The sequence below is a fragment of the Dromiciops gliroides genome, chromosome 3, assembly GCF_019393635.1.
Source record: "Dromiciops gliroides isolate mDroGli1 chromosome 3, mDroGli1.pri, whole genome shotgun sequence".
NCBI lineage: Eukaryota > Metazoa > Chordata > Mammalia > Microbiotheria > Microbiotheriidae > Dromiciops > Dromiciops gliroides.
In genome coordinates this window covers 276,207,059-276,279,147 of record NC_057863.1, presented here as the reverse complement: position 1 = coordinate 276,279,147, position 72,089 = coordinate 276,207,059, and the positions used below count along the sequence as shown (strand labels likewise).

Genomic DNA, 72,089 nt, shown 5'->3' with positions numbered 1-72,089 from the left:
ACGGGTTGAGAGGAAAAGTCCAAATTCTTGTTATATTTAAGCTGTTTTCTGCAACCATTCCACCCACCCCCACATTTAAAGGACTTTCACTTAAAGGTTTTCTGATTACATCATACAGAGTCATTGAAATCAATCTACTCAAACAATCCATAAGTGTATAATTGCCTAGGTTCATCTTTGGATTACTTTATTATAAGATATCTGGAATTTCATTCACTATTATCTAAAGAATTTAGTTGTTCCATTTTTTCTATACTTATTTACTTTGAGTCATCCTTTAGGAATCTGAGTAAGTCACTTAACTTTTCTTAGTTTCTAGCGTTAGTTTCCACATGAAGAAAATAGGGATTATAAAGAGCGAGGAATATGGGGTGCTCAGGGAGAACTAGGACCTCTGGTTTGAAACACCAAGTCCTTTTCAGGACTACTCATACACCTTTCATGTCCACCTTTACCCAACTCTTACTCGTGTCTCCAAGAAGCTGTAGCAGGTACAGCAGCTACACTCCAGTAAAACACATCAGCAGATGGGTTAAATCAGGTTGAGAGCAACTGACAGGCCTCAAATGTGTCAATGAGCTGGAAGGATGTCTACCTCAAGTGTGTGAAGACTTCCCTCCAGCAGAATGAGTAGATGAGAACAATTTGTTGCAACAGCCATGAAGTCAGCTAAAGGCGGCATTGTGGAGTGCTTAGAGCTTGGTCAGGCATGAAAGGTACCAAGTTCATCCACTGCACCCTGGCCCATCACCAGTCATCTTAACTTTCTTCTTGTCACTAGACTTCAATGACTCAGGAAGAGGTTGAGACTGACAACTTTGTGCAACTCTGCCTCACTTAAATCCAATTCATTTGCAAGTCAAGACATCAACCATGATGTCACTGGTTTTCTTCGAAAAATGACCAATACCTCAAGGATTTGTGGTGAAGATCAAATGACATAATACATATAAAGTGTTTTGCAAATCTTAGCACTATATAATTAGCTATTAATATTAGTAATATGTAAAATATGATTGAAGATTCAGGGGTTTAAAAAAATCTTGCCATTAAATATTGTAAAGGCACAAAACAAAAATGTGCTAGTGCAGCTATCACCTTAAAAGGATGTCTTCCAACAAAGTATGGTTCCCATTCATGTGTCAAAATTATTCAAGACTCCTTGAAAAATATAACAAGGAATTGACAATCCTCTTATCATCACTATCAAGCAAATCATGAGAAAATATACTCACCAAACATGTTCAGCACCATCATAGAGTCCAATTCAAAGTGGATTTCCTAAAGAAGATGACACCTTTATGAAACCATGTTTGTGAGGGGGCAGCTAGGTGGCTCAGTGGATAAAGCACCGGCCCTGGATTCAGGAGTTCCTGAGTTCAAATCCGACCTCAGACACTTGACACTTACTGGCTATGTGACCCTGGGCAAGTCACTTAACCCCCATTGCCCCACCAAAAAAAAAAGTCTAAAAAAAAAAAAAGAAACCCTGTTTGTGAATGTCATTGTACATTGAGCCATGGAATATGACATAGCCTCCATAATGAAATCTGTAGGTATTTGACTTAAGACACAGGAAAAATGTAGTGTATGGAGCAAGAAAGCCTATTGTCCAGACAATGATAAGCAGTTCAATAGCAAACCAATAGAGCAAAGCTATGTTATATGTAATTTATATTAGTATGCTCATATATATATATATATATACATATATATCTTAGAAATAAAAATATAAAATTAATCAATCAATGAGTATCTGTTAAGCACCTACTCTGTCTCAGGAACTGTGTTAGGTTCTGCGGATAAAAAGACGAAAATAAAATGAAATGCTTCTTCCCCTCAAGGGGCTTATATTCAATAAGGGGAAGAACATGTATACATAAGAAGTATGTGTACTATATTACTATACTATATCAAAATATCAAATATATACATACAAAGTAATTTTTGTTAGAGAAGACATTAGCAGCTGGGAAACGGGGTGGGGTATCAGAAGAAGCCTCATAGAGGAGGTAGCTCTCGAGTTGAATTTTGAAGTAAGCTAGAGATTATAATAGGTATGAGTGAGAAGGGAATGCATTCCAGGAATGGCAAACATCCTGGGCAAAAACAGCAAAAGAAATACAGTTAGGCTGGGAAGCAATGTTTAACAAGCTTGGAAAAAATGGAAGCCAAATTTTGTATTGATGCCAAATGAAGGATTGTGCTTTGGATATGATGGGGTCATTTGAGCATGGGAGTCACATCATCATACATGTGCTTGAGGAATATTGTTTTGGAAGCTCTGTGGAGGATGATCTGGGGAAGAGACAGCCTGCAGTCAGGGACAGCTGTGACTTGTCTACTGCAATAGCAATTGTTCATGATGGAGGGGATGAAGGACTGAACTAGGGTGGTGCCCATAAAAGAGGAGTGAAGTTGATTGATGTGAGAAATGGAATGGAACAAGAATGGATAAGGCTTGGCAAATGACTGTGTCTGGTTAATGGCATTAAATGGAATGGAAAAGCATTTGTTAAGTACTAATGTGCCAATTATTATGGAAATATAAATGGAAAAATGAGATAGTACCAGCTTCCAAAGAATTCACATTTTGAATGGGACAAACAACCCATGAAGAATAAGAGTTCAGCTATAGTGTGAATGGACAAGCCCAATGGTCCTTTTGATACAGTGACAGAACTGATAGCAAGTTCTAGTGGTCTTTAGGTTACATTTATCAGAAAGGGGAGGTATTGGTGGTATATGGATAGGCAGGGGTCAGGGTTGGCCCATTGGTAGATGAGGGGAAAGATGGCTTTATGGTTGTGAACCTAGATGATTGGGAGGATGGCGATGCCCTCAATTGAAATTGAAGCTGGAAAGAGGGGTGGGTTTTGGAGGAAAGATACAGAGTTCTATTTTTGACATGTTGAGTTTGAAATATTTATAGGACATCCAATAAAAATATCTAAAGGCTGAGGAATGATGGGGCATTCATCTATTCCCTATTATTGTTGAGCCTGAGACTGATAGAACACTTGAGAACTAGTTCTGAGATGCAGAAGGGCTAAAACCATTCAGGTGTCCAGTCAATCAGATGTAAGCTCCTTGAGGATGTTAAGGCTAAAATTCTAGCTATATTGTCTAAAATATCTCATGAGTGGTCGCCAATAAATTATAAGCTGTAGCAAGAGTTAGACTTTTAAGCATTTATTAAGGAGAATAAGAATTTGGTAAAGAGAGAAGAAAAGGGCCTACATTCATCTATCTATTAAAGGGAGAGTGCATTTCTAGCTCCACTCTCCACCAGAGTGAAGGGCCATCAAAACATCTAAGAAAGGATAAACCAGATCAGGCTGAAAATGGATCAGGTCAAAGTCTTCTTGCTATTCTGCAGGGAAATTGAGTTGTAGATTGTTCCAACCCAGGCAAGATACGGAAGCTGTCTTAAAAATAAACAAATAAAAAGCCAACCACACAAAAAGGAAATATCTAATAGGCAGTTGGTGATAAAGGAATGTCTGGATACATATCTTAGTTTCATAGGGATGATAATTGAACCACTGAGAACTGATGAGATCACTGAAGGGGTACAAAGAAAGAAGACTGTCCAGTGCAGAGCCTTAGGTCTAGAAATGAATGGGCATAACTGCATAGTCTCAATTGCCTTTGGAAAAAAGGCAAAGTCCTTTGAATGATTTCAAACTTTCCCTTGAAACTTTTTAGTAACAAAAATCTTTCATTGAAAATATATGACTTCAAGTCACGTAACACTGTCTCTGAAGAGCTTAAGTCAAGGATCACCCAAGGCATAATGGAGAAGAGCATGGTGGGCATAAGCAGCCTACAATACATTATAAATTATGAAAGTGAGTATTAAGGATATCATCAAAGAAATATATGATCAAAAAAGAAGATAGACAGGTCATATAATAATGAGTAATGAATAACAGTGAGCAGCTCACATACTTCACTAGTATTCTTGTGATGTCAAGAGAATGTGATATATGCTTCTAGCAGCTAGATGGCACAGTGGATAGAAATTGGGTCTGGACTCAGGAAGATCTAGGTTCAAATATAGTCTCAGATTGTGTCACTTGAACATTGTCTGCCTCAGTTTCTTCAACTAAAAATGGATAATATGAAAAGCAAATGAGATAATATTCATAAAGAGCTTAGAATAGTGCCTGGCACATGGTTGGTATCTAATAAATGCTTGTTTCCTTGTCACCCCACTCCCCCTTTAGGAGCATAAGAACAAGAATTTCATAAGAGGAGTGGGCATCAATGAAATGATATATCCATGTCAGGTTTGGAATAGATTGTTGGTCAGTAGTTTCACTTGTGTTCAATTCTTTCTGACCCCATTTGGATTTTTCTTTGCAAAGATACTGGAGTGATTTGCCATTTCCTTTTCCAGATCATTTTACAGATGAGGAACTGAGGCAAAGTGGTTTAAGTGACTTGCTCAGGGTCACACAGCTAGTAAGTTTCTGAGGCCAGATTTGAAATCAGGAAGATATGTGTTCCTCAAGGGAAGGGCTCCAAAGGTGCCATTGTCCATGTGACAGAGTCATCACTGCCCAGACCTTTAAGGTATTCTACACCCAATACCCCAAATTGCAAGGAGCATATCACAATGGATAAGGGTTGCAGTTACACATGCAACACTTAAACAACCACAGACTGAGAAGCAGACTTCTCAGGGTGGTCCTGCTCTGCCATAAGGTTTCTTTTAGCTTTCTCTCCTTTCAACCTGATTAGTTTAAACTTATAGTAGAGATATTGTCTGAGGGAATCACAAGGCTAGAGATTTGAATTCTCTTCTATGCTTCCTATAAGAAGCTTCAGGGTTGGAGAGAAGCTAACATTCTCCTTGGAGCTCTTGGTGACACCCATCCTGCTGCCTACTAGCTTACAACCACTTAATTCCCTCATTGAGGTAACACCCAGATCTCTTTTAGATTCTCAGGCCCTTAAAACAATCCATCTTTTCTCTAAACTTTTTTTTGGAAATCCACTGCTTTAGGGTCTGAAGACCACACCAAATCATTTCTGGAATTCTTTTCCTCATCTGTGACAAAGACTAGAATTATGGCCATTGAATGACCTAGGCTTCTGTCCAACAGCTGTAGCACCTCTCAACCCCTTCCTTAGTCACATGGAAAGAGAAACAGAGGAACAGGCTGAGGAACAGGCACCCTGACCCAGACCCTTTCCATTGCCCCTGTTGTATTGGAGTAGGAAGAAGAAGACAACTGACATGTTTACACCTATTCTGTCCTCTTCCCCCCCAACCAAGATGGGAGGAAGAACAAACCGGGAACAAACAAGACCCAGGCCTCCCTAACCCAATTCCTTTGTCTATTAAAATCCCATTGCCTATTCCTTCACTCTACCTGAGTCACACAGAAGGATGGTCACACCCTGGATCTCACTGTTATTCCCAAATATTCTTTCTTTGTCAAAAACTGCTATCTGTTGTTATTCAATTATCTTTAACTTTTCATGACCCCTTTTGGGGTTTTCTTGGAGTGGTATGCTATTTCCTTCTTCAGCTTATTTTACAGATGAGGAAACTGAGATAAACAGGGTTAAGTGACTTGTCCAGGGTCAAACAGCTATTAAATGTCTAAACCTGCATTTGAACTCAAATCTTTCTGACTCCAGGACTAGCACTCTATCATCTGCACCACCTAGCTGCCCTGTCTCCCATTACTCTATCTCTTCCTGTATCTTACCTCACCTACACCTTTTCTTTGTCTCCTACCAAGGCATAGAAGAGATTACCTCCAGACTACCCAACCAAAGAATAAACAAAGAGATTCCCAGAGTCATGCAGAGATCCTTGGATAGAAAAGTTTCATCAGGTAAAAATCCAGTGCAGCGGGGAGAGCATAGGCAGCTACTCCTGGACCCTTGGGAAGCAGTGCTACTACTCTGCCTGAGTTCCAAGGTGTCCAGGCCTTCCATAAGGCCCATGGTTACAGGATACTTGATTATTTTCTCCTCCTTGATACTCTCTTTGGGTTGTCAGGACACAACTCTCTCCTGGTTCTCCTTTTACCTATCTGTTACCTACTCTTTTTCAGTCTCCTTTGCTGAAGAATAAGAGTAAATGATGTCACTAATAATGTGTCTGATAGAAAATGAAGATGGGCTGGTCACATGTAGAGAAAAAGAGATGACAGGTGAACTTCTAGAGGACTGCACTGGTTTCTTACTGTGTCAGAAGAAATGGAGGAAGTTCTCCATCATGTTTGGTGAACTTTTGGGAGGCCATGGGCATGACTGGCAAAAGCATAGGTGGGGGGCAGCTAGGTGGCGCAGTGGATAGAGCACCGGCCCTGGAGTCAGGAGTACCTGAGTTCAAATCCGGCCTCAGACACTTAACACTTATTAGCTGTGTGACCCTGGGTAAGTCACTTAACCCCAATTGCCTCACTAAAAAAAAAAAAAATCATAGGTGGATTGTTCTTTGCAGCATTATAGAAACTCCCAGCCTGTTGAGATCACAAATCAGCATGAGTATCATAATTGATTGATGAAGAAATTCCAAAGGTCCAAAGAGGTAACAGAACTTACCCAATATCATATGGGAATGCCTCTGGAATCCTGGTGTAAGAGCTGAAATTTGAACTCAGGTTCATCAGCTTTCAAATCCAACCCACTTTCTACTGTACCACAACTGAGACTTTGACTAAACATATGGACACTATTAAATTGTATTTCCATTAATAAATATCAGATGCACAAAATGGGAAATTAAAATCCTTTTGTCATGCAAAGCTAGTCATCTAAGTCATTCACACTAGTGACTCTTTTATTTATAACAGTAGTAACACCTTGTGTACACACTTCAAGGAATTTCTGAAGAAAACATTTTGATATGAAATGAAATTCTCTAGTCTCAAAAAAGAGAGGATATATAGAGAGACCGAGGGAATATTTGTCTAGCCATTATGATTCTAGTTATAAAATGATAAAGAGTGAAATGAGCAGGAGCAGGAAAACAATTTATAAACTAATGACACTATTTAAAAAATAGTTTTGAAAAACCAAAAGAACTATGTTCAGTACAATGATTTTCATGATTTCAGAGGATATGCTAAACATTATAGGGAGGTTATAGATTTAGGTTGTAGAATGAGACCTCTCTCAATGTCTCTGTCTGTCAGTCTATCTGTCTCAGTCTATCTGTCTCAGTCTCTCTCTCTCTCTCTCTCTCTCTCTCTCTCTCTCTCTCTCTCTCTCTCCCCCCTCTCTCTCTCCCCCCCTCTCTCTAATACATATAAATATATACATATGTAATACATTTGTATTCTACATAACGTGTAATATTTCACACCCTAAATCTATATTTCTACATAGTAATTGTTTTACTTGAGTATGCATATTTGTTATAAGAAATTTATCTTTTCACTTACTTTTTTTTCAATGGGGGAGGCAAGTAGAAGAGAGATAAAATAGATTTCTGTTTATTTAAAAACTAAAGAAGTGGGGCAGCTAGGTGGTGCAATGGATAGAGCACTGGCCCTGGATTCAGGAGGACCTGAGTTCAAATCTGACCTCAGACACTTCACACTTACTAACTGTGTGACCCTGGGCAAGTCACTTAACCCCAATTGCCTCACCAAAAAAAATAATAAAATAAAAACTAAAAACTAAAGAAGTTGGGAGGTTATTAAAGATGTGGAATGTCGTGTGTATTTTGAGATGAGGTCCTTGTATTATTCATTTTATTTCAATGTTTTATTTTGTACTTATATCTGTAGACCTCTCATGAAGTGGTAGTAATCCATTAATATAAAAACAAAACATATCAATAAAACTCTTTTGAAAATTAAAAAAAAATGGTTACAAAAAAACTGCCCAGCCACCTGACTCAGGAGGACTAGAATAAGTAGAAAGGGGTTTTAGTTGACCTTTCCTGGGATGTGTGTATCAAGTAATCCTAAATAATAAAGTTTGCTAGGAAATGAGGTTCAGCATGGCCTTTTAATGAAAATCATATTGCAGGGCAGCTAGGTGGTACAGTCGATAAATCATCGGCCCTGGATTCAGGAGGACCTGAGTTCAAATCCGGCCTCACACACTTGACACTTATTAGCTGTGTGACCCTGGGCAAGTCACTTAACCCTCACTGCCCTGCCAAAAAAAGAAAAAGAAAAAAAAAAAGAAAACCACATTGCAATATGAAGGAGACAACAGAATAAAACAGTTCATTATTCCAATTATCATAACAAGGTTCAACCACTACAATGAAAAAAGTAGCTCTTTGTCCTACATGCCATCTACACCTGTACTTGTGTCTGAGACTAAACATGTTTAGTGTTACAGGAAAAGGTGGATAAAATGTTTAGACTCTATTGCTGATCTCAATGGTAAATATAAACTTATTTATTTTCAACCTTATTCGTGGTATCATATATTTAGAGCGAGAAGAGTTCTTTGAGGCTATTTAGTCCAATCTTAAATTTTAATGGTTTAGGAACCTGAATAGGAAACAGAGAGGTTAAGTGATTTGCCCAGGATCAAAAAACTAGTAAATGACTGGGGCAGGTTTTCCTGACTTCGAGTCCCTCATCTCTACCACCTAAATACTCCATTATTAACCAGTTCTCTGGTGAAAGAAGTTCCTAGCTTTTTTAGTTGGGAGAGGGACATAGGAACATATTTTAAAAATAGGGTGCATGAGTGCAGCTAGGTGGTGCAGTGGATAAAACACCAGCCCTGGATTCAGGAGGTCCTGAGTTCAAATCTAGCCTCAGACACTTGACACTTACTAGCTATGTGACCCTGGGCAAGTCACTTAATCCTCATTGCCCTCCCCCCAAAAATAGGGTGTATGTGGGGAAAAGGTAATAAAATCAGGAAGATCTGAGTTCAAATGTGGCCTCAGACAATTACTAGCTGTATGACCCTGGCCAAGTCACTTAGCCCTGTTTGCCTCAGTTCATAAAATGAACTAGAAAAAGAAATGTCAAACCACTACAGTATATTTGCCAAGAATACCCCAAATGTGGGTCATAAAGAGTCATCAACAATTAAAAACTACTAAGTAACAGCTAATTTCTCAAGATATCTCATCCATAGCAAGCTTTATCTGAAGGCCACCTCCTACCTTAACAAACCTTGGTTATATGAAAGTACATTATAACCTTCAACTATCTCAGAAACAAGAAGCTACATATAGGACCCAGTGTAGCCCACTTACTGCAAGAATGAAAAATGGACACTTATTATGGTGGCCAAGGGAATAAAGTGGGTAAGGGTTGTATTGGCAAGGCCCCAGAGGAGACTGGCTCAGATCTAAAGATGTGAACTAAAGTCCTTAATGTTATTTGTTTCAAAGAGAGGCAGGCTTCCTCAATGGAATTTGCTGCTTCATTTTGGTAACTGTTGATCTAATGAGCTTGTTATTTAAGGGATACAGGAGGGCGTTATAGATTGCTACTAATTGACTTGATAGGGATATGTGTTATTTAAAATACTGTGGAACTAGGCTGGAGTTTCTAAGATATTGCTACTTATATATTAATCGCTATTGCAACAGTTTGGCAGTAAGCATTTATTATTAATTAATATAACTTATTAATAAAGTATTGGTCACATGTCTTCCTGACTTCCCCATTAGTCACAAGCTTATAGGCCTAAACAATTACATACCCAGCTTGGAAACTAAGAATCCCAATAAGAAGAGCCAAGAGAAAAAGGGATGTTTCCCCAGGGACTTTATGATCTTTCTGGTAGAGGCAGGTCACCACACATTCATCTCATTGAGCTCCATTGATTGACATGACTTGAGGGGTGGTCTAGAGATCAAATTCCAACCATCCAGGTGTGCTTCTTCTGCTAGCTAACCAGAAGGATCAATCTTCATGCCTTTTATTAAACTGAAGGCTCATCTTAGGCTGGTTTCTGGGGAGGTGGAGAGAGCATCTAAACTAATGTCTGGATTTCTCCAAGAAATACATTATTAATAATTTTCTCACATAACAGTGACTATGGAAAGAATTGATGAGTGAAGGATAAACATTGATTGTAGGAGAAAAATGGTCAGGTAGGTAAGGACTACCTTAATATATACTAAAGATATTATTATAATGATAAATGAAGGCAAAGGGGACACATTTGGAACTAATAACTGAATGGCTCTTGGGGTAGAAGTGAAGCTAGTGGAGATGAAAGGAAAGAAACGAAGTTGGGGATAAGGAAAGCAGTGTATTCCTTAATGAACACAATGCCCTTTGTCTTTTTCCCCAGATTAACTCAAAGTGGTCTTGGACAATATCTGCACAGGGATCTCATTCCCATAATTTTCAGCTAAAGCTTTGCAGGTTCAATGAAGTCTTTAGAACAATCATTCTCAGTGTTTGTGCCCAAAGACTTGTGCTGTGTAAGCCACTAATAATATAGAACTTGTATTGGCCTTCACTTGCCTGTGTGTTGGTCTCCCAAGTCTCTCATAATGTTATCAACCTAGATCTTTGGTATGCCACAAATCTTCATGATAGTAAATAACAATGGCCTATGAGAAAAAAAATTGAGAATCATTGACTTAGATAAGTCTAGATATCTTTTTCAATTTTTAATTTTAATTTAATTTTTGATTTATGGGATAAGACAAGCATTTTTATAACAGTAAAATAAAAAGATGATTGTACATGAAATTGCAAATCTACTATGTACAACTTGCTATTCTTTTTAAATATACCACAAAATTATCTTGTAAATATTTTTTCTTTTTTTCTTCCCTCCCCAACCCTCCCACCCTAGAGATAGACACCATTAAACACAAATAGGTAGATATATGTACAATCATTAAATACATATTTCTATTTATCAGTTCTTTCACTGGATGCAGACAGTGTATTTCTTCATATATCCTCTATAATTAACTTGGGTATTTATCTTTATTTTGCCCTATGACCAAGAGTCAGAGAATAATAGATGTCAGCACTGTCTTCACCAGCACTATTCATCCAGCTTATCAAAAACTCTTCCCATTACATGACTAAAATGGCATCTGTAACATCTTTGGATCCAACATTTCATTGGGTAGCCACTATTTCTTCAGACACACCACTGAGCCTCATCCAATTGTTTGTTTGTTTTTCCTTTTCCTCCTACTGGTAGGAAAGAATAAGCCTCCAAGAATATGTGTGTATGTATATGTATATGCATATATATATGTATGTGTATGTGTATATGTAAATATGTATATATTTATGCATGTATACATGTATAGGTGTATATGTATATAGTTATACATGTACACATAATATATGTTATACATATACTTACATATATTAACTTCCTTTCATTTATGCACTACCTATGTCTTTGTAATCCCATGTCTGTTGCTTACTATTGTGTAATCTTGGGTAAATCACATAACCTCTGTGTACCTTATTTGCCTTGTCCACAAAATGAGGGGCTAGACTATATGGCTTCTCCAGTCCCTTGTAGCTCTAGGCATGTGATTTTACAATTCCATGAACTTTGTAGAAGTTGGGAGAAGAAATTCTAAACTGGAGATGGTCTGCTTGCATCGGCTTTTTTATTAAAATTCTTATAATGATGCTTTGACTTGAGCTGTAATATTTGGATACTATAAGCTAAAACAGTGAAAAAACAATAAATTATAGTGCTCCACTCCATAAATAACAAAAGCATTAATTAGCATCTCCCTCTTACAGTGGGTCAGTAATTATCTTAATCTTGCAATATTAGATACATAGTATAAAAGATCATTTAATAACTGGAAGTACAATGTTTATTTTTTTAAAAAATCAATACACGGATAAAGTAATATCTTGCATTTTTCTATTTGCAGAGGGTATACATATTATCCAAATTGATTGCTAAAAAAAAATACAAAGCTACCAGGAGATGTGGACACGTGCTAAAAATCATTTCTGTCATACTGAGATTTAGATGCAGAAAAACATTTGCCCAAATACATTAGCATTCTTTAAAGATTCCATGATCAATAAAAGTAAAACCAAAATGACATCCAGAAGAGCCATCACCAACTCTCTGCAGGCCTTAGTAGCTGGTAGTCCCCATACTGGTTATTTGCAAGTCTAGGTTGTGCTGAGGTCAGTGGAAATAATCTGAAGTTGTCTGGAGGAATTTAATATTCACCTATAAACTGGTACTATTGCTGATGCTAAAGATGAAACAGCAGATTTGTATAAGCCCTCACAGGTCTGTGCACCTTCTTCTTAAATGAAGCTCCCTTTTCTCTATTCCTGAATTTCAGGGCCCTGGTTCGAAGCCCCTGAATTCTGAACTGGATATTTTCCATCTTTAGACAAGAAGCCTATTGTGAAAAGCTAAAAGCAAAAACAAAAACAAATCATGCCAATGGTTTATTTCTGATAGAGGTAATTGAGGAGAGCTGCTAATTGCTTGGACCTGGAGTCCCAAACATGATGTGATCACACAGATGGGAAGTGGCACAGTGTAAAGCTACAATTTCACTTTGGGTATGTGGATGCAATTTTTATTCTCTGTGGACTACAATGTGTGGTTTCAGTTCTGGCAATGTCATCTGGCAAGTCTAGCAAGAGGAAACAGGTTTGGAAATGATCAAATGTCCTTCACTCTGATCATTTAGGAATATGGCAAAACTTTTAAAGTGGGAGAATAATTGCATTCTTGGAAAATCATGGAGAATGGGAATAATCAAAAGGACACTTTCAAAGGAAATCCAGATCTGGAGGAGAATTGATTTCAGGGCTGAATTTAGGGGAACTGAAGAAACTGAGGATCCATTTTTGCCTACTCCTGAAAGGCAAAATTAAGTGCCATTAACCTAGAAAATTGCTCTCCCTCTAGGTTATTTGTTGATTGTATTAATAACTTTTACTAAATGCCTACTTTTGACCAAGTACTGTGAGAGGCACTGGGGCACAAAGACAAAAAATGAAACAATGACTTCCTTCAAGGAACTTATATTCTGTTTCTAAGAACTAGGAGTCAAGATGATGAATTTTCACTTGGCTCAATTTTCTTTCATTTAAGGAAACTGAAGAATGAGTTGACCACTAATGGTGATATTTTAAGAAGTTCTCACAGAGTATTGGAAGTGAATTCTGGGGCCTTCTATTGGTAGGTCTATTTGAAGAAGAGACCCAGCTATAGAATTCATGACCAGTGGCCATCTAGACTCCCTTTGAAGACCTCCAGTAAAAGGGAACTCCTTGCCATACCTTATCAACTCGACTTATGTAGTCTCTATACAACTTTGGGGTCTTTATCTCAACATCTAATTTCATTGATAAGTCAGGAACCCCAGAGGTCTGGCTATATTTATGCCTGGGCTTCTAGAGGCACCCCTGGAGGGTCAGGGTTCTACTCTAATCCTATTGTCTCACTTGAATGATTATCTAAATTGTTTTTTTTCCAAAATTGATTATAGTTAGTATCTGTTTCCCTTATGACATTGATTCACCCAATGATTCATTCTTTAGTATCATTTAACTAATTAACACAAATTAGTTTTTACAAAGGGATCTTTAGTCAGAAGATATAGAAAGTCCAAAAGTATAAACACATGCCCCCCAGCTAGAAAATGCAATGCATTGAGTGCTGGTAGACTTTAGGAAGATCTAGGAAGATCTTAATTCAAATCCTGAATCAAGAACTCATCTATAAAATTGGGATGATAATATCACCTTTCCCCAGAGTTGTTGAAAGGATCAAATGAAGTGACATATGCAAACCTTAAAGCATTTTGTAAATGCCAATTATCATTACAGTCCATGCTCCTCCCCTCACTCCCAACCAGGGGCACATTCTCTGTTATACCATCTTAATCCCTGGGGAGTGTAGATTAAAGTGTGAAATGGCTGCTACTATGCATTCAGTTCACAAGGTTCACTTCCAAAAGCAACATTGTTTGCTCAAAGAGTATCTCCCTTTCAAATTGTTATTGTTCCACTGCTAGGATGGGTTAAGCAAGTTGCTCCCAGCTACTGCAAACATTGGCATCAATTCCCTACTCAAGATCTCTATCAGCTCACTCTTCAGGTCTATGGAACCTCACCAAGCTCAGTGAATAGCCAACTCTACAATGGGCTCCTGACCTTTGGAAATTTACAAGTTTGTACTCCTTAATCTAAGAACAGGAAATAACAGACATAGGAGAGGCAGAAGTATCATCAGGGCTATGGGCTCATGGCAACCTGTTGGCTTAGTGTGAAAGAGGCCCTATCCCTCCTAAAGGTTCACATTCACTCCTCCTCAACCAGATGGAAAGAGAACATGCTTGGGTTGCTATGGTCTTCTGCATATATACTCAGCTCTGGATCAGAAAGAAATTCAAAAGGCTTTCTTCACTGAGTAGCTAACTGGAGAGGGGGTGGCATGGCTTGGGGAGGGGTGAAGAAGCCCTTTGAAAAGCCACATGAGGATTGCATCAGCTGATCCCACTGCTTCGTCTGATGAGAACTTGACACCATGATTCTGATTCTACTTACATCAAACTGATATCAAGCACTCTGTAATTTCCACCCTCTAAATGACATTTAAAACTGGCTAGCCTTTGGGAAAAGTGCTTTATGGGGTGTTCTCTCTGCTTGTGTTTTTATGAGCTTAAATACAAAAATATTCAAAGTGGCAGACTGGTTTAGTGAACAGAGAAACAAACTGGGAGTTACAGAATGTGAGCTACCTTTTGCCTTGCTATAACTAACTCAGTTCAGCAATTGCTTTTCTTAAGTGGCCAGCACTTTGTTAGGCAGAGTAGGAGATTCAGTGATTTCTACTTTTTGCTTAAGGAATTAATAATCTAGTTGACAGATACAAACTTCACATGCCCCAAAAATCAGATATTCTCAATATACAATGATTATTAATGCACATAACTTTCATCTCTATGTAAGAGAGAGTGGATTCAAAGTAAATATGTATTTGTCTATGCTAAATCTTTCATATAACTAGGAAGTAGTCCAACACTATGCACTCTTTCAATGACTGAGAACACTTACCAAATTGCATACAGGTATTCCCAGAATGGATTACACAAATAGTGGAGAACTGATGTATAACATTTTGCATTTTTTAGTACTTGCATATATTAGGGTTGCTCACATATAGTGAGCTCTCAGATTTGTCGATCAGAGACCTGGCAGTTGTGAAATTGTATGAAGATACACAACCTTCCCCCCTTTACATAGATGTCATAAAACTCCCAAACTGGTAGATCATGTGAGTATCTTGGAAGAATCCCTGAGGAGTCATTCCATCACTTTTCTTTCCAAGGTTAAGTGATATACAGAAAAGCATGGGAGCAGACAGACACATATATGTTGATTTGGAGGTGAGCTAATTTAGGCTCTTAGCCAAGACCAACCATAGGAGAGAATTCCTCTTCTGCTGCTGAAGAAATGTATGTTTCCTGGTGTGCAGGGAAGAACAGAGCTCATGATGAATACCCTATCTGCTATCTTCCCTCTCTTTTATATCTGGTGCAATTATAGGAAGTGTTCTCTGGGAGACAACAGCCTGATTCTGTTTTCTACTGTACCTCTGACTTACTTGGGCAAAGGCTTATGCAAAACTTTACTATAAGCAAGTAATTGGGGGAAAAAAAACATAACTTTGCTACCCAAACTCAAATATAAATATATATATAGCATCCTATTTGTGCTATTACCCAATTCACACTCATGAATTAGGTACCCCAGGAGATAACTACTCCAAGTTCAAGGTACTCTGTACTTCCAAAATTATAGTTCATGAGTCATCCCCTACCCCCAATGCATTTCTATTCAATAGTCAGAGAACACATCTCAATACATAGGTAGCTACTGAAATTATGTAGTAATATAAGAAGCTTAAAAACACCTGGTTGTTTTTCACAAATACTCCTAATAAAGTGTGGGTACCACAGAGAGGTCACGAGTAGAGAGGCAGGCATGTAAGTAGGGAAATCATACTGCAGGCCCTAATGTTTTTTTTTTCCTCTTCTTGTGGAATCCACATGCTAATTTATGCTGGAATAACTGTTCTTCTCATTCTCCTGTGCCTTCTTCTTCTTCTTCTTCTTCTTCTTTTTTGTGAGGCAATTGGGGTTAAGTGACTTGTCCAGGGTCACACAGCTAGTAAGTGTTAAGTGTCTGAGGCCTGATTTAAACTCAGGTACTCCTGAGTTCAGGGCCAGTGCTCTATCCACTGTGCCACCTAGCTGCCCTTCCTGTGCCTGCTTCTTAATGGTTTTTCTTCTGTTGCAGTATCAGCTCTGAGGCTTTCCATCTCCCAAACAGAACCCTCACTCCAAGAACATTTTCTCTCTCTGCTCAGTGACTCTACTCTGAAAGCTGGATTCCCTCCCCACCCCCACCCCCCGCCGCGCCTCTCTCTCTCTCTCTCTCTCTCTCTCTCTCTCTCTCTCTGTTTCTGTGTATTTATCTCTCTGTGTATGTCTCTCTCTGTCTCTCTCTATATTTCTGTCTCTTTCTTTCTCTCCCTCCTTCCTTCCCTCCCTCTCTCGATTCCAAACCTGTTTACTCCAAGAGTAAAAAAAAAAGGCAAGTCAAATAATCACTGAATGAACAAGTATTTATTAAATTTATTAAGACAAAAAGTGAAATAATTCCTACCCTCAAAGAGAATAGAAACCAAACCTATATATTTCCTGAAAAAAATGTAACAAAATACTCTCAGAATCTAATCGATCTGATATTTCTTTCCATTAAAATGTCTCCCATTAGATAAATCTTTTAGCCGGAGTTGTTTCACTTTTATCTGTAGAAAACTAGGAATAATTAGGGATTTGTCCTGTTGGTATTACAGAATTCTTAGTCTTAGCCACATCAGAAATTCCTTGAAATCCCTTGGGGCTTATTCAAACATGGGTGCTTTAAAAATACTTGATTATTGTAGTTTGTGATGTTATTTTCTTCTAATAGCATTGACATTTCTCTGTAGCTACATAAAGAGGTAGCTTCCTGTAGAGGTATTTTTGCCTAATATCTTTGTGTGGGGGTAAGAGACAGAAAAGGCACAAATAATATAGTGTAGGCAAATGAATAATCCTTCACCACAGTTTGTACTGGGCAGTTTCATGCCTTTTCTAGCTGTCTCTGATTTTCTATTTGATTTCCCACCACTCACTCACAACAGTACAGGGGCTGGTTTTGGCAGGGATTAGCTGTGCAAAGATGTTGTACCATCTGCTAAGATATTTTTGGATTTTCTCCACACAGAAACACTAATTAAAATATTTATTAGACCTCAACAATAAATTAATTTCTGTTGAGGGTATGGCCTTCTAATAGGTTTTATTTCTGAAAAAGAAGAGAGAAAATAAATGTCATTGGGAATGGAAAAAGGATATGACTTCCTTGGTTAATGTGTTGTCCTTGTTATTGGGATTATGCTATGCACATTGGCAAAGGAAGATTAGAAGCTCCTTGGGGGCCAGGACTAGATTAACTATTTCTTGTATGTCTCTATACAGTCTAGTCCTCCTAAAATCGATTAAAGTCCAGTAAGTGTGCTAAAGAAGTTAGTTTCTACTTAAAAATATACTGCTATAAAAATGTTTTCTATATAACAACATATTTATATATGTAACTGTATGTACATGCATGCATGTGTGTGTGTTAGTATTGGATCATAGATTTAGAGGTGTAAAGGAATCTTAGAAGTCATCCAATCCACTTTTCTTCCCTCATTAGATGAGGAAACTGAGACCCAAATAGGTTAAGACTGATTTTTTGGGGGGGAGGGGCAATGAGGGTTAAGTGACTTTCCCAGGGTCACACAGCTAGTGTCAAATGTCTGAGGCTAGATTTGAACTCAGGTCCTCCTGGATCCAGGGTCTGGTGCTTTATCCACTGAGCCACCTAGTTGCCCCCAGTAAAGGCTGATTAATTAAGAAAATGTTTTCCTTTCTTATTTCCATCACTTCAAATCCTTGTCTTCTGATCCAGATCTAACACCACCATCTGTAGGAGGTCTTTCCTGGTTCCCCCAGCTGCTAGCATCATCTGCTCTAAGTCTACCTTCTATCTCCTAATGATGTATCTTTCATGTTCCTGTTTATGTCCACGTTGTCTTTTCCTTTATAATGTAGGCTTCTAGAGGGAAAAGCCTGTGTTTTCTTTTGCTTTGTATATACCCAGTGCTTAACACAATTCCTGGAACATGTTAAACATTTTTTTTGTAGATAGATTGATAGGTAACAGAGATGGCTTTCAGACCCAAGTACTTTAACTTCTAATCCAGGCTTTTTTCCCCATGGTACCAAGCTTTCTCCTCTGTCTCAGCTCTCCAGTAAAATAGTATGAACTTTAAAGAGAGGTATGTACTATACTTGAAGGACTAATCAGAGAAAATTTCAGGGAGACAGATTTTGGCATAATGTGAGGGAGAAACAACAACAACAACAACAATAACAACAACAACAATGACTTTCTACCACTTAGAGCTATCTGAAAATGAAATAGGTGGCCTCAGGAAGTGGTTAGTTCCTATTCACTAGGCATTCAGTCAAGTAGAGGTGGCATACTCACTTGTCAGGAATGTCATAGACAGTATTCATTCATGGGGAAAGTTTGGACTAAATGAACACTGAGATCTTTTACAGATCTGAGATTCCAAGTTTCCATATGATGTAGTATCTCCTTTCTCATCCCAGAACCTTGAATAAAGCTGATCATATTAGTATTCAATAAGCCTTTTGTTGATAGACAAATGTTGACTGACTGTCTCTTTGACAGATTGTCCAATAATTTACATGGTACAGTGGATAACTGCATTAAGGTTGTGTCTACTTAGCACCCACACAAATTGAATGTCATGTAAGTAAGGGAATGTTTTTTGCTTAATCTAACCTTTTTTTAAAAAAAAATTTGAATTTATTTTTGTTTACTTTACTCAAACCAACTTGTGTAACTATGTGATAGATAATCTGAAAATGCAATTGTAAGTACATGAGTTTTTACATGTTTCTAGACTAAAATCTGACAGAACAAGACTAAATGAATGATTTTTCCACATCAGTAGAGGAAGCATTTGTATATGTAATAAAAAATTGTAGCTATTGGGCAAACCTTTCCCATATCTCACTCTCAATATGTTACTGGTACGAAAAGGGCTTCACAGAATAATTAGACTAGCCAGTCAATAGTGAAAGTAATAGGTATTTTCTTTTCCATGTTTAATGGAAGGTCATTTGACTTACTGGAAACATCCGAAGACATGAAAGGCATGGACAACAAGGAAGTGCACTAGGACATTATACTGATCCTCTCTTTCCTAGGGGAACAGGACTGATACCTCCAAATTAGGGCAACTCATCAGGTGCTTCACATCATGACCACAACCCTATCATTTCCAAACTATGACTGAGAAGGGGCAGGGAAGATATTCAATAAGGGTTGTCACAGAGCTCCTGAGACATGATGGTCTTCAGGCCATGACAAGAAGAGTGAGTCCATAATGATCTGGGTTTTGTGGATGCTAATACTAATATGATATTTTGGGCATCTCATGTAGTTTAGAAGTCATGGTTATGGGGCAGCTAGATGGCTCAGTGGATAAAGCACCAGCCCTGGATTCAGGAGGACCTGAGTTCAAATCCAGCATCAGACACTTGACACTTACTAGCTGTGTGACCCTGGGCAAGTCACTTAACCCTCATTGCCCAGCAAAACAAACAAACAAACAAACCGAAACAAAACAAAAAGAAATCACGTTTACTACAAAGGCCAGAGCTGCACAGCAAAGGGTTGTCATGCCCAAGTTGGATGACTCTACCTGTTTTCTTTGGCCCCAACTCATTTGGATTTCATTCAATGCTTTTTCTTTCTTGGACTTCCAGGAGGTGAAGTATTTCTTTCCTCCCCCTATCTTTAACTCCAAGCCCCAATGGTGACTATGAGCAGATGGCAGTGGGAAGATGTGCTTATCTAGCCAAATCTGAGTCCTTGGTCACTTATTTCTTCTGCTTTCTTCTCTGAATACAAGTCAATGATCAATGATCCTGAGAATAGACTTTTTTTAACCCTGACAGTAAATCATGTCAGAAAGCAATTATAAAGTACCTTCTATGTGCCATGCTCTTTGGTAGGATTTGGAGATGGAAAGAAAGGCAAAAGATAGCCCTCGATCTCAAAGAGCTCCCATTTTAATGGGAGAGACAGTATACAAAGAGCTATGTACCAATAAGATATCTGCAGGATAAATTGGAGGCAGTCTCCAAGGACAGGGATTGGTATTAAGGTGAGATAGGAAAATCTTCTTGTAGAAGGTAAGATTTTAGCTGAGATTTGAAATGAGGCAGGGAAGCCAGGAGGAGGAGATGAGGGAGAGCATTCCAGGCATCGGGGAGAGCCAGTGGAAATGCATAGTAAGGAGACAGAGTATGCTTCAAGAAGGACAGCAAAGGGGCCAGTGCCAGTTTATTGTCTTGTCTTTAATGGTAAGTAAGGTAAAAGAAGACTAGAAAGCTAGGAAGGTGCCATGTTATAAAGGTCATTAAAAACCACACGGTTAAGGCAGTTAGGTTGATCAATGGATAGAGTGCCAGGCTAGGATTCAGGAAGACTCATCTTCCTGAGTTCCAATTTGGCCTCAGATATTTAGTAGCTGTGTGACCCTGGGCAAGTCATTGAATCCTGTTTGACTCAGTTTCCTCAACTGTAAAATGAGCTGGAAAAGGAAATGGCAAACCACTCCATTATCTTTTTTCTTTTTCTTTTCTTTTCTTTCTTTCTTTCTTTTTTGAAGGACAATGAGGGTTAAGTGACTTGGCCAAGGTCACACAGCTAGTAAGTGTCAAGCGTCTGAGGCCAGATTTAAAATCAGGTCCTCCTGAATCCAGGGCCAGTGCTTTATCCACTTCGCCACCTAGCTGCCCCCAAATCACTCCATTATCTTTGCCAAGAAAATGCCAAATCCTGGCCTCAGACACTTAACACTTACTAGCTGTGTGACCCTGGGCAAGTCACTTAACCCCAATTGCCTCACTAAAAAAATAAAAAAATAAATGTTTGGGGGCAGCTAGGTAGCATAGTGGATAAAGCACCGGCCCTGGATTCAGGAGTACCTGAGTTCAAATCCAGCCTCAGACACTTGACACTTAACTAGCTGTATTACCCTGGGCAAGTCACTTAACCCTCATTGCCCTGCCCCCCCCCAAAAAAAAAGAAAAGAAAAGAAAACCCCAAATGGAGAGGAGTCAGACATGACTGAAATTACTAAACCAAATAGAGGAGTTTCTATTTGATACTTAAGGTAATAAGGAGACCTTAGAGTTTATTAAGTTGGGGGTGACATTTTCAGACCTGTGCTTTAGAAAGATTTCAAGCATATATAGAATGGTACTTGTCTTTCACGGAGCGGCTAAGTTAAGTAAAAAGAGACTCATTGCCAGCATTTTGACCACTAGATGATGGATGTTTTGGGCTGTGATAATTTCTGAAGATCAGTAAAGCAGGGTTGGATTGTTATTAAATAGAGTCACTGGGTACAATGATCAAATCAAGAATCTTTGAAGGATTAAAGTTTGACCTAATAACCCTAATTATAACTATCTATTAAATAAACAAACCATTCATTAGGTTGAGAACAGAAATGTCAACATAGATAGGCACAATGTACTAAAATGATGATCAACAATGACTATCAATCTATTTATAATCTTCAGTAGTGAAATCCATAAATGGCAGCAAAGTTTACTATGGAAAACATCCCACTCATTTTAGAGTTTGAGGATCTGAGTTTGAACCTTGATTCTCCTCATTCCTTACTTGTGTGATCCTGAGAAGCCACTTCTCTCTGTGACTCAGTTATAATATCATAGAGTTAGAGAATGAAAAAAATTCAAAATCAGCACATTTGATTGTGTCTTTTAAAAGGATTTTTATCATACTTTTATTAGTGTCTTTTTTCTTTATATCTTCTACATTGATAAATTTCTCCCTCCTCACTCCTCTGACTACTCTGAGTTATCCTTTGTAACAAAGAGAAAAGGAAAGGGAGGGAAACAATACCATATCACCCTTATCTAATAGTATATGCACCATTCCACAATACAATTCTACTTCCTTATTGTTTGTCATTTGTTCTTGAAGAGGACCAACATGACATACTGTCAATGTGCAGTGTGTCCAACAGTGGCTGATCCTAGCAATATGAGCTCAGAAAGTTCTACCACAAACTGGGCACTTTTACTCTATATGAACATTCAGGATGTGATGTCTCTAAATTTTCACATCTTGCATTTCTTTTGAGCTACTACAATTCTGATATTCTCATAGAGCACAGCACCTTCTTTGATGCAAATATGCCATGTTGGATGGTCCTATACCTGTATCTTTCACGTCTCACAATTAATTCCATAGTTCTTCAGAGAGACCATGAAAGTGTCCTTGTATTGCTTTTTCTGACCTCCATGTGAGTTCTTACCTTGTGTGAGTTCTCCATAAAATAGGATTTAAGCAAATGTACATTTGGCATTTGAACAATGTTGCCAGCCAATTGGAGTTGTTCTCTCTGCATTAGAGTTTGAATGCTTGGCAGTTCAGCTCAAGAAAATATCTCTTGTCTGGTACCTTACCTTTGCCAGGTGATCTTCAGAATCTTCCTAAGACAGCTCTGGAATGGCATTGTCATGCCGACTATCCAGAATTCATAGGCATACAACAATGAGGTCAGCTCTGTAGACCTTCAGTTTGGTAGGGAGCCTAATACCTCTTCTCTCCCACAGTTTTTTTTTTTTTTGAGCCTCCCAAATGCTGAGCTGGCTATGACAATGTGTGCATCAACCTCACCATCTATATGTATACCCATGGAAAATATATTGCCAAGGTAAGTGAACTTATCCACAGTAAAAATTTCTCCATTTGCTATAACTGATGGCTCCATGTATGGATGATGTGGTATTAGCTTATGAAGAACCTTTGTTTTCTTGGTGTTGTCAGACCAAAATTAATAAAAGCAGCTTAGAATCAATCCAGACTCTGCTATATCTCTGCCTCAGAGGCTGCTGTGAGTATACAATCAATTGTAAACAAAAAATTGTACAACAACTCTCCATCTATTGTAGCCTTGGTTTGTAGCCTTTTCAATTTAAACAATTTACCATCACTTCAGTAGCTGATCATTGATACTGTTTTCATCCTTGTTGAAAGTGTCTGACAAGATTGCTGAAAACATCATGCTCAAAGCATGGGAGCAAGGACACAGCCCTGATTCACTTCACTGGTGACTGGCAAAGCAAGAGAGCATCATACATTATGCAGAGTCTGTGTAAGCATGATATCATGGAATTGACATACAATACTGATGAAATTCTCCAGGCGGCCAAATTTTCCCATGATCTTCCACAGGACCTGATGACTAACATCATCAAAGGCCTTGGTTGGATCAATGAATATTATATACAGATCTCTGTTCTACTACTGGAATTTCTCCTGGAGTTGTTGGGCAGCAAACACCATGTTAACCATTTCCCAGCCCTTTCTGAAGCCACACAGGCTCTTGGGTAGGTGATCGTCTTCCAGGTGAAGGATCAGCTTTATAGAAATGGACTATGGAGGCATCCTTGAACACCTGGGGGATAACAACCTCTTTCCATATAACCCAGAAGATTTCAGTCAGCTTTTATAAGAGCAATGGACTCCCTGCTTTGCAGATTCCTGCATGAATGTAATCAGCACCAGATGCTTTGCTACATGAGAGAAGGGTCTAATGATATTCAAAACCTCTTCTTCAGTTGGAGGTTCAGCTAGAGAGGGACTGACTTGAACCTGAGGTAAAAGGTCAGTGTCTTCCGTATTTATTGATGACAGTCTGTTAAGAACAGTATAGAAGTGATCAGCATATCTCTACAGTATCTTCTCCTGATCACTGTTTAAGGTGGCTCATCATTCCTGGTTCCTTACCTTTGTAATGAAGGGAAAGAGATGTATTTCTCAATTCTTCTCAGGGTCCAAGTTTGATCCTATAAGGATTAGAAATTATATTATGTTATAATTATAAATTTTATTAAATTATATTATAATTATAAATTGTAGCTTTCAGTTTCATTTTATTGTTCCTTCCCTTTATTTTGTTATAATCATGATGTACATTGTTTTCTGATTTTTTTGTACTCTGCATAAATTCTTGTTTCTCCATTCCTCTCTGAATTCTTTCTATGAATAAATGAATGAAAATATTTATTAAATTCATAGTATGTGCTAGTCACTGTGCTAAGCACATAACTTAGTGCCTGGCACATAGTAGGTACTTAATAAATGTTAGCTGACTGAATGACTGACTAATCACTGGGCATACACAGCTCTGAGAAGGGTGAGGGAAAGAGACAGAGAGACTGAGACAGAGATACAAATAGGGATAGAGAGGAAGAAACAGACAGAGATACAAGTAAATAGAGATACAAAAAAAAAGGACAGAGAGGAAGAGACAGAAACAGAGGTGCAAATAGAAACAGAGGGGAGACAGACAGAGAGAAACAGAGAGAGACAGAGAAGGGAAGGGAGAGATAGAGGGAGAGAAAGAATCTGTACCATAAAAAAGGAGAATATAATACATGTAAGGGAATGGTGGCCATGGAAGCGAGTTCTGTTGTATGGAGGTGGAAAGTTGCCATATTCATCATATGTATTAGTCCTTACATTGTAGTACTATTCTATTATACTCATATACCACAAATGTTTAACCAATGCCTAGTCAATGGGCACATACTTTAACTCCTGTAACTTGCTACCACAAAAAGTTCTTGTATGAATATTTTAGTATTTGCAACTTTTCTGTATTGGACGTTCTAATGGTATATGCCTAGCAGTGGGATTCATTTGGTATTTAATTTATTTTAAAGACTAATTTCAAAAATGTTTTCAAGTTTTCAAGAATATTTGGACCAATTCACAGCTCTGTCAATGATATATTAGTATTTCTGCCTTTCCACAGACTCTCCAATGTTGACCATTTCCATCTTTTATCATCCCTGCTGATTTGCCTGGTGTGAAGTGAAATCTCAGAATTACATGCAGTGAATTTTAAAGATAAGAAAACTATTTTCTTTCATAAGTGAAAATGATATTAGTGACTGTTCTTATCCAAAGGGTCAGGTATAGAATAAGCACAGATTGGAAATGTTTTGGTCATGAAAATGTTGGCTTTTGGGGTCCTTTGCTAAAATGTCAGGTTTAAAAAATTTTTTTTTGCTATGTTTAAAACTTCAGTATTACTAGGTAAACAAAAAGCAATTGATGTCTAAGTTTGCATTCTCCTATAATTGGAATCATTTGGTCCAGATATCTCTGCTTATTTATTCTCTGACTCCTTTCATTATCTGTGGTTCTGAGTATACGTAGAGAAGGGAGAACCATATTATAGATGTAGCAAGACTTACAAGGGGATGAAAGAGGAAAAGGATCTAGAGTCAGCCACACATATATAGGTCTCTGCTCAGACTGCTATTTGACTTATTCTTATATTTAATCTTATCCTGAGATCCATAGTAATCCAGGATTAGTTTTGTATAATTCCTCATTAATTAATAACATTGCAACATGTTTCTCAATTAATCAACTATGCTCAGATCCACCAGTCCATTTCATTAAATATTTATTTAATAAACTAGATCAACCTTCCTTCCCAATAGTAGTTACTCATATCTCTCTATATAACAAATCCCATAATCTCCCAGAATTAAATATAAATATACCACTTATTAATAATGAAACAAAGGTATTTATTTAGATATTACAGCTAAGAGAAAGTTCACAGAGTCACTTTAAATACTGACTATAACTACAGATGACTTTTGTTCATTTCACAGAACATGGTAACCACACCAATGAGTCCATTCACAATACCAAATAAAGTGTCTTTTCAAGAATGCCCTTCAACTTCTTTATAGGAAAAAACCTGCAAGAGTTCCATCGGGAAAGAACAGCCCTTGATCTTCTTTATTTCTGTCATTTCCAACTTCTCTCCTGTTGTGACAATAAGAAGTCACTGTAACTCCTCTCAAGCCATCACTCTGAAAAGTGAAGAAAAAACACCTCTCACTCCTTATAAAATGTTCTTTATGTTTTTTTCATAAAGTAAGTTAATACAGTTCTCTTAAGACATTTTGTTTACTTTATTTTTTTGTCTTTTCCATAATTTTCCAAACCATTGTCCTTAACTTTCTCCTCAATTTCTTCAAAAACTGTTTACCTCAAATGACAAATCCTAAATATTCCATTTGGCTCTTAACAATATAGTAATAGTATCTAATTCTTTGGCAAAGCCTACTGAAACAGGTGTCAGATGTAATTCTAAAGTTTTAAATTAAAATTTTAAAATCAGCAAAATTACACTTTCTTTCCCTCTCTCCCATTGTAAAAGAAAGAAAAACAAATCCCAGTTACAAAAATATGTACTAAAGCAAAACAAATGTCCTTTGTCTATACTGTGAGTCTTTCACTTCTTTATTAAAATATGGGTAGCATGTTTCATCATTAGTTTTCCGGAATCATGGTTGGTCATTACACTGATTAGAGTTCCCAAGGCCTTCAAAGATATCTTTTCATCATTGTTCATGAGAACAAATACCGAAATCTGAAGTGGTTTTAGAAAGAAATTTAGTAGGTCATTTGGTAGAGGAGGGTCATCTGGGAAGGAGGTGTGGCTTCCTCTTATCCAGGGTCTGAAAGGTTCATATTATATAGGATTTAGATAATGAAACACACAAACCACACATGTACTTGGTTAAGCAAAACACAAGGGAACTGAAAGTACAAGCTTAGGTGGACTCATCACAGTTTCTAGGTATGATAACCCAAAATAAGAATGATCTGAGTGGATCCAGGTACTGGAGGAACTACAAAATACCTTGTAGCCATCTCCAGCATTCCTAGAAACTTACTAGGATCAGACAACATTCTGGGTGTGGACAACCTTTAATCACATAAGGTTGAATTAAACAGTACAATATTTTTTTCTGAATAACAAGAAATTGTTTTCCCTACAACCCAATTATTTTCATTGTAGAAGTTTTTTTTTTTCTGGTTCTGCACATTTCATTCTACATTAGTTCATTTAAGTATTGCCAAGTTTCTCTGAGACCATACCCTTCCTCATTTCTTATAGCATAGTAATATTCCATCATATTTATATACTATCACTTATTCAGCCATTCTCCAATTGATGGATATCCATTTCAATTTCCAATTTTTGCCACTTTAAAAAGAGCCAGAAATAGTTTTTGTATATTCTTAGCTAGATTTTGTGTTTCCTTAGTACAACCCCCTTTCTTAATCTACTCTCATTCTAAATCACTCTTCTCTTCTCCTGTTTCCTTTCTATTTTTACACAGCGAAATATATTTCTGTACTCAAGTCTGTATATGTATGTATTTTTCCTTCCTTGAACAGTACAGATAAGAGCAATATTCAAGTGTCAGCCACTTTTCCAATCATGTTTGTATAGAAGATTATATGAAATAAATTTTTCTCAACCTTTCTCTCCCTTTGCTTTCCTAGTATATTCTCCTTCCCTTTTCTTTATATTTTTCCTTTAAGATTGAGACATAACAAGACAACTCTCAGGCCTTTTGTCTAATAGGACTCTTTCTATGACCATTGATAATGAAAATCTTGAGTAGACACATATGTCACCTACACATATTAGACTGAAGGCAGTTTCCTGATTTGGTCCCTTGTGATTATTCATTCATGTCTACCTTTTGATATTTCTTTTGACTCTTGCATTTGAATTTCAAAGGTTTTCTTTAGCTACTGTCTTTCATCAGGAATACTTGGAAATCCTCTATTTTATTAAAGTTCATTTTCCCATGTAGAATTATGCTTGTTTTTCTTCATCGTAAGCCTATATTTCCTTTGCTTTCTGTAATATTGTATTCCAACATCTCCTCTCCTTTATGTGGTGGCTGCTAAATTGTATGTTATCCTAGCTATGGATCCTTAGTACTTGAATTCTTTTTTTCTGTCTGCCTACAATATTTCTCTTTTACCTGGATTTTGCCTATGAAGTTTTGCGGAGTTTTCACTTTGTGATTTCTTTCAGGTGGGGACTGATAGATTCTTTTCTATTTCCCCTGTGCCCTCTGGTTCTAACATTTCTGAGTGGTTTTCTTTTAAGATTTCTTGAAATATGATGTCTAGGCTCTTTTTTGTTGTGGTGGTGGTGGTGTTCAAGTTCAATGACTCTTAAATTTTTTCTCTTTGATCTGTGTTCTGGAGAAGTTGTTTTTGATAGAAGATATCTTACATTTTAATCTTATTTTTTCTAATCTTATTACTTTGTTTTAACAAAATTGTTAAATATTTTTATTGTTGTATAGAGTTATTATCTTCTGTTGAATCAATTTAATTTGTACCCTTTATGCTAAGCTGTTAATTCCTTTTCCATTTCTTTCTTCCATAATTCTAATTTATTTTCTAATTTTTTCCACCTGACTGAATGGTTGGGGGTGGCCTCCTGTTGATGTTGTAGTCCACAGCCTCTGAGAACAACATCCCACTTAGTGTCAGCCAGGTGTGGTCTTGATTTAATCATTCTTAAGTAGATTCTCAGTCAGTTTCTCAGTCTCATCCAATTCAATAAATTCCAAATCAGTCTTCAGGTGGGGCCTGCAAAATCCTATTATTTTATCACAACTGTGACCTTGAACTAGGTAGTGAGTGAGTGCCTCAGCTGTCAGGTACCACATGTTTCTGTATCAGAAAATGTTTAGGCACCTTTTTGTTGGATCTGAGTCCCCTTCTTGCCCAGGTGTACAGTCTCTCCTTGTGCAAAGTCTATTAACCTCTCTGTATATCTCCCTATGCCATGTTGTGCTGGTAAAAATGACTCATTGAGATGTATTTTTGTTGGATTTTCCAGTCAGGTTTTGACTGGTGAGTTTTCTATATTTGTTTGGAGGAGGGGTCTTCTGGGAGAGGGGGTGGACATGGAGCTCATTACACTTTTTCTTGCTACTCTATCATCTTTCATAAAAACTGCTTAAACCCATTTTAAAGAAGCATCAATAGAATATGATTAGTTTTGGTTGCCAACAAGGGATGAAAATAGACTTCACAAATAAAATGCTTAAATTACCTTGTAAAGACTATATGGTGGTTTTCTGTTCTATAAGTAAATGGTTTGGTGCATGAAAAGGGCATTAAAAGTTTTATATACTAAAAATATATAGAATATAAGAGTGAAGGGTGAATTATATCAGATCATGAAGTAAGGAATGGGCTAAGACTGTAAGGCACTGTGGTCCCCCAGTTCAAAGGCATGTAAATGTATTTAAGCTTGAGAAGGTATGACTCACAAAATGATATATCAAAGAACTGCTTGAAGACTACAGAATGTTTAAATAAAGACCATTGTTTTACACAACTAAGACAAAAGTCGAGATTGTGAGTTTTTAGCTCATAAGGGAAATATGAGTCACTGAATACCAGGTGGTACTGATTTGAACTATTGAAAGGGGTGAAGGAACTTGACTGAAGGAAAAGGACTGGACAGGTGAGGAGAAGAGAGCAGAGAAGTGAAGAATTAGAAAGGCATAAAAAATCTAGCTATCATGGACCTATGTGATGAAACTGACTGTAGGAGAATAAACTGACTAAAAGATTTCAGCTGCTAATTCCCTAATTGGCTGGATAAGGGCTGGTTCTGATTGGAAGATATATGGATTGTCCTTTAGTATCATTTATAGTGTGAAAGAAATGAAATCTCTACAAAGTGCCCATTGTTCTTTCCTCTTTCAGTTGTGCCCACTCTCCCTGCATTCCCAAATACTGAATATACTTGTAGGAAGCTATGACCCAGATTTGTATATGGAACATGAAGTACCTGTGATGCATTGATTATGGTTTATTCACTAGGTTACATGTTAAGTGAATTTTAAAAAACTGCACAGGTCTAAAGGACACTTTCCTTCAGAACATAATTATGTGATATTTCAGTATAGACCCTCCATTAAGAAGACAGAACCTCATTTAGTGGCAAAGGGCACAGGCTCTGTTAATGAAGTCTTAGACATTTTCAGCAGAAACAAAGATGCTTAATTTTCTTTCTTTTCCTTTTCTTTCCTTCCCCCTTTCTTACCTCAATATGATTATTGTTCATTTAAAAGTATAAAGGTTTTCAGAGGCCTCTGATTATTTCAGCTTTAAGCAGGTTTAATCAAATTACACATGAGAAAGGTCTTTATCTGTACCGAATTCTGCTCTTGGGAAAAATTCTACTTTTTATTAGCTTCCCTTCTTTTTGTTGCCACAGTGCTCAGATGATTGTCTCTCAGAGGGAGGAGGTTCTGACTCCAGGAAGGGGCAACAAGCACTTCATTCCCCCAAGAGAGAACACCAATCAATGCTTGGAATGAGGAGAGAGGGACAGCTGAGCAATTGTGATTTGAAGAATATTCAGAGAAAGGAATAGGGACAGGGAAGTCACAGCAATGCTAACCTGGTGTTTTCCTTCCCCTATAGCTTATTGTGGAAAAAAATGAACAGAATTGCCTAGTAATGAGCATGAAGAAAACTCACATCTTCCTATAAGGGACAGATGTACTCATTCCCCAAAGCTAAATGATTCTGGCATTATACTTGTTGCAATGATGTAGATGTACTGATTTTGTTGATTCAGGAATTTCTCACTTTTTCATATTTACTCAAGTACTTGTTACCATAGTTTCTGGTAGCTTAAGATGCTTGTATGACTTTGAGACCATTTCCAAAAAGGTTTTGCTCTGGTGATTTTTCATCACTATTACTGCTAAAAATGTTTTAAACAAATAATTGTTTTTAAGAAGCATCTTCTAAACAATTTGGGTTCTAATTTCCAATTATGATTCATAATAATTTATTATTGTGAACTCATGGTGCGGGGGTGGGGGGGGTGAGGGAGAGGGGATCCAAGATGGCAGAGGAAAAACAGTAAATGCTCAGACTTCCTGACACAATTACTTCAAAAAAACTCCAGACACAGCCAGAAAAAAAAAAATCCGGGAGTAGAAGAACCCACAAAAAGAGAGCTGAGATTATTTTCCAGGCAAAGACAGCTTGGATTTCCAGCAAGAGAGGAAGCTGGGCTGGAACTGGAGTCCAGCCTGACAATCATGCTGACACAGATCCAGCCCCAGGAAGGCTCTGCCAAAGAAACTTACCCCTCAGCCTCCAAATCAGCTGCAGTGCTGGTGTCTTCTGGAACTAAGCTCACAGTCTGATGAGAAGGATGAATGGCTGGCCAGGGGGGAGTCTATGGGGGTGTATTCAGGAGCTAAGGGGAGATTTGGATGTCCTACCCCAGTTGGGAACCAGAAAGAAACCTTGAGTGGTGGAGGCTCAGGTGGGGCATGGGCATCAGAGCTGGCAATCACAGCACACAATGTTTTGCTGCCTGGTTGATTGGCAAGTTTGCCTGGGGTTATCTATGGACCAGAGAAAGGGCCAAGTGAGTAAAGAAACTACCCCTCATTAAATCATAACACCTGGGACCCCCTGAATCTTGGGACAGTATAACCTGGAAGCAGTACCCCACACAAAGAAGGACTTAAAAGTCAAGTGAAAGACGGGCAGGATGAGCAGGCAGAGAAAGTTGTGAACCATAGAAAGCTTCTTTAGTGACAAGGAAGATTGAGGTGCATCCTCAGAAAAGGATAGCTATGTCAGGGCCTCTACATCTAAAGCTTCCAAGAAAAATATGAATTGGCTCCAGGCCATGGAAGTGCACAAAAAGGATTTTGAACATAAAGTTAGAAAGGTAGAGGAAAAATTGGAAAGAGAAATGAGGGTGATGCAGGAAAGTCATGAGAAAAAAGTCAACAGCTTGAAAAACCAAATGGAAAATGAGATAAAAAAAAAGTTCTCCAATGAAAATAATTGCCTAAGAATTAGGATTGAATAAATGGAAGCTAGTGACTTGATGAGAAACGAAGACACAAAAAAGAAAATCCAAATGAATCAAAGAATAGAGAGCAATTTGAAATATCTTCTTGGAAAAACTGCTGACCTGGAAAATAGATCCAGGAGAGATAATTTGTTTTTTGTTTGTTTGTTTGTCATTGCAGGGCAATGACGGTTAAGTGACTTGCCCAGGATCACACAGCTAGTAAGTGTCAAGTGTCTGAGGCTGGAATTGAACTCAGATCCTCCTGAATCCAGGGTCAGTCCTTTATCCACTGTGCCACCTAGCTGCCCCCCAGGAGAGATCATTTGAAAATTATTGCACAACCTGAAAACTAAGATCAAAATAAGAGCTCAGATATCATCTTCCAAGGGATTGTCAGGGAAAATTGCCCTGATAGTCTAGAAAAAGAAGGTAAAATAGAAATTGAAAGAATCCACTGATCACCTCCTGAAAGAGATCCCAAAAGGAAAACTTTCAGGAATATTATAGCCAAATTCCAGAGCTCCCAGGTCAAGGAGAAAATATTGCAAGCAGCCAGAAAGAAGCAATTCAAATACTGTGGAGCCATAGTCAGGATAGCACAGGATCTAGCAGCTTCTACATTAAAGGACCAGAGGGCTTGGAATATGATATTCTAAAGGGCAAAGAAATTGGGTTTACAACCAAAAATCACCTACCCAGAAAAATTGAGTATAATCTTTCAGGGGAAAAAAATGGGACTTCAATGAAAAAGAGGACTTTCAGATATTTGTGATGAAAAGACCTGAACTGAATAGAATATTTGATTTTCAAATGCAAGACCCTAGAGAAGCATAAAAATGTAAAAAAGAAAACAAAATCATGAGAGATGTTAAAAGGGTAAACCGTTTACATTCCTATATGGGAAGATGATATGTATAAATCTTAAGAGCTTTCTGAGTGTTAAGGCAGATGATAGGAATAAATTTAAACAGAGCACAGGTGGGAATTTTTTTGTTTCTCTTTTTTTGGGGGGGAGGGTGGCTGGAGTTGGTGTATGTCTTTTGTCTGAGGCTGAATTTGTTCTCGGGTTCTCTTGGGTCCAAGGTGGGTACCTTGTCCACTGTGTCACCCAGCTGCCCCATGATGACATCTTTAAGGTAAGATTGAGGGGGCAGAGGAATGCACTGGGGAAGGGGAAAGGGGAGTGGTAGAATTGGGTGAAATCTCACAAGAAAGAAGCAGGAAAGGGCTTATGGAGTGGGGGGGGGTAGAGATGGGGGAGGTATGAGGAAGTGAATGAGCCTTACCCACATCAAAATTAGCTCAAAGACTTCAATTTCATCAGAGTTGGCTGAAGGAAGGAATAACATACACACCCAATTGGGTGAAGTAATCTATCTAACCCTGCAGGAAAGTAGGAGGGGAACAGGATTAGGAGGATGGGGTGAAAGAAGGGAGGGCAGAGCAGGGGAGGGGGCAGTCAGAAGCAAAACACTTTGAGGAGGGATAGGATAAAAGAAGATAGAAAATAGAGTAAATATCATGGGAAGGGAATAGTATGGAAGGAAACAGTTAACAATATTAATTGTAGCTTACTATTTAAAAACTTATGATTATACTATCAGAAAGACCTGAAGGGACCTGCATGAGCTGATGCAAAATGAAATCTACTGCATACAAAAGAACAATATTATTGTGAGATGATCTGCTGTGAATGACTCGGTTATTTTCAGCAATGCAATGATCCAAGACAACTCTGAAGGTCTTATGAAAAATGCAATCCTTCTACAGAGAGAGAACTGATGGTATTTGGATACAGATTGAAACATAATTCTTTTTAGTTAGTTACTTTATAGGAAAAAAAAATATATGATGAACAGGATGCTATCAGGAAAACCTAGAAAGATCTACATGAACTGAAGCAGAGTGAAAACAGTAAGAGTTGAAAAAGTTCTTGTTCATTTGACCAGTTGCAAATATGCGTAGGTGGAGGAGATATCCACAAAAAGAATTTCCTACACCAATGAAATCATAGCTATGGAACAAAAAAAGTACAAAACAAATAAAAATGAATCATCACTAAGGATTTAGTCACCATTGGTTCTGTTTTGTTTTTGGCTACACAACTCATGAAAGCTATCAACTAAAATATGCAGGAGTTAAAATCTGTATACATGGAGAGGATACCTATACCAATGGTATCTTGGATGTCTTAAAGTACCAGCTTAAGTTTTTCTTTTCTTTTTTTGGCTTTATCATCATTGTCCTCTTCATCACTATCATTATTTTTATTAGTTCAAATCTATGATTTCTTTTGTGTAGGGAACCCTTGGTGTGGGAACTCTCCACCTAAGCAAATTGGAAATTGACTGACATTTATAATATTATACAGTTCTCTGGGTCTCTGAGAGATTAAGTGACTTGACCATGGTCACCTTAGTATATGTCAGAGTTGGGGCTAGAACTCCAGTCTTCCTTACTCAAAGGGCAGCCCTCTTTCCATTGCATCATCATGTATCTCTCTAGTCTTCACGTTAGGACTTAGGAATCAGGTGCAAAATCTTTATCTTTCTGCCATTCAAGGTTCTGTGTTCCATTTTACTCACTGGCCTTCTAAATTTATTGGGATTTCCTATGTTTCTAACAGCTAATAGCAAGTTAGTTTAGGCATAGGCAGTATCATCCAGTGAATCTTTCTTGCCTTGTGACATTTAAGTCAGATTCAATATCCTCCATTGCTATTTTTTTTAATGCATTTTCATTTTAAATCATGTCCTGTTTCTAAAACTTCTTGGGCTATCTCCAAACTCATATAGATAGCATTGTATTAGCTTCATGAGACGGAACATGGAACCTAAAGCCCTAAAGTAAACAAAAGAGACACCAACCAATACCCACAAGGGAGAGAAATGGCATTAATGGGGAATAAAAATGATCAGACTTGCATTTGTTTAAGTACCAAGAGGAGGAATGATGGCATTTTTTTTTCTTAACAAAATATTGGGACTTTCTTTTGGCAGAGCTGAGCATCCTGACTGAAAAGGATATGAACTATATCATCTAAGACCTGTTTATCCCAGCTGTCAGCCAGGACATTATTTCTGTGTCATTGCACATGCACATTTGGCACTCAAGACATCTCTTTCTTTGTAAGGAGGTGGAGGCTAGATCAAGATGCTGATTCCTATACTTGTTGCTCAGGCACCAAACAACAAGGGATCTGGAGCTGCTGAGTCATTTTACTTATTATTCTTATTATCTTCCTTTAGAAGACAGCAGGTTTCTAAAATTTTACAATTGCGAAACAGTATGTAGGTCTTGCTGCAACAGACAGATATATTGCCTTTGGCCCCACATAGGTGATCACCCTTTCCTTACTTCAGCCAGGCCACAGTGCTGTGCACATTTAATTCCAATGAGCTGATGAGACTATTTATTTTATTTATAGAATAATTTCTGCTTCAAGGAAGCTTTGAATTTGCTTCATTAAATTTGCTTACACTGTAGTCTTTAGGTTGGAATCCTTCAAATTTGGGCTTGTTGGAGCACTATAAACTTTCTGAAAAGACAGAGTACATAGACACAGAGACAGAAATAGTGGAATTGACAGAAAAGACAAAGACAGAAATGGAGACCTAGACATAGATATAAACAGATTAGGAAACTGAAGCTTAGACATAGGAAGTGATTTGACCAAGGTCACATAGATTTTATGTGGTTCTACAAAGAAAGTCACATAAAACCCAAGAGAAAAGGACCAGATCACATCTAAATAAATATCAATGGAAAAGTGTTTCTTTGCCTACTTCTGTATCATTCTGATGATACCAAACATAATGTAAGCAATTGTTGAATGTTGTTGAAGGATGCTCAGTTTTCATTACTCTATGTTTCAAGTGATCTCCCTATTAAATACCTATATATTTTATAACATTAAATATGATTTTAATAACAAATCCAGTTGGGTTTTAAGACAAGGTTGGTCATACAAATGCGTATTTTTTTCATTATACATAGAATAAGCTACTGAACATCATTCCATCACATGCTACAGGCAACTCACTGAAAAACAAGTCAAAGTGTCTTGGTGCCTTTACATTCTAGTTAAACTCACCTCCTGCTTTACTGGAAGCATACTTGGTCCCTTTGTCCTCTTCCTCTTTTCTTCCAGAGCCTCCATTTTAAGGAGAGTGCTCAGGTGAGACATGCCTTCACTCTTCCCTAGGCTCTACTCTTGACTTTCTCCACAATGCTTGGACTAGAGAATCTTCTAACTCTTTTTCCATTCCTCAGCCTCATCTCCCCCTGAGGGCAACAACTATTTGTTTGTATTTGTATTCAAAGCACATAGCACAATGCTTGGCAAGTAGTAAATGATTAATAAATGCTTGTTGCCTTGACTTGAAATAACAACACACATCAGCACTGCTGGGACCGCATAGGCTGAGGCACTCATTCTCTCCATTGTTAAAAGGTCCCTCTCTGCATTACATTCACATGAATAGAGCAAGATTAGTCCGGAGGTGGTCAAATCTCCAAAGAAAAGGATAAGGTTCTTTTTCTCAAATTCTCCAGCTCTTTACAGACCCACCCAGGAGCCCCAGAGAAAATCACTTAGAGTTAGAGTTTAAGTTATGTCTCAGGTCTCCCCAAAGGAATATAGTAGTAGTCAGTATACAATGCAGATTGGTTATCGGACAGCTGTTTAGTGCCTCTACTCCAAAGAAGTGCTAAGCACAAAAAAAGATGCAGAATCATATATTTATGATAATTTAGCAAGCAGTTATCCTTCCAAATCTCGACTTTCCCCATGTGGTTTCGATATATCTCCAGTCAGAATAAGAAATTAAATGGGAATTTTGGAGGGGTTTTACAGAAGCCACAGATGACACAGAGCCTACAACCAAATACTTAACCCAAATTTTACAATAAAATACTATAAAAACCCAATAAAAGAAAAAGAAGAAATTAGACTCTGGTATGAAGGGAGGGCTAAAAATAATTATGCTGATTTTCCAGATCATGGGGGTGCAGCTCCCCTAACCCTGGAAATGTGGAAGGGAGAACTTTAATGACATATAAGAATTATTATACTCTCCTGGTTGATTGGTGTTTAAAGCATCATAGCATGAAATGATGAATCATTTAACTCTGACCAAGCTGCTTCCCTCAAAGTGCATGTGTTCCAACAGTCCAGGCTCCAAAACACATTGTAGCAGATGTAAAGGGTACCTCCTGTGGTGCATAAAGCATTGATGGGCAATCTCAGGAGCTCCCACCTTCTTGAAAAACTGAGGTTATCTCTAAGGCTGTAAATATCCACCTTGATTTCACTGTCCAGCCACTTAGGCTCATGAAGGAAACTCAAAGCAGCAAAAGGAGCAGCTAAGAAATTGAGGTCCAGCTTCAAACTCACCTAGACCAGACTTATACAAGTTAGTTCTTCATTTCTTCCAGGGTACACGAGGGTACCAGACCCTCTCTTATCCCTCTAGGAAGAGGCTCAAAGAGTCCTAAGACTCTCTACAGGTGGAAAAGAGGAAGTGCCAGAGGGCAGAGGCACTCCCTTTAAGGTCTAGTGATTGGGTCACTTCTCCTTCAGTGGCCAATCCTTTTAGATATAACTTCCCTCTTTTCCCTGCAATGGTGTATAGGGGTGAGGGGAGGGGAGAGCAAAGGACTATCCAGGATTTGCTTAATCATTTCAAAATAATTAGCCTTTCAGCATTGAGACACATGTTGCTTTGTAAGTGTTCGGGGAGCATTCCATGGCGTGCATGAAGTATAGTCAGAGCAGACAAAAGTCTGGCTTTTGTCCCCCCATTACACTGATAAAAACTGAGGCCATCTGACATCTATCTTTCATCTCAGCTACTCCATATCTCAAAACTCCTTAACAGTTCCAAGTATACCTTTATCCTTTACTCTTTTCTCTGAGAGGCCTCTCCTTGCAAAACTTTGCAAAAAAAGAAAAGGTTTTGTGACCTTGACACCATCCCTTCCCTTCACCCCTAAAAAGTCCCAGCTTAATCTTTAATTTCTCTCAGTCTAATGTATACTTTCCTACTGCCTACAAACATACTCAGACCTCTCCCATCTCTCAGTCAATGGGTCAGTCAACAAGTATTTAGGAAGTAGTTACTATATGGAAGGCAAAGTGCTAAATTTCACTGATGAAAAAAAAGACAAAAAATTTCCTGCCCTCAAGAAACTCACATCCCTTTTTTCTTTTAATAAACATTTTTATTTTAAGTTTTGAGTTCTAGATGTTATCCCTCCTTCCTCCCTCCTCCTACCCCTCCCTGAGACAGACAGTAAGCAATCAGATATTACATGTTCAATTATGTAAAGCATTTATGTATTAGTCATTTTGTATAACAAGACTCAAATAAAAGAAAAAAATTAAAGTTGAAAAATAGCATGCTTCAGTCTGTGTTCAATTAATATCAGTTCTTTCTCTGGAGGTTGATGCTATGCTTTATCCATAGTCCTTTGGGATTGTTTTGGATCATTGTATTACTGAGAAGAGCTAAGTCATTCACAATTCACAAAAGCTCTCTCAAGAAAATAATTGCCTATGAATTAAGATTAAACAAATGGAAACTATTTATTTTATGAGAAACCAAGACACAGTAAAGCAAATCCAACTGAATAAAAAAACAGAGGGCAATATGAAATAGCTCCTTGGAAAAACAGATTACCTGGAAAACAGATCCAGGAAAGATAATTTGAAAATCACTGAACTACCTGGAAACCATGACCAAAATAAAAGCTTAGACACCATTCTCCATGGGATGGTCAGGGAAAATTGCCCTGATATTCTAGAAGCAAAAGGTAAAATGGAAATGGAAAGAATCCACTGATTACCTCCTGAAAGAGATCCCAAAAGGAAAACTTTCAGGAATATTATAGCCAAATTCCAGAGCTCCCAGGTCAAGGAGAAAATATTGCAAGCAGCCAGAAAGAAGCAATTCAAATACTGTGGAGCCACAGTCAGGATATCACAGGATCTAGCAGCTTCTACATTAAAGGATCAGAGGGCTTGGAATATGATATTCCAAAGAGCAAAGGAATTGGGTTTACAACCAAAAATCATCTACCCAGAAAACCTGAGTATAATCTTTCAGGGTAAAAATGGGACTTCAGTGAAAAAGAGGCTTTTCAGATATTTGTGATAAAAAGACCTGAACTGAATAGAATATTTGATTTTCAAATGCAAGGCCCTAGAGAAGTGTAAAAATGTAAAAAGGAAAACAAAATCATGAGAGATGTTAAAAGGGTAAACTTTTTACATTCCTACATGTGAAGATGATATGTATAAATCATAAGAACTTTCTGAGTATTAAGACAGATGATAGGAATAAATTTAGGCAAAGGACACAGGTGGGAATTGATTATGAAGCAATGATATCTGTAAAGCATTTATTTTTTTGTTTGTTTCTCTTTTTTTTGGTGTGTGGGGGGAAGGTTGGGGTTGATGAATGTCTTGCATCTGAGGCCAGATTTGTGCTCAAGTCCTCCTTGGTTCAGGGTGGGTGCTTTGTCCACTGTGTCACCAAGCTGCCCCATGATGACATTTTTAGGGTAAGATTGAGGGGGGAGAGGAATGCACTGGGGAAAGGGAAAGGGGAGAGTTAGGATGGGTAGAAATCTCACATGAAAGAAACAGGAAAGGGCTTTTGGAGTGGGGGGAGAGATGGGGGAGGAGTGGGCCAGTGAATGAGCCTTACACACATCAAAATTAGCTCAAATAACTTAATTTCATCAGAGTTAGCTCAAGGAAGGAATAACATACACACCCAATTGGGTGAAGTAATCTATCTAATGCTGCGGGAAAGTAGGAGGGGAAGGGAGGGCAGGAGCAGGGGAGAGGGAAAACAATTCAGAAGCGAAAACACATTTTGAGGAGGATAGGCTGAAAAGGAAGGTAGAAAATAGAGTAAAGTTAATAGGATGGAGGGAAACAGGTTAACAATAGTAATTGTGAAAAAAAAGATTTTGAAGCAATAGCGAAGAGTAATGTAAGATGATGATGACTGATGATTGATGATCATGATGGAATTGATAATTATTGGGAGAAGATGAGCATTGATTGAAGATGATGAGTGGTTCCGTGAGAATATGAGGATTGATTGATGGATGATGATTTCTTGATGATGAAGATGGCAAAAGGTAATGGGTACTTACTTTGCTAGGTGCTATTGTGAAGAAAAAATTTTGTCGAAGTTTAAGGTACTATATAAAATTTATCTGTTACTGTTGTCGCATAATCAGCCTCATGGGTTTATTGTAAGGAAATCTCTCTTTAAAAGTACTAGTATATATGTAGTTTTGCTATTAAAAAAAAATGATGAGACAGTATACTATCAGAAAAGACCTGGAGGGACCTGCATGACTGATGAACAGTTAAAATCTACTGTAGACAAGATAACAGTAAGATTGTGAGAATGATCTGCTGTGAATGACTCAGTTATTTCAGCAATGCATCATCCAAGACACCCTCAAGATTTTATGAAAAATGCAATCCATCTACAGAGAGAGATCTGATGGTATTTGAATACAAATTAAAACATAATTTTTTGTTATTTTATTGGAAACAAATGATAAAAAGATGAGCGATGCTATCAGAAAAAACCTTTAAGAGACCTACATGAACTGAAGCATAGTGGAATGTAGTATAAACATAGTACAGGGTACATAGTGGAATGTACTGTAAACAAAATAACAGCAATAGTGTAAGATTATCTCTGTGAAGGACTTGGTTAGTTTCAGGCAGTGCAAGGATTCAAGATAACTCTGAAGAACTCATGAAAATTGCAGTCCATCTACAGAGAAAGACTGATGGTATCTGAAAACAGATTGAAGGCATTTTTTATATTTCCTTAAACTGAAGTTTCATTTTTGTCTGTTTTCTTTCAGAACCTAGCTAAATGTGAGATGTTTGCATGACTACTCATGTATAGATTTATCTTGAATTGCTTGAGTTCTTGGGGTGGCTTGGGGAGGGAGGGAGGAAGAGAAGTTGGAACACAAAGTTTAAAAAATTGATGTCAAAATTGATTTTACATGTAAGTTTGGAAAAATAAAATTATAAATAAAAAAATAAAATGATGCTAAGGAAAATTCATTACAATCTGCTTTGGCTACTGAACACTAAGGATCATTGAGCTTTTTAGAAAACAGTGTTAATAGCTTAAAACTGTGCTAAGACTTTTGGGATACTCTATACAGGCTGTCTCTTCTTATTAGAATTTAAGCCTTTTGAGAACAATTTGTCTTGCTTTTCTATTTGTATTTACAGCATTTAATATATGTTTTACCATCTAATGAGCATTTAACAAATGCTTTTTATTCATGTCATCAGCTTGTTAGCATTATTAAACCTATACTAGGTAGATATCACGAGTCTTCTCTAATAGAATATGGCTTCAAAAATGAAGTGTGGAAAGGGATTAGAATGCATATTCCTTGACTTATTTGATAGTGTTTTGAATCTATATTGTCAAAAATGGTTTTAATTATTACTAAAAGTAAAAAAAAACACCTGCATTAAACCAATCTATTTTTTAGAGTTTTAATTGCTAATTTCAAAAGGAGTTTAGATTAACAGTAGCATTCTTTTCGTTGTATTGATTTGTAGTACTGGCCAGAAAGGCAGCTAGGTGCACGTGGGATAGAACACTGGGTCAAGGAATCAGGAAAACCTCATCTTCCTGAGTTCAAATACTCAGGCTTCTTCAGGCTCAGACAACTTACTGAGATGTGACCCTGTGCAAGGTCACTTATCCCTGTTTCCTTATTCGCTTATCTGTAAAATGAGCTGGAGGAAGGAATGCCAAACCACTACAAAATCTTTGCCAAGAAAAACCCCAAATGTGGCTATGAAGAGTTGAATATGCCTGAAAAAACTCAACAACAAAACTTTCCAGAAAGGCAGTAGTAAGAGAATATTGATGACAAATGGAGACTGCAAATAGAAACATGGAGGAGGAAAGGGGCCAGACTAGAACAAGTTTTACCCTGTTCTTGTCAATTATATTTATGATGATAATTCAAAGTGAATCTGATTCTAAAGAGAAAAACAAAACCAAAAAAGTATTAAATACCTACTATGTGCAGATAGATGTGTTATATGCTGGAAATTCAATGTTTAGATATTTTTTCTACTTTATTGAACATATGTCTAGTTGAGGAGTGAAGAAATGAACAATTACCACAAGTACATGCAAGCCTTTCAATGACCACCCATTGAAAAGGAGAAAATTAGATGGAATTGATACTTTTAATTGAGAACAAATAAAGAATATTCAGCATCTGTAAGCCTATTTCATAGGTTGACCTTTCACAATTGGAAAGATGGTAACTTTCCAATGAATGTGTTGAGTGCAAATAGCCTTCTGACATTTAGGGACCCACAGTATAAATTAAGTAGCTAAAATGACTCCTAACATTATCTACCTATAATGTTAATGAAAAAGTGAAGTTTTGGTCCAACTACTTAGATTAGTTGTCTTTATAGCTAGTCATATATGGGATTGTTGCCAACTCACTGGTCTTTTAAAAGACTTGTTTTATGCAACACCTACCTTTGGATCTAATGGATTTTTTTTCTGGATTGCTTCGCTTGTGGTTAGCCAGCTTTCTTCTGCAACCTGTCTACTACAATACTTAACTGATAAGAAATTTCTCCAGATATTCCTTCCCATTTTCCTCCTCCTCCTCTCTATTTTTACTGTTTTTAGTACTCTTCTAGGTCTTCATCAATTTACTCCTGTATTACTGAAATGGTCTTCGAAATGATCTTCCACGTTACTTCTTAACTTTGCTGCCAGATGAATTTATTCCTAAGTATCACTTTCACCATGTTACTTCTCTCTTTGAAAGTTTAGAATGTTTCCACATTGATTAGAAGAGAAACAATTTCTTTCATGTTAGCAATCAGAGCTGAGTGCAAGTGACCCAGCCTACATTTCCAACTTTGTCAGCCACTATACCCTTTCAGGTCATGTAGGAAATTAGATCTAGGGTAGGAAATGTCCCTGACCCTCTAAATGGCATGTTCTTAAAGGTGTCGCTGAAGCTTCCTCTCCTTTAAACTATGAGAAGCAGTTCTCAGTTTGTACAGGACACTCAGTGACATAAGGTAACATGATGTGCTTCTTTCCAAGCTGCTGGTCACTTCCACTTAAGCATTCAATTCTTCTTAGTTAGTTAATTCAGAGTTCTTGTTGTCCTCCCTCTACCTTTGGAGCAATGTAGCTGTCAGTCCTTGTCAGAATCTCTGCTTTTAAAAGAATGATACTTGCAGGCTTGTATGAACTGGTGAAAAGGGAAGAAAGAAGAACCATGACAAAATGCAGAACAGTGTACAGAATGACAGCCATAATGTATTTGAAGACAACACTAAAAGACAAAAGAATTCAGATCAATTACAATGGCAAGTCCTGATACCAGATAACTGATAGGAAAATACTTCCTACTTTTCTATCAACTCCCTGGTAGACCTGTGAGAATGTACTGTTTTTATGTTTTATTGCAATTGCTGTGTCAGGACAACCCTGTTCATTTGTGTTTGTTTGTTTTAAAGAGAGAGTATTACTTGGAGGGGTGTTTACTGGGAACGAAATGCTGTGTCAAAACAAATTGAATCAATAATGTAATGTATGCAATGATACCCACCCCCTAAAAAAAAGATATCTTCTAACTAACTGAAATTTCATACTTCTCCTATCCTTGTCTGGATAGTATTTCTCTGCAACAGTCTTGGGAAGTATATTAGGAAAGCAGCAATCATATTTTCCATCTAGCTAGGAGGTCAATAAAATACTCCTATGGTACAATGGAATGATTGATACATTTAAAGTCAGAAAATTTTGCATTTAATCTCTAATTTGTCTTTCTGGGTCTAAGTTTATTCATCTATAAAATGAGGTCTCTCAGAGAAGATTAGATACCATCTAATAAATCTTATGGCTCTAAATTGATTTCCTTGTGCTCCAAGATCTCTTTTTTTTCCTAACTCCTGTTATCCCCACCCTAGTGTATTCCAATGTTTCCTCTGCTAGATTCACAGATTTTGATTTCTTTTTAATGTGCCATGTGTTTATATTGTCAAATTCCAATTATGAGCCCTAACCTGCCAAGTATAAATGATTATTATTTTTTTTTATTTATTTATTATTTTTAGTGAGGCAATTGGGGTTTAGTGACTTGCCCAGGGTCACACAGCTAGAAAGTGTTAAGTGTCTGAGGCTGGATTTGAACTCAGGTACTCCTGACTCCAGGGCTGGTGCTCTATCTACTGCGCCACCTAGCTGCCCCATAAATGATTATTATTAAGTCATATTCATGCAGTTCAATAAACACCTGTTAAACACATACTATGTGCAGGACTTTGAACATAGTAGGTGATTAATAAGCATTTGTTGAATTGAACAGTATTGAATACGATCGCAAAATGCCAGAGTTAATTAAATGATTAAATTATTAAACAAATGTATGCTCCTTCAGGATACATTTCCTCAAGGAGCATACATTTTATTTACCAGCTTAAAATTTCATGTTCATTTTATTGCCCAAATGCTGCACACTGGCATGCAGGTAACTGAGATTATGTCATTCTATACCTTCTTTCCTATTGTCTCCTCCTGAATACCACCGGGCAGCTCCTCTAATGTGATTTCTTTGTTCTGTGTCATACTTGTTGTCCTTCTTAATACTTGAATTTATCCTTTTATGTTGGTCTTTTTCTGAAGAATATGGTTCTTTATATTCTACAGGCCAATGGAATTTCCAGGTGCTGGCTGCCAGTTGTCATGGTAACACCCAGGGTGCTGTGCAGTGCCTGAGGCCTTCCTTGAATGGAGATCTCAAGAGCTGAATTATATAGAGAATGAGTGCAATGTGCTGAGTTGCCAGCTGCATGGTGACCTTTACCCAGAGTCTGATTCTTTCTTCTGTGGGCTCAATGTTGATCTTTTGCTTTCGTCAGATGCATTTTCATTTGATCTCTCTTCGAAGATTCTTCTTAGTGATACAAGCAGAATTGGCTTCACTGTCAAAGTCAGAGTTGGTTTCAGGCAAGACTGTGGCAGATGCAACTCTGAGCATTAGGCCTCCATTACCCACTCCATATTTCAGGGTACCAACTCCTTGAACCAGTTCGAGGGACTCTCCTTCTGACTGAAGGGCTGTATCCTTTCACTTTTCTCTAAACATTCTTGATCACCAAACTCCAAATCAATGCTCTGAACCCTTTTGACCTTCTTGATCCTTTAACTTGTTTGGTTTTCCTAAAACATACTATAGGGGGCAGCTAGGTGGCGAAGTGGATAGAGCACCGGCCCTGGAGTCAGGAGTACCCAAGTTCAAATCCGGCCTCAGACACTTAACACTTACTAGCTGTGTGACCCTGGGCAAGTCACTTAACCCCAATTGCCTCACTTAAAAAAAAAAGTTAAAAAAAAAAACAACATACTACATCCTGGGGCAGCTAGGCAGCACAGTGGATAAAGCACTGGCCCTTGATTCAGGAGGACCTGAGTTCAAATCCAGCCTCACACACTTGACACTTACTAGCTATGTGACCCTGGGCAAGTCACTTAACCCTCATTGCCCTGCCCTCACCCCCCAAAAAGAAAAAAAAATACTACATCCAATCCATCATTATTTGACCCCCATATGCTGTTGCTGCAAATCTAACTGGATGCCTGATTCTGGCCCTGCTTCCATGATTCCCTGCTATCCTGGGATTAAGCAAAGCTTTTTAAAATTTTTTTTCTTTCTTTTTTTTTCAGGGAAATGAGGGTTAAGTGACTTGCCCAGGATCACACAGATAGTATGTGTCAAGTGTCAGAGGCCAGATTTAAACGCAGGTCCTCCTGAATCCAGGGCCGGTACTTTATCCATTGTACCACCTAGCTGCCCCTTTTTTTAAATTTTAAAGGGAAAAGACAATATACATTTTCAAAAATAAGAATGAGGTAATTAGAAACATATTAAAACATCTATCTGGTGCTGAATTACTGCTATATAAATTTCTCAGTTGCTTTCAGCATTCAAATCCCCTTATAGCCTAGTTCCTTACTATCTCTCTGGCCTTATACTTTACTCCCTTTTGCATACTCCTTGATACAGGTACTCTGGCTTCCTTGCTTTCACTACAAATAGGTGTCCAACAAGACACATCGTTTCTCTAGTGTGTATTTTCACTGGCTATGCCTCATGTCTCCTTCCTCTACTCTGCCTCTGTGTTTCCCAGGTGTCATTCAAGTCCCTGATAAAATTCCACCTTTTACAAAGAGCCTTTCCTTATTTTTTTTTAGAAAAAAGGGGGAAAATTATGTAACTTTATTATATATTAAAAGGAATAGGAAATTGTACCTAATGGATTTGCAGTTTCATGTGTAAGCATCTTTTTTTAACTGTGTTATAGAAGTGCTTATTTTATTCCATAAATTAAAAACAAACAAAAAACCACAAAGAGCCTTTCCTGATCCCCTCCTAATGCTAGGGGTGGACTTCTATTTATTACTTTCAATTTACCCTGTATATATTTTGTTTGTACACAGTTGTTTGCAAGTTGTCTTCCCCCTTTACATTGTGAGTTCCTTTAGAGAAGGGGTTGTTTTTTTCCTTTCTTTGTATCTCCAATGCTTACTTATCCATAGTCAACATTCATCTAAGTTTATTGGCTGACTGACAATCAGGAAACCTCCTACTGTTGTCAGATCTTTGGTGATCCACCTACATTTCTATTTTCTCTCTTAGCTAATGGATCCCCTCTCCTTGTCCAAAAGAGGGCAGAGGAGGTGGAGAATTGTTGTATACGCTACTGAAGTGTTTCTCATCTCTCAAAAAGAAAAATGATTCTACCCAATACCCAAATCACCATCTCCCATCCAAATTTTTTAATTCAATAATTTATTAACAATTGCTAAATTACATGACTCTTTATGGTTTCCAAAAGGATTTCCATACTTTATCTCATTTGGTCCTCACAACAACCTGTGAAGTTCAGATAGCTTAAGTGACTACCCCAGGATAACACATCTAGTAAGTGTCTGAGATAGAATTTGAACTTAGGTCTTCCTGATTTTTTTAGCAAACTCTCTACTATTTGGGGCAGCTAGGTGGTACAACGGATAGAGTACCACGCCTGAAGTCAGGAAGACTTAACTTCCTGAGTTCAAATCAGACTTCAGACAGACACTTACTAGCTGTGTGGCCCTGAGCAAGTCACTTAACTCTGTTTGCCTCAATTTCCTTTTTGGTAAAATGAGCTGGAGAAGGAAATGGCCAACAACTACAGTATTTTTTCCATGAAAACCCCAAATGGGGTCACAAAGAGTCAGACATGCCTGAAATCTACTATTTTCCCCACTTAGTCCCCCCCCTACTCTTTAGTTGTAAGGGATTTTGTTGCTGTTGTTGTTGTTGGGGTTTTTATTGTTGTTGCTTTTGTTGTTGTTTGTTGTCAGTTTAAGGGAGTATGGAAGGAGGGAATTCAAAGGAGAGCTTATACCTGATTTCAGTCATTTACACTTTAATGTGAGCAAAATATTTTTTTTCACTCCTCTAAGAGGATTTTTTTGACTACATTGATCACTGTAGCTGAGAGTTCTTGCTTCATAGAAAATAGCATAGCAATGTCATAATAAGAGGTAGAAATGAATTAGTCTGATTGGATTTTGCCTTCATCAAATTAATGGGGTGGGTTTTTTGGGGAGGGGTGGAGATTTTTAAAAATGTGGTGGGTAGAATGAAGCTCAAAGCATGTTTTACTTTAAACACTTTCTTCATCATTTAGTTAAACCATAGAAATTAGATCCTCCTGTTTTTGTGATTTAATACAGTTATTGCTTATAAAAAGTATTTGATGCCTTCCAAAGTCTTTTGCAAATGTTTTAAAATGTGTTAGTTAAAACAACTCAATGTCCTTGGAAATGGCTTTGATTTGAAACTTTAAGTCCTTAAGGGAGGAATTATGGGCATGGGATAATAGGGCTTGGACAGATCTTATGGATCATACTGTCCAAAGCTTTCATTTTCCAGATTTAAAAAACAGTGACCCAGAGATATTAAGTGATTTGCCCAAGGCATACTCTACATGGCAGAGCTGAGATATGAAACTGAGTCTTTTGACTTTAAATCTAATACTCATTATTTAAGACCTGCTCCCTATATTCCATGTGACTATCCTTCTAATATAAAGCCATCAAAATTCAGCCAAAGAAATGCCAGGCAATTTAAACATGATTTTTTCAGACTTGCTATCCGAGCTTATTCCAGTGGGTCTTTATAGCATTCTGAAATCCCCTGGGATTTGAAACGAGCTGATGTACTTCAGTCATTACCCAGGCTGTGGAGTAAGGTAGGATCACTTCTTCAAAACCGGCCAGGGAAATTCTCAAAAGGAGAGGTAACAAACAGAATTTTAATAGCAGTGAATAGCAGACCTTACCATTTCTTCCTTCCCATTGAAAAGGATGAAAATATGACTGGTTGAACTTTTTTTGTCTGTTTGTTTTGTTTTTGAGGCAATTGGGATTAAGTGACTTGCCCAGGATGACACAGCTAGTAAGCCTTTGAAGCCAGATTTGAACTCAGGTCCTCCTGACTCCAAGGCTGGTGCTCTATCTATCCTCTGCATCACCTAGCAGCCCCACTGGTTGAACATTTGCACCAGTACATATTTATGACTTGGGAGGCCCAGAGTGATCCTAAATTGTTCTAGAGGAAACAGAGAAGACCTTGAAGTCCCTTGAGTACTTTAGGCAGTGGTGGTAGGGCCAGACTGAACCATCTGCAGATGTCAAATTTCTTGGGTCAATCAATCAATAAACAAAATTTATTAAATTTTCTCTGTGTTAGGAACCATGCTAAATGCTGGAAATATAAATAAAAGAAAAAGGTAAAACAGTTCCTCCCCTCAAAGAGCTTATAGTGTAATAGGGAAGATAACACATAAAGGAAACTGAAAAGAGACAAGGAAAAGGAGAAGAAAATATTCTGCTTGGGGGCATAATGGAAAAGTTCAGAGGAGTGCAATCTAGACTATAATGAAAATATGGCTGTCCTGGAGGCCTCCTCAAATGGAAGTTCTGGGAGGAGCTTTCTGCCCTCCAAGCTAAGGAGGGTCGCCAGGGACAGAGGGTACAGCTGAGATAGGAGCCTGTGAGTTTCAGGGCTTTCAGTGTGAGCATTTCTAATTCAGAAGTAGGCAAGCACTATGAATCAGGGCATGCTTGTTCATTTTCTAGACTTAAGAAAGTGATAGATAAAATGTTAATAATGTAGATTAAACTTAAGATTCTGTCCTGCATGCATTACTTTCCCCCCCTAGAGAGCTGGTTGTTAAACATTTACTAGCATACCTCTGACTTCGGAATTCAATAAGTGACCCCAAACTTTTAACATGTCTTCCAATTATTGAGGCTAGATCACAATATGATTGACCTCAAGACAGTTATAGACTGATATATTTCCCACTGATCCCTAAATTTATCTTATTCTAAGATGGTTCCAGTGTCTCCTATAACTGATCTAGGTCTGGAGCTTTAAAAAAGCTGGTAGAAGGAGCAGCTAGGTGGCTCAGTAGATAAAGCACTGGCCCCGGATTCAGGAGGACCTGAGTTCAAATGTGACCTCAGACACTTGACACTTAACTAGCTGTGTGATTCTGGGCAAGTCACTTAACTCTCATTGCCCTGCCCAAACCCCCCCCCCCCCAAACCCAAAAACCCCAAACCAAAAACAAACAAAAAAACCTGGTAGAGTTATTGACATCCAGGGGGCAATGAGTGAATAACTAGCTAAATGTAGAGCAGGAATAGGCACAGCACATGTCACTTTTGATCTTTTGATGAGGGGAGAATGCATATGAGAGATGGGGTTGGAGCCTGGGGCATAATGTAAGAAATGAAGATCTGGATGGAATGTGTCACTTAAGATCCTAGGCAGGAAGAGATTAGCATAAGGGCATTGAAGACTTGAGAGATGAAAGGATTTTAAAAAGATGAGGGAAAAGTGGAAAAAAAAGGAGATGATAGGACCTCAAAACAAGCTCTCAGGATACTACATATTTCCCATCTAAAACTTTTGTTCAGTAGTTTCTAACTCTTTGTGATCCTATTTAAGATTTTTTGGCAAAGATACTGGAGTGGTTTGCCATTTCCTTCTCCAGCTTATTTTACAAATGAGAAACTGAGGTAAACAGGGTGAAGAGACTTGCCAAGGGTCACACAGTTGGTAAGTATCTAAGGCCAGATTTGAACTCAGGAAGAAGAGTCTTTCGGACTCCAGGCCAAGCACTTTATCTACTGTGCCACCTGGTTGCCCCGTATAAAACTGGAACACCACAATACTTAGGGAAAACTCATTCTGTTACAAGGTGTTGTCCTTACATGTATCTGATTGTAACCTCCTGACTTCTTGTTTAAAGAAAACAAAAACTGTACAGAAACAAAAGCGAATGAAGTGCGAAATCTACAGAGACAGAAGAACTTGGTTTAACTTATTTATCATTCATTTTCTAGTTTGTGGGCAAATAATTTAACTCCTCAAAATTTCAGTTTTCTCACATATAAAATGTGTACACTTGTGTGGGGTGGTTACAAATCTGAGAGACTTGTTGCCAGATACATATATAGATGATATAGATATTTAGGTATAGAGATATATGAATATGTTTGTATATATATATATATATATGGTACATGTAGATAGATGTATATATTTCTATCAATCATCTATCGATAACAAAATTTGGAGCAAAGGATTGATGTAGAAAGGTAGTCCTTGCCAAACCAGGTCCCTCTTTTTGATCCTTGTCTTTTATCCTCCTTTTCATTTAGTGAGAGACCCAAAGAAACTTGGGCTAAAGGAAAACTTAAGTGTCTCAGATCTCTTCAAGTCTTGTGGGTTTTTCCTTTGTCAGAGCCCCTTGAAGTACATATTTTAATATAATAAACATTTTTATTTATAGCTTTTGACTTCCATATTCTAGTCCTCATTCCCTCACCACTCTCTGAATTGGTAAGCAATCAGATATAGTCTATACATGTGTAATTATATAAAACATTACCACATTGGTCACTTTATATAAGAAAAAGTTGAATAAGAGAAAAAAATGAAAACAAAGTGAAAAACAGCATGCTTCAGTCTGTGTTCAATCAATATCGGTTCTTTCTTGGGAGGTGGAGCATATATTTCGCCATTAGTCTTTTGGGATTGTCTTGGATTATATTGCTGAGAACAGTTAAGTCATTCACAGTTCTTCATCTAACAATATTGCTAGCATTATGCACAGTATTATCTTGGTTCTGCTCATGAAGTGTATTTTGTAGTACAAGATCTTAATAAGTAAATTGAATGATAGTTACAAGGAATTTCTAACCCTAAGTTAGATAGCTTTCTGAGACAGAGGACTGTAGTTCAAAACCAGACCCAGAAGTTTTCTTGGACAAATTAAACCCTACCTAGATGGCTAGCTGTTTTATTTTCTAAAAGAACTTTGTCCCTAGAGATGAAGATCCTCTCTCAGGGGAGAAAATCCATTTACAACCTTTCTCTTATGGGGAGAAAAGTAGCTGAAGGTTTTTACCTAGATAGGTACTGGGTATATGAGGGGCCTACCTCCCAGAAGAGCTAAAGCTCAAGCCTTTGGGTTCTAAGCTAAAAGAGAGATGATAGAACCTACTGTTATTATAATGGGGAAAAAGTAGCTTCTCAGCTGAGAACTATAGCTGAAGCCAGAAGCTCAAAGAAGAGAAATACTCCATAATTACATGCTCCCAATAAGAATGTGATGTCCTTGTAGTCAGGTGCTGTTTTTGCCTTCCCTTGTATCCCTTGCACTTACAGAAGGCCTGTTACATAGGGAATGCTTAATAAGTGCTTCTTGACTTGCCAAATGGAGCAATGCATGATAGTGATTATAAGACTAGTGGAATACCACCCAACACTAGCCTGTTGCTAGGTGGAGAGTACTTGCCATGTGACACCCATGATTGTGGGCCCAGTAGGAGCAATATAATGACATCATCAGTGGCATCAGCAACCTCAGTGTCAGACTATGAACTGCTCCACCATTCATGGACCCTGATCACATATCTAGGTGATCTGTCCTTCCACATACACACATTTTCCTCAGAACATGCAATACCACATATTTTCCCTAAGTATTGTGGTATTCCAGTTTTATACAGGGCAACCAGGTGGCACAGTGGATTAAGTGCTTGGCCTGGAGTAAGGAAGACTCTTTCTTCCTGAGTTTAAATCTTGCCTTAGATGCTTATCAACTGTGTAGCCCTGGACAAGTCTCTTCACACTGTTTGCCTTAGTTTCTCATCTGTAAAATAAGATGGAGAAGGAAATGACAAACCACTGCATTATCTTTGCCAAGAAAACCTTAAATAGGATCACAAAGTTAGAAACTACTGAACAAAAGTTTTAGATGGGAAATGTGCTATTGCTACTTTTCTTACCTTTCTATTTCATTAAATGCTTTTGTTAATTGTATCCTGAGCAGCAAAGGTAAACACATCAGTAATGTAATTTCTGAGTGGATGTGTGTCCCAGACTGCTTTGATTCTTGAGTGGATGGGGGGGGGGTGTCCATGTATGAGTGGAGGGTACCTCAGGTACTCCACTTTTACTACTATAACCCCTTCCCTCTATTTGCTTTTTGCAAACCTTAAAGAAATATATCAATGTAAGCTATTATTGGTCTTCAAGAGAATTTCCTGAGGTCATTGTTTCCCCATCTTTGCTCCAGATCTGTCGAAGTATGTTTTCATCTGCCCAGAGATATCCCAATGTTGCCACTTTAATTAACCACTGGAACTGATTGCCTACATGGACTTCAGAAAGACTGGTTCTCTGAATTCTTTGCTGATTCTGCGCTGGAAAAAAAGAGATAGGTGTGGCCTTAGGGAGTCACTGAAGCATGTTCAGAAGTATCATTGTTTAGTACTTGCCACATAAAGACATCCTCTTGGATGTAAGGGCAAAATTTCAAGAGGAAAATGGTTTCTTCTTGAAGCAGTCTAGAATTATAAAACACTGAATCACATTCAAACAAACAAACAAACAAAACACCATAAAACCTCCTGGCCAAATGTCTTAATCTTAAAATAGCTTCTTTCTGCTAAGATGTTTAAAGTGTTTCATCAAGAATCTATTCATTTTCTCCCTACACCACATCTTCACTAGGGAGAAAGAATCATTAATAATTGGTCTTCCCAGCTTGAAGATGGAGATGAGGGAAAGAGAAGCAAATCAGCCTATAGCACTGAGAGGCAAACCTGTCAGTAGTATCCTTGTCTCATTTCTTCTTTAGCTGAACTCCACTCAATTCACCTATCGACACATAGGTGGAAATCTACTCCACCTATATGTCTATAGGTTTAATATCACCTTTCCTAGGAACCCTGATACCATCCGCATTTTAAAAATTCAGTTATTCATAGAAATAGTCCTCAATTTTAGGTCACCTCTATCATCTTGAACTGTGAAATTTTGGTTTTTGATCATACCTTTCTATCTTATTATCTCTTTCTCTTTTTGTCTCTGTCTCTCTCTTTCTGTCTCTGTCTCTGTGGGTCTGTCTCTGTTTCTCTGTTTCTTTGTCTCTGTCTCTCTTTGTCTCTCTGTCCCTCTCTGTGTGTTTCTGTCTCTGTGGATCTGTCTATCTCTCTGTAAGTCTGTCTGTCTGTCTTTGCCTTCCTCCTCCTAAATCTTTACTTAGATCCAATCCAAACCTCTAACTCTTCCATCCCTCTTTTTCTTCCTATTTATCTCTCCTGCTCTGGTCTTACTTGTCTCCCTTTATAGTCCTAACTGTATGGCTAATTAATTTAACTCTACATGTTTTTTTCTATCTTTCACTCCCTTGCCCTTTTGTCTTACTGTCATTCACATCCTGTTGAGTCTGAACCCTGGTTCATCCCACCTACTCCTTTGACTTATTCATTCATATTCCTGGCTGGACTATTGCTGTACAGACCTCATTTGTCTCCATTTTCTACTTTCTCTTCTCTAATACATTCTCTATAAGAAGTGGGGACAAACTCAAATAGACAGGGCCACTTAACTATATATAAAGATCTCTGCAGGCTGCATATTAACACAGAAAACCACAAGTTATCATTATCTATGTTTTATTGTACTTCCCAATTACATTTCAATCTGGCCCAGGAGCATTTGGAATGTTTAGAGCCACTTTCTGAGGCACCACATTTAGCACCACAGCCCCATGGCATTGGGGAAATAATTTTCTTAAGTCCAAGTTTGTCCAAGTCAAAAATTTCCACTGACATCGCACTGCTTACTGGATAAAATGCACACTCATTGTCTTGCCATTAAAGCTCCCTTCAGATTGAATCTCACCTATTTTTCATTCTTATTTAATGCAACTCCCCTTCCTGAAGTCTACATAGACAAAGTGAAGCACTAGCTGTACCCCAAAGTTGACACTCCACATGCCACCTTCATGCATTTGTAAAATCCATCTCCTATGTCTAGGATACTTTCCTTCCTCATCTCTGTCTCTCAATATACTCGTCACTTCCATACTCAGTTTAGGCACTAACTCTTCTGTGAAATTTTCTTTTATTCTTCCATCCACAGTTATTTTCTTACCCTCTTGGATTTTTCTTGCATTGTATTTTTTTTTGTGTGTATATGTTTTATTTGCCCAGTAGAATATTAGCTCCTAAGGGCAGAGTTTATTTTTTGCTTTGTCTTTTGTAAAGTTGATATCTGTAATAGGCTAAAATTCTAGCTAGACTGTCTAAAAATCTAATGAGTGGTTGCCATAAATTATAAGCTTTAGCAAGAGTTTAGACTTTTAAGTATTATTAAGGAGCATAAGAATTTGGTGAGGAGAGAGAAAGAGGCCAAGTTTCCTTCATCTTTCTATCTAAGGGAGCCGGCATCTCTGCTCTAGCCAAGCTGAGGTCCCGGGCAAAAAAAGAGCCCCTTGCCCCTTCTTTATCCCAGAAGCCCCCTGTGAAAATGGAAACAGGGCCGTACACACACACACACACACACACACACACACACACACACACACACACACACAAGCTAATTGGCTGGTAGCTTTGATTGACAGTACCCAAAAGCAAACATCGCTTCCTGACACCAAGGCAACATTATCCTCAGTCCAGAGCTCACAAAATGTTCCTCCCAGCAGGGGGCATTATTCCAACTCTCACACTTTATATACCTACCACTACATATAATGCCTTGCACATAGCAGGTGGTTAATAAATGCTTGTTTTGGGCCAGCTAGGTGGCGCAGTGGATAAAGCACTGGCCCAGGATTCAGGAGGACCTGAGTTCAAATCCAGCCTCAGACACTTGACACTTACTGGCTGTGTGACCCTGGGCAAGTCACTTAACCCCCACTGCCCTGCAAAAAAAAAAAAAGTTTTATTCTTTTTGTATGTGTGTGTGAGGCAATGGGAGTTAAGTGACTTGCCCAGGGTCACACAGCCAGTAAGTGTCAAGTGTCTGAGGCTGGATTTGAACTCAGGTCCTCCTGACTCAAGGGCCGGTGCTCTATCCACTGTGCCACCTATCTGCCCCTTGACTGATTCTTTTGTATGATGAAAATGCATTTCATAGATACTAAATGATTTTCTCAAGGACACATTACTAGGAAGTAATAGAACCAGAATTCTCTCATAAGTAAAATATCTTCTTGATTCTTCCCTGCTGCCTGTTCTGTCTAACCTATTCCCTTTGAGCAAGGTTACGCAATACATTTTATCAAATTGAAGATTGTTCTTTCAACAATCTCAAGGTCAATCTCAAAGCCAGCCTCTGGATCTGTGGTTACTTCTCTGATTGGATCTTCATAAATTAATGGGGTCTTCTCCATAAGACCCTTGGCCATAATTTTAAACCTGCTAGATTATTTCCTAATATAACACTTCATTTATAGATAGAGTCTATTCTAAGTATATAAGTATTGCATTCTACCAAATAACATAGTTATCCTAGCATCAGGCAGATGCAAAAAAAGATACTTATTTCATTTGTCAGGTGATTGAACAGTAGTAGTGTGTTATAGAAATTACTGGGGAGATAGGCTGGGTTTTCTAAAATATTGGAGGTGCAGACTGGGTTTTTTAAAAAATATTCCTACGTATAAATTAATGGCTATCTTACCAGTTTAGTCAGTATTTATTATTAAAGCACATTAAATATTACTAAAGAATTGACTGGCATTTAACACAAGCAGAACCCCCCCACCCCCAATCACCATATTGTCTCTCAGAGAACACCTGGCCACAAGCAGAGTTCAGAAGCCCTACATTATCTGAAGTGGAGAGTGCTCACCAAACAACTGCAGGTCCAGACCAAAAGTGAAATCCAAGATGGTGCTGGCCAGGAGCCTCCTGTGTTCCTGACTTTTATCCTTTTTTGGTAGAGACAGGTTGCTATACATTGATCAAAGCGAGTTGGTCAGCATCTTTCAATTCCATTGATTAACTTTACTTGTGGGTGGTCCATATTAAAATTAGCTCTATTGTTATGTCCTGCATAGGATTAGGCTTTAAGTTTAGCTGAACCTTCTGAAGGAAGGGTGAAGAGAAGAAGGATCCCCCAAAACCCCATGATTAATAATTATTTTCTCACAGTAGATAGAGCACTGAACTTGGAGTTGCGAAGACCTCTATTTAAATACCATATCAGACACTTACTAGCTGTGTGACCTTGGACAAATAAATCACTTAATCTCAGTTTCCTCAACTATAAAATGGAGATAATAATAGTACTTATTGCCCAAGTTTGGGGTGAAGATCAAATGAAATATCATTTATAAAACTTTTAGTATAGTATGTAGTAGGTAGTAGGTACTATATAAATGCAAGGGCAGCCAGGTGGCTGGAGTAAGGAAGACCCGAATTCAAATGTGGTCTCAGTTACTAGCTATGTGACCCTAGGCAAGTCACTTAACCCTGTTTTCCTCCATTTCCTAATCTGTAAAATAAACTGGAGAAGAAAATGGCAAATCACTTTAGTATCTTTGCCAAGAAAACCCCAAATGTGCTCCCAAACAGTTAGATGCAACTGAAAACATAAATGCTAGCTATTTTTATTATATATTACCCCTTTTTACTCATTCTTTTAATTGTAATAGAATTCTAGGCTGAGAAAGAATTAGATTTTAAGAATCCTATATAAGGACTAAAGAATTCAGCATCACAAGGCAAGGGAAATGCTTCTACTTTCCTTTGGGTATCTCAGCTCGTATTGTCAAAAATTGAGGTACTACTGAATAATCTAATGAAGTTTAGGACAGGTGGCCTGTTGGCATTTAGAAAAAATCAACTTGAGGGAGATAGATGCTTCCCTTTTAAAATTATCTCCTATTTATCTTTGCTTTCTATATATTTGTTTGCATGCTTTCTACCCCATTAGAATGTAAATTCCTTGAGGACAGGGACTGTCTTTTGCCTCTTTTTGGTTTACTAGTGCTTAGTTAGCACAGTGCCTGGCATATAATAGGAACTTTATAAATGCTTATTGATTCATTTTTGAGATATACAGAATAGATACTAAGTTAATATGATAGAAAAAGGGAGTTGGCACCATTTTGGAAGTTGTTTTTGGCAGTAAAAGCAGAGCCAGAAATTGCCTTTCATAAATAGGTCAAATAATACACAAATATGTTGGATAACATATAAGAGTATTATTACTTGTCTTCCCTTCCTTTCAGTTGGAAGTTCAGAGGGTACTATATACAGACAATCAGGCAGCTCCATTATGTCAGGGTTCCATTTTCTTTTGTCCCTCATACTCAAATATGTAAAAAAAAAATCTTAAAATGTATCTGTTTAATTGAATCTGGGCCCAATACTCTATATGGACTCAGCTTATCACCCCCGTACCTTATAGAATCATTCAACTGGGTATGTGTTTAATATGGCACTGAATTCTCTTTGTAATTCACCTCCGTTTGCTAGAAATTTTCTTTATGTTCAAAACAACAGAATTTAATTTTTATCATGGTACCAGAGGGCAGAAAATGCAGAGATCACAAATGGAAATAAGCACATCCATTAAGTTCCAAGGTCATTCATTCTTTTATAGATCTCACTCAATACCTACATATTGCCTCCATGTTAATATGAAAGTGGGCAGAGTAAAAATAGCTCAGAATGTCACATTGTAGTTCAAGTTGACAATTGTAGCAGCTAGGAAGTAAGAATGATAGCTTTTCCACAACCTACACATCTCTCCCTCCTCATTGGATATAAAGATCAAAGTAAAGGGGCCAGCTGAGTGTCAGTGACATAGTAGAAAGTGAGAGGTGAATGGCCAGTAACTTTTGCCTAGATCCAACAGGTCAGGATTCTGAGAAGAAGCAGAGTAAATGGACATCTCAGGAGGAAGATGAAACGCTGAAGCAGAAATCAGGTGCAAAATTCATCAAATAAGGTGCGAAGTAAAATCAGATGGCACAAAGAAAGGGAGAAAGCCGTGGATAGCTGAGTTATAAGTCAAAGATCAGTAAAAAGCTAAAATTACAAGATACCTCCCATCAACACTTCCATTCCTTGCCTTAACACACACAGCATAGTTACTTGTGCGGGATATCATAGTGGGGATTCCCAGTTACAAACCATAATTCTGCTTTCAAATTAGTTCTATTGTGATTTCCTCTTAAAATAATCTAACCATAGGATCAGAATCTCTGAGTTGTGAGATGAATGAAAAACTAAAGATACAGAGTCTTGGAGTAATTATTAACCAATTTTTATTAACCTAGCTGACAATCAATAAATTGATGGTCAGAGGTTTCTCTCCATAACCAAAGACCCAACCATGGATATCACCAGATACTTAAATACCTTTAGAAAAGGAGATGCCCCTGACAGGTGTAAATTAATCCTGATCAATGAACAATTAATGAGGGGGTGGAAATAATGAAAAGTTGGGCTAAAAGTCTTCATCTCCTCCTCCTGAGAATGTGCTTTGATCTTGAGACTCAGCCACCTTCAGCAATCTGGACAAAGGAATCCATCTCTACCCAGAGCACTTGGGTTGATTTTCTCTTTCATGAGCTTGGTTCCCCAAGACTCCAATGGAGGGGTGCAAGGGCACGGGTTTATTTCCCAAGGGCAAGAATGCACCTAGATTAGATCCTCTTTACACTATAAACAAAGGTCTCCTAGTTGGGTGAGGTCCACCCAAGATCAAGGAGCAAGTACCCCAAGGATTAGACCAATCTCATCTATCAGTCTTGTCCTTCAGAGACTAGCTGAATGACTTATAGGGGCTGGTCTCTGAATAGAAAAATAATCACTTCTCTCAGTTGGAATAAGTCAAGGTCACCTAAATAAAATGTAACTATGAATTCTCCCTACAGTATCCCGTACTAGTAGCCTTGCTTCATGTTGTTAAGGCAGGGAAGGGAAGTATTGACTGGAGGTAGAGTGAAAGTTCTTCAATCCTTAAAAAGTTTTATTTTTATTGTAAACAATAACAAAAATATATTTTAGTATACAAAGAAAAAACATGAGGATACTTGCTCATTGTTTGGGTTTGGAAGGCTCAGAATAAATGTAAATACATATTAGTATATATATATATATATGTTTTCATAGGTTTTTCTTACTCTATCTCTCCATTTCCTACAGAATAATAATAATAATAATATTATTATATTGTATCTATATATTATTATTTATTCAGTCATTCCTCAATTGATGAGCACCCATTTTGTTTACAATTCTTTGCTATGACAAAAAAGTGGTTTTATAAGTATTTTTGCATGCAAGAATAAATATGTTCCCATAGGTATTTGACTTTTTTGAGATCTGTGCTGAATAGTAGTATCACTGATTTAAAAAGTAGGTAACTCTGGGGAATGGAGTGGCAATGGAGTTTAAAATTGCTTTGCAAAATAGTTGGATACTTCACAACTCCACCAACAATATATATGGTCCTGTCTTTCATAGGCCTCCAGCAATTGATATTTTGCTTTTATTTTAATCTTGATCAATCTGATGGGTATTGAATAGAACCTCAAAATTATTTAAATTTGCATTTCTTATGCTATTAGTAATTTGGATCATTTTTTAATATAATTGTTTGTAATTTGTGTTTCTTCATTTAAAAATGGCTTAATCATATCCTTTGACCAATTACCTGATGGAGATTGGCTCTTATTCTTACATAGTTTTATTAGTTTTTAGGTATCTTATATATTAGACCTTTATAGAAATTTTCTTTAAAATTATTTTCCAAATTAATTTTTTCTTGTGAAAAATCTTTTAAATTTTATATAATCCAAATTGTCTTTTTTACCTGGAATAATCACCTTTGTCCCTTCTTTACATTAAAACTTCTCTAGCTATACTTGTGAAAGGTATCCCCTTCACTTCTTTTACATACTATCATTTATACATAATATGTCTTTTCCCATTTCAGACCCAGATCACAGATCTCACCTTTTCCTCCTCTCCTTTTAAGTCCCTCTTAATAATTAGCCTACCCTAATTTATATTTATTTTGCTTGAGACTATTCTATCCTCTCCATTTCTATCCTCTTTCACAAATACCCCCTTTCCCTTTCCTTTTTCCTTTCCCTATACTTGCCTATTGCTCTCTGGTTATAAAGTATTTCAACACTAAACATTTTGTGTATTTCACACTCTTTTGCTTGGTTCAGATAAAAATGAACTTCATGAGTTGCCTACTAACCCCGCCCCCTACCATATTTATATGTGATTATGGCATAACCCAATTATGAGAAATAGTGTTTCCCTTTTCTTTCTGAATTCTTCACTGGTATATTACTTTTGTTCTCCCTTTTCTTTACTCTCTTAAAACAACCAAAACAGCAAAAAAAAATCAACAACAACAAAAAATGCCCATTCAGTTAGTTTTACTTTGTTTTCTCTTTGACTGTTATAGATGGTTGATTTCTGAAAGGACAAATTTTCCCTTCTGTTTTTAAGTAGAACATACTTTCTTAAAACTAAACTCAATGACTAGAACTAGAGAAGACACCAAAAAATAACACTTAGTATAATGTGGAATGAGATTACCATAATACTAGGGATATAGCTCTCTCCATTATTATCCATTTAGCTTGAGTTTCCATACATGGAGAAAGGTCATATACTTTCCCCATTTTCCCATTGCCTTAAGCACTTTTCTTTTTTTCTTTTTTTCTTTTTTTTGTGAGTCAATTGGGGTTAAGTGACTTGCCTAGGGTCACACAGCTAGTAAGTGTCAAGTGTCTGAGGTCAGATTTGAACTCAGGTCCTCACGAATACAGGACTGGTGCTCTATCCACTGCACAACCTAGCTGCCCCTGCCTTAAGCAATTTTCAAAAGAAAAACCAGAAACTAAGAAGGGTCCATTTGAAAAAAAAGTGGCAAAAATAGTTAATAACCAGAGAAATATAAATGAAAAATTCTGATTTAGTCACCTTTAATCCACTAAATTGACAAAAAAGAAAAAAGATGAGAAAAATCAATGTTGGTAAAGCCCTAGGAAAAGAACATTCTAAATTATTGCTTGTGGAGTTGTGAATTGATCCAAACATTTTGGAAACAGCATGGAAGTATAACAGGAACTTTATGAAATAGTTTATTCTCTTTGATCCAGCAATTTTATAAGTAGGTTTATATTCTAAGAAGGCTGCTGACAAGAAGAAAAAGACCTTTCTGTGAGAAAAATATTCATACCAGTATTATTCATAATGGCAAAAAAATTTAAACAAACTTTGTGTCCAACAATTGAGGAATTGCTGAACAAATTGTGGTTTGTGTATATGTATGTGTGTGCAAAGGGATATTATTGCAGAAAGAATAACTAAAAATGAAGAATTCAAGGAATATGTAGAGTAATGTAGAGTGAAAAAAGGAGAACTGAAAGAACTACATATACAAAGAAATACATGTCTACAAAGAGGTAAATGAAAACATCCTTAAGTGGTGTGTTGATTAAAATCTAAATTGTGGGTTCTAATCTGCCCCCCGCCAGTTTTTTTGGGGGGGGAAGCTGGCTAAAATTACTGATAAATTCAGCAAGAGTTTAGGCTTATAAGGATTCATTAAAATATATTATAAGTTAGTGAAGAGAGAGAGAGAGAGAGAGAGAGAGAGAGAGAGAGAGAGAGAGAGAAAGAGAGAGAGAACAGATTCCTCATAGCATGGAAAATCCTAGCTTGAATCTATTTGGTATAGCCAGAGAGAAAGAAACCTTTTCTTTTCCTTGCAGCCCACGTGAAATCCCTCACCATGCCAAAAGTCCTGAACAACCAGGGGTGCCCTCCTTTTTCTCCCATCTGCTGCCATGCCGATTCCTCCACGAAAAAGAGAGACAGAGGCAGCATGCTAGCTTCCACTTCCTAGTTCCTCTCTTGCTCCCCGAAAAGGGGAGGTACTTCCAGCTGATTGGTTGAGAGTGGTCTCTTGCTGATGTCAGTAGCATACTGCCTCTGAGAACAACACATCACTCAGGGCCAGCCAAGTGTGGTTTCCATCCAATCACCCTTAAGTAGGTACTTAGTTTCTCAGTCTCACCCAATTCAAACAATACTAAATCAATCCTCAGGTGGGACCCCTGGGCATCTGCCAAATCTTATTATTTTATCACAGTGGTAACACAACTTTGGTTAAATGGAAATGGATGTTATTTGTAATATATTCAGTTAATTCACATATGTTTCCTTTCTTTGAAAGGGATAGAGACTGCACCTGTAATTTCAATGATATGGGGAATGTCCAGTTGAACAAATCAACCAATGTAAGCCAATATCTTCTCTGAAACTTGCAGTATTAGAGAGTTGTTTAGGGAGTTGAGGGGATGAATGACTCGCTTAGGCTCACATAGCCAATATGTGACACAAGCAGGACTTACTGGATACAAGATCAGCTTTCCATCCACTATAATACATTATCTTTTTCTCATCCCATCTCCTCCCCTCCCCTTCTTTCCTCTCCTCTCTTTTCCTCTCTCTCTCTCTCTGTCTCTGTCTATGCCTTTACTTAAACTTTGATGTCTAAACCATTTTCCTCAGATATACTTTTGTCAAAGGTCAAAGACCCTTGTGGTCAGGGGTTCACAGATCCTTGCCAATTTATAGAACAAAAAAGGTGGATATCAGATGATGAGAACCACTCTGCCTCCAAACTGGCTCCACAAATACAACCCTCTTTCTTATTCTTCTTTGTATATTCAAGTGTTTGTTAGTTGATTAAATTAACATTTTTAAATGAACATCCTTGAAATAGATGATCTCTATTATGAGAATTCTGCTGCAATGCACCTGTATGTTCAGACTTTCTCAGTCCCAGCATTTTTGACAGCTGCCTCTGCACCTTGGATTTCTGGAATAGGCATGGCTTTACACCATATGTATTTCATTCTGTTTGCTTTTAGAAGTCTCTGTACCTGGGAAGAAGGAGGTTCCTCTTTGGTAGCTTTGTGCCAATGACACAGACAAATTGTCTCAGAAAGAGGAATGTTGATCCATCATCTTTTTCATGAAGCAGTGGGGTATGTCAGCTACAGCTACTCCTGAATTTTAAAGCATATCTATTTCAATGTGATGTTATCAATATGTATATTCTTTCTCTAGTGTAAGATACTGGCAAAAGACAAGCTAGTCTATCCCTTCTTCCTTAGCCATGACCTCAATCTGTCTTTCATCAAATATCTAACAATATACTAGAGGGCTTCCCATAGACCTTTTAAAATTCCACAGGTACCAACAAAATGCTTTGGATATCCATCTCTTATCCTTTGCTCTTGCTACAGGACCAAACCATCTTTTTCTTAATATACATTTCTGAGAAGATATCTTTTTTGCCACTTTTTGCTCATAAGTCATCATTGGCCATACACCACAGCCTACTTACACCTGTCATATTTTTCTCTTCATTTAGGTTTATTTATACTTGTCATTTATTTACCTCTTTTTTCCAATTCATCTTCACCCCTTTATGCTTCTCCATCATGCCACCAGAAACCTCATCATCCTATGAGATCAGATCTACCTTGGTATTCACACCTCCTCTGTTCTCTCTAATTGGAAGGTGGCTTTGGGAGCTATTCTTGAAACCTTCATTTAAGGAAGGTTTTCAGACCAGTTATCTCTTCATTTCCTACCTGGCTGTATTCTCTTGAACTTCCTTATCATTCCTTCATGCTGAACATCTTCCCACCTCCTATTCCTACTTTTCAGCTTCCTTTTGTTAGTTATCTTCTCTCATTAGATTCTTTTTTTTTTTTTTTTAGTGAGGCAATTGGGGTTAAGTGACTTGCCCAGGGTCACACAGCTAGTAAGTGTTAAGTGTCCAAGGCCGGATTTGAACTCAGGTACTCCTGATTCCAGGGCCAGTGCTCTATCCACTGCACCACCTACCTGCCCCTCTCTCATTAGATTCTAAGCTTCTTGAGGAAAGGGATTCTATATGTGAGTATGCCTGTCTCTTTGTATGTTTGTCTCTCTGTCTGTCCCTCTGTCTGTCTCTCTTGCCATATTTGTATAACCAGCACTTAGCATAGTAGCTGGCACATAGTAGGTGCTTAAGTCAGTCAACAAACATTTAATTGCTCCAGACACTGTGCTAAATACTGGGGATATAAAAAGAAAAAAAAATTAAAATTAAAAATCCTCCCTTCAAAGAGCTTATTATCTAATGGGAAATACAACAAGTAAGCAAATGTGTACAAACAGGCTATATATAGGATAAATAGGAAATAATCACAGAGAAAAGGCCCTAAAATTAAGAAGGGTTGGGAAAGGATTCCTTTAGTGGATGGAATTTTAGTAAAAACAGAGGATGCCAGGAAAGACAGTAGGTAGAAAGAAAACATTAATAAATGTTCATTGATTATCCAAATCTTGATTCCTTTAAAGATTGTGATTTTCCATGAATCATGGCTATACAACAATAGCAGAAATAAGTATTTGAATTAAAAATATAGCTTTATGTGTTAGGGAGCAACTTGAGATAAGCTTGAAATTTCCCATTTGCAGTAGAGCCTCTTCTCTTCCTCCTATTCAATTCTGGGCCCAGTTGATTGTCCATCCACAGTATCTCTCGGATGTCTATGAGCTGCTAGATTTAATTCAAAGGGCTGCCTATTCAACCACATGCCATAGGCTGAACATCCTTCATCAGTTTTTGTTTTGTTTTGTTTTGTTTTGTTTGTTCACAGTTCCTGATTCTTTAACACAGGTCAGGGAGACCTACCTGCTAAGAGTTCTTTGCAACATAAAGTGGATCTTGTGTCATAAGGTATTGAAGATGAGCAGGAGTAGTGCCAGTAACCTTGGAGCAACAGCTAAGATAAGTGAACTGTTTGGAACAGTCACAAGTTCTTCATCATCAGTCAGGGTCATCTGTAGTTAGATAGCTAAGAAGTTACCCCCTGGCATGCTGCCTGTCCCAATGCCAGAATTATGACCAAGACTTTTCCTGCAGGTACCACTACCCTATAAGTAGTCCTAGGTTCACCGACCATAACATTCTTCCTCCTGGAAACACCCTGGGGAAAGAATAGCAAATTTCTATCCCTTTAGAAGCTTTTACTGAGATATTGTCTCTTTTGCAAGGGTTGAATAAGGGCTCTGCTTCATCTTCAGCTAGGAACTCAGGAATGCCATCAAGTCAGCTGAGGAATTCTCTTTCCTCTGGGTAAATATACATTTACTATACCCCAAAATAAAAACATCATTCTAAGAAGGATTGTATAAACCATCCTGGAAAAAAAGAGCCCTGCCAATTGAGGGTGTACCAGTACAATGGGCACCAATGCAATCCTTGGTATTTCTATCTCTTATAATTTTCTTTTGCTACATCACCCACCTTTTCTGATATTTCTGAGAGTATACTTTTTATGTTACTTTTTGTGCATAAAACATTGTTGGCTTAAGACAGTGGATTATTTATAACCATCTTGTTTTCCTATCATTTGCAATCTTAATTTCTTTGGGGATTGTAGTTTTCAATGAAATCTGGATTGTTTGCCAGGATATTTAACGTCTTCTGAGAGAGTAGAGACTTTGAGGCCTAGGCAACTCTGTAGCAGAGAAGGAATAAAGAGGTTCCAGAAATGGCCAGCCAGAACTGCATCCCAAAGCTATCCTTACTGGTTGTCTTCATGGAGACTGGATCCAAGAAATTTCTAGAGTAGAGGATTCTCTACCTTCCTAGGGCTGAATTCACTCATGCCCTGAGATGGTGTAAGTGGGCCAGTTTGCTAGTTAGGGATAGGATGAGGGTCATATGGGTCAGGTGGATTCTCTGATTGGCATAGAACCTAGTTGGGTAAGTTCTTAATTATGTAGATCGTTTTGTAGCTCACCCAGCAGAACATGGCCTCGTAAACTCTATATCCAGATTGACAATGGACCCACTGACCAACCTCTCACTTTCTTGTTAAGGCTTCAACCTGGTTTACATGGCCATATGAGTCTGTCACAGAAGAGCATGGTGAGGTTACTTGTGTGTACTTGAGATATCTAACAAGTCTGCAGGGATCAACTCTTCATGGGTGGGCTCTTAAGTGGGCACCAGGAAGCTTGCATTCTTTACACTTTATAAAGAACTTTTATTACCTCAATCCTATGACATACAGTACAAGTATTAGCCTTAATTATAGATAAGAACATTGAGTTTTAGAGAAGTTGAATATATTCTCTGTGATCATGGAACAGGTTCAGGTAAAGATCTGGGCCTAGAACCCAGGTCTCTGACTCAAAATCTAGTATCATTCCATATTTTCTTCATACAACTCTATTAAATAATAACCTCTTTTTTAAAATAGTGGTATTATTTGGCTAGACCAGGAATATAGTAGAGAAAAGGGATATCTTCCTGGCAAAGAATTTGCCGGAGTTTTTCATGATATTTACAGCAACATGATATTTATAGCACATTTTGTTGGATTCAAAACCTATTGTTCGAATTGGTTAACAAGGGAAGGTTCTAGTAATTTGCTATAGAACGCTTTGTCTTTATCCTGTTCAATATTTTTATCAATGACTTGGATGATTATATGAAACACATGCTTATCACATTTGTAGAAAAAGGGTGACTGGAAGGAATAGTTAAAATGCCAATATGAAGCAGAATTCAAATTTGTGCTGATAGACTGTGACAGTTGTTTTTAAAAAGCTAAAATTTTACAATGGAAAAAATAGATCTCCAAGCTCCCTTCCCATTCTAATTAACTGTGGTTCTAAGTAATAATGTTTTATACCTATCAATTAATTGCTCAATTTTAGTCTGGATGGAAGTCAATATGTCTTGATAAAAGTTTATCTGAAGATCATGGAGCCCACTCTACTAAGGAAAGGAAAGAGTACCTGTGATTATCCCCAGTTATGTGTATTAGACTATCTGTATTACAATGGAAGAGCTGTTAGGTGCTACAGTGGATAGAGTGCCAGGCCTGGAGTCAAGAAGAATCATTTTCCTGAGTTCAAATCTCTCCTCAGACACTTACTAACTGTATAACCCTTATCAAGTCACTTAATCCTGTTTACTTTGTTTTGCTAACCTAAAAAATGAGCTGGAGAAGGAAATGGCAAACTACTCCACTCTCTTGGCAAAGAAAACCCCAAATAGAGTCATGAAAGAGTTGGATATGACTGAAAAATGACTGAATGACAACAAAATACGGTGGAAAAAGTGTAACAGTAGTGATTGCTAGTATGAATTGGTGACCAAGCAGGCAGCTTGTCTCTTGGGATAGTAAAAAATGGAGGCAGGGATACTCTTCCCCTTTTGGTTGTGACTTTCTCTCTGGCCTCTTCCTCTTTGAATTGTAACTCTCCTTTCAACCTTTGCCATAGGAAAACAGCAGATGTCCACCTTGTTGTCAGGCCAACCAATTACTTCGCAGTCCCTGTTACTAATTTGCCTAGAGAAAAACTGGTAAAATATTATCTTTGTCTTGGGAAGTTGTGAGATGAATTGATAATTCTTTTCTACCTCTGACCCCTTGGCCAAAAATTGATCTCTGGCAAAAAATTAAATTAATATTTTCCTCTTTCCCTTTTCTTCCTCTAGGTTGCTATAAATCATCACTTTAAATGTTATACTTGAACAGTAATACACACAGTTTACAATGGAGATAGCTAACAGATTTATCACAAAGTAAAATTTAAACACACTATGAATAAACAAACTTTTAAGAAGCAAAGAAAAGCCCTCTGAGCTGTGGAGGGGAAGTGGGTGTGAGGGCACATTAGAATCAGATATTGTAGACTCAGTCTTTCCTTGTTCATCCTTCCTTCTGGAAAAGGACCAATGACACCAGCAGGGTGATGTCTTGACTTAAAAGTAAATAGGATTTAAGTAAGGTAGTGCTGTGCGAAGTTATGAGCCTCAAATTCTCCTTTAGAGTCATTGGAGTCCAGTAGCAAGACACAGGTCAAGACAACTGGCAATGGCCCTGATGTGACCTTGGCCTTTTTCAGCTAAGGTGTTTCCCAAGGCTCAATTTGTCTGAGGCAACACCCATTCAGTAGTTAAAGGCTGGGCAAGGATTGAGGCAAAAGATGGCCTCATTTGACTTCACAAAGGGATCAGTCATAATGGGAAGGGAAGACCCTCAGCATTTCTGGTTAGGACAGAAACAATTGCTATTTACATTTATTCTGAGCCTTCCAAACTCAAACAATGAGCAAGTGAGGCTTGGGCAGGCACCTATTATAGCCAATTTGTGAAAGCAAGAATATGTGGGTATAAAGGAATTGTTAAGTAGCTCCATTTGACTCAAGATTGGCTTTATCAAAGCCTGGTTTTCTAAAGGTGTATTTTGACAAATTGTAAATGACAAAAAATGTTAATTGTCCCTCTTCTTTCCAAAAAAACCCCAAACAAACAAACAATGATGGAATAAATAAATAGGGAGTGAAAAAGGCAAAGAGGAAGGAAGAAAAAAATGAAAAATGATAGGGTTCTATCTGATTTCCAAGTAGATTTCAGCAGCAAAAGATCCAGTATTCCTTAGGCATGATTTATTGATATTGCCTTGGTTTTGTTGTGCAATGCTGGTGACATCATGGTGGCATCCCCCTCACATTTCCATGGCAGCATGTCCTCCATAATTTTTACCTCTCTTACTCCTATGTGGTTTTTCTACTTTTCTTTCTCTTAAGATCTAAAGAATTGATAGGATGATCTGTTCAGGAAAAGTAGAGCTCTCTTCCAGGCCCAAGGTCCAGGCAAAATACCCCAGGCTAGGGATTAAAAGGGGGGAATACTGGGAGATTGCTGCTCCCAACCAGCAGATATCCATTTCTAGTGTCTAATTCTCCAGGTGATTCTTGAAGATACTCAAGTAATACAATCATGAAGCTAGACCTTGCAAGTACCAATTATGAAGTAGCTCTTATACAGAACTTATTTAGTTAAACTTCCTGGTTTGAACAAGATATATCAGAGTTGTTTAAACTTTCTGAGTGTTTGCTGGGCTTGAATTCAAATTATGAAATTAAAGATTTAGTTAAGCGGTTTAGCTGAATGGAGACAATAAGTATAGTTTCAAATATACAACAGAGATATGAGACCAATCTTCCCCAGATACAGCAATTAAATAGATATTTGTTTAAGCCTCTTTTCATAATAGCTACACTATTTTCACCATGCAGGATCCCAAAGTTAAAAATGGATAAAAAACAAAATGGTAGCCACAACTGATATAAAGAAAGTTGCATTTATTAGATTCTTTAAACAACTAGAAAAGATTGGACAATGAGTTTAGGAAGACCCAGTGATTCACTTTCTCTACTAATCAAAAGACAAAAGATTGTCATCAAAACATGACAAGAAAAAAAATAGAGCATGAAATGTCACTATGTGAGCAATAAAAAAGCAAAGACTTAAAATAAGATGAAGATACAAAGAGTAAAAAAGAAAAATTTAAGAACATGCTGCTAAAACACAATAGGAGATATTTCTGTTTCTAGACCACCCTTTGTAGCTAACCATAACCCATCTTTCTCTAAGGAACCTGATGAGATGTAGCATTTTATTTGGATGCCTGTGCAAGGATTCTAATTGAATGGACTTGAGAGTATGAATGGTGTTCTTTTTCCTAAGTAATAATAAAAATGTCATGTCAAGGAAAAACACTTCACTTCCACTCTCAGTCTCCAAATTCTGGTATGGTTATTTCAAGCAGGCAGCATAGGGTTCATTCACACCTAAGGCAATGGGACTTGCCTTTTAACACTGGAAGTAAGCTTGACAGAATTAGCCATGGTGTCATTTTGTACAACACAAGCCTCAAGTGGTGTGTATCAGTGGTGTGTATCCTCTTCCAAAGAGGTCAGATATTTTAAAGAAACTTGGAACTCAAGTTTGAATATACTTTTAGAAATAATTTAAACATCCATCAGATATTTTAAAGCAATACTTCCAAATCAAGAAGCATTCACTAAATGGCTCACTATATTCCAGGCATTATGCTCCGTCCTGAGGATGCAAATACAAAGAGCTTTCATTCTAATGAAGAAGTTAATGCATAAAAGGAAACCAAAAATTGGGGAAGAGAGATAGTGGGAAGGTACCTTCAGGATGAGGGAAGGGATACTGGCAAGATCTCGAGAGTGAAGTTTGACTAGTTTGGGCCCTTCCTCAAAATAGAAGCTCTAGGAAGAATTCACCAAAGAGAGAAGGGAGTTATGGGGAAGGGAAGGAAATAGGAGGGAAAAAGTGCCTGAGTTGTGGTGGCAGACTCTAGAGAGTCTAGGCTCCTTGCTCAAAATGGTGGTTCCAAGAAGAATTCACCAATGGGAGAGGGATTAGTTCTGTTAAGTCAACAAGCCTTTATTAAGTACTTACTATGTTCTAGGTACTGTAGTAAATGCTGGGGATATAAATCCAACCAAAAAAGAAAGACAGTCCATTCTTTAGTACTTACTCTTTTTTTGGGGGGGGGAGGCAGGGCAATGTGTGTTAAGTGACTTGCCCAGGGTCACACAGCTAGTGTCAAGTGTCTGAGACTGGATTTGAACTCAGGTCCTCCTGAATCCAGAGCTGGTGCTCTATCCACTGCGCCACCTAGCTGCTCAAAGTACTTACATTTTAATGTAAGACAACATATAAAAGGGATCTGAAATTGGTGAGGGTGGAGGAGGGGCTGGTAGGAAAGTATCTTCACATGGTTCTGGTGACAAAGTATGTAGAGAGAAACATGGCTGGTCTAGGCCCTTCCTCATAATGGAAATTCCAAGCAGAACCATGAATGGGAGAAAGGGGACTCAGGAGTAGAGGGTGAAGGTAGCTGAGCATGGCTGATCGGGGATTTCATTACAGATAGGTTTCACATCCTATTTGATGCATGCTTTAAACCTTTTTTCAGTCTTTTAGAATTATAGAATCAGTTGAAATGCAGGTCACTGTGTGATCTTAAGATGATGAATTTTATTTTTGTGTTCACAAAAAACCCAGGGGATTTTAATCAACAACAAGCTCCATATGAGAAAACAGTGTAATGTGGCTATTCAAAAAGCTAATGTGCTCTTAGGCTGTGTTTTTACTTCTGCAAAATGTAGATTAAAGTATGTTCAACGTAGATTAAAAATAGATTAAGGGAGGTGATACTCCGACTGTACTCAGTAATGTTGAGTCCATTTCTGAAGTATTACATTTAGTTCTGGGTATGTTATTATAAGAGGAACATTAGTAGAAAAGAGAACAGTGTGATCTTGGTATAGAGGGAATATTTTGGAATCAGAAGACCAGTGTTTAAATCGAGGTTTATAGTCTAGGGGTGGCTAGAAGGTGCTGGGGAAGACTTATCTTTTTGAGTTCGAGTCCAGCCTCAGATACTTACTGTGTGACCCTAAGCAAGTCACTTAACTTTGTAAAATGAACTGGAGAAGAAAATGGCAAATCGGTCCAGTATCTGTGCCAAGACAATGCCAAATGGGGTCAAAAAGAGTATGACATGTCTGAAAAAACAAAGGACTGAATCTTTACCAAGAAAACCCTAAAATGAAGAGTAAGACATGACTGAAAAATGACTGAATGACAACTTTATTATATAGGTGAACTTGTAAAGTCATTTAACACCTCCCCCAAACCTTTGTTTTCTCATCTATAAAATAAAATATCCCTTTTAAATCCAAATTGATGATTCTGTGTCCAGGGGGAATGGGAATTCAGAAAATCATGCCAGATGAAGAATTGTTTAAATAATTATGTAATGTTTATCCAGGACAAAAGATGACTTAGAGAGGTTAGGGTTGCTATCTTCAAATATTTGA

General features: G+C 37.7%; 1 pseudogene; it reads left to right on the top strand.

The window, feature by feature from the left end:
* The first annotated feature begins 23,267 nt into the window (after nucleotides 1-23,267).
* On the top strand, nucleotides 23,268-69,766 carry LOC122747466 (annotated as a pseudogene).
* Nucleotides 69,767-72,089: the final 2,323 nt, after the last annotated feature.